Source organism: Eleutherodactylus coqui, chromosome 7 (genome assembly GCF_035609145.1).
Source record: "Eleutherodactylus coqui strain aEleCoq1 chromosome 7, aEleCoq1.hap1, whole genome shotgun sequence".
NCBI classification, from domain to species: Eukaryota; Metazoa; Chordata; class Amphibia; order Anura; family Eleutherodactylidae; genus Eleutherodactylus; species Eleutherodactylus coqui.
Window position 1 is genome coordinate 62,971,517 of NC_089843.1, and position 72,089 is coordinate 63,043,605.

General features: G+C 43.9%; 1 protein-coding gene across 1 annotated transcript; it reads right to left on the reverse strand.

The window, feature by feature from the left end:
* Positions 1-5,833: 5,833 nt before the first annotated feature.
* GRXCR1 (glutaredoxin and cysteine rich domain containing 1) lies at positions 5,834-55,274 on the reverse strand. The gene is made up of 4 exons (XM_066574618.1): positions 54,816-55,274; positions 20,203-20,442; positions 6,769-6,834; positions 5,834-6,106 (listed from the first exon to the last, which is right to left on the reverse strand). Exons 1-4 carry the CDS (start codon positions 55,212-55,214, stop codon positions 5,927-5,929), a joined length of 885 nt encoding a protein of 294 aa, XP_066430715.1. The 5' UTR covers positions 55,215-55,274; the 3' UTR covers positions 5,834-5,926.
* Between the last annotated feature and the right edge of the window lie 16,815 nt (positions 55,275-72,089).

Genomic DNA, 72,089 nt, shown 5'->3' on the forward strand with positions numbered 1-72,089 from the left:
TGTTTTTTCACCACATATTGACTACTTTTAGGTGGTAAAAATAGAAAAGAAATTTCATTTTTGCACATTTTCAACTGTAATATCTGAAATATGTGAAAACATACCATACAAATTTCTGATATATATTTCCATCTGTTTACTTTATTCTGGAAGCACATTTTAAAAACTTTTTTTTTTTTTAACGATTTAGAAGATGCACAAATTTAACATTAATTATTAACATTTTGAGAAACATTTTGTTGTCCTACACCAAGCCAAGATTACAAAGACACATAGGCATCAGAATGATAGATACCCCTACAAATGACCCCATTTAAAAAAAAACACTGAGGGGTGTCATGAGTATTTTGACCCCACAGCTTCTTTTCAGGAATTAATGCAATTTAGAGGAGAGAAAAATAAAACTTCATCTAAGTCATTTTTCAAGACAGGGTTTTTTTCTATAGTGCACATAAAAATGAGGATTTACACCCCAAAATGGATACCTCTGTTTGTCCCGCGTTCAGAAACATACCCATTGTAGTCCAATCTACTTACTGGACACATGGTTAGGCCTGTAATGGAGAGAACACTCATTGGCAGGGGTAACTACAGGGGCCTGTTTGGGATGGGCATGTGGGGCAATAAAACCGGGTATCCCTCCTCCTCCCTTGCTGGCAGCAAACCTGACACTTTTTTGGCGGGTATTTCTTGACCTCAGTGGCAGGGATGGGGTGTAAAAAGTGGCGCTCTGTGAGGCTTCGTAATCTTGCTGCAATGCGGCGGTCTCACACAGAAGGAGCTAAACGAGCTGCTCCTGGAACTGCATGATGGCGAGCATTCCCGGGGTTTCTTGTCAATTACGTATTACAGGTAGCGGTCTGAATAACGCCGGGCTCACACGGCCGTATGTGGAATCCGCTTGCGGAGGCCCGCAGCTGATCCCAGCTGTGAGCCCATCTGTGGCCCTGCATACGGCTGCTTAATAGACTGCACATAACTGTGTACTCACACAGGCGGTCATGTGCAGTACACCTTTTTTTGTTTATATTTTCCACGCTGTCGCTTAGCGATGACGTCTGTACCCGCAGCCCATACACAGTGTAGTTGCGTATGGGCTGCAGGTATATCCGCGACCATGGAGCCCAAAGGGCTCTATGTTGCGGATGTCCATGGTAAAATAGAACACGCTGCGTTCTGTTTTCTGCAAGTGAATTATGTAATTCCGACCCGCTAATGTGAACAGAATTATGTAATCCAATGCATTTGATTGATCAGTGTATTACCGTGGATCAAACGCATGCGGAATACATAATTTCTATCTGGTCGTATGAGACCGGCCTAAGGTAAATCGCTACCTTTTTATCACTTGACCGGGGACCGCTCAACGAGGCCATCGGTCACTGCTCCAGGCTCTCAGGTACCTTTGGAAGCCGGGAGCAAGGAGATTTTAAATTTTCTAGCCCTCCTGGCTCCTGCGCATATGTCTGTCATTTTACCAGCGGACGCATGCACAGTAGCCGGGGAAGGTCTGTGGAGGAGGATCGCGTCAGGGTCCAAATGGGGAGGCCTCGGGTAAGAAGTTTCCTCTCCCCTCACCGAGTGCATCGGTAAGGGGACATTAAACTTCAACTTTTTTTTTTGCTTTTACATGATCACCATTATCCATTGGATAACTGTGATCACGTGACTGGGGACCACTCACTGCACCCCTCAGTCACTGCTCCAGGCTCTGGGCTACCTTTTTGTAGCCAGGAGCAAAGAGATTTTAAATTTCCTGGGCCCTCCCCAGCTTCTGCGCTTGTGTCAACCATTTTGCCGATGGGCGCATACACCGAAGCTAGGGAAAGGTCAATGGACCAAGATCCTGTCGGGGACATCACTGGAGGGCTTAGGTAAGTAATTTTGGATCGGATCCGTGATGGGAGGTGAAACTTGATCACGTTACCAGGGACCGCATACCAGGGCCCCCGTGAAATCTGTAGGCTCTCCATTACGATTGATAGCCAGGAGCAGGAAGATTTATAATTACCCTGGCAATCGATGGCTTTTGTGCATGTGTCCGCCATTTTGATGGGTAAGGTCTGCGGATAAATTCAGGGGGCTTAGGTGCGTAATTTCATCTCTTCTCATGGATATGATCTGTGAGTGAAGATGAAACTTTTTTTTTACACTTTTTTAAAAATTTACTTGATTGCCGTTATTCATTGGATAACGGCGATCATGTGACCGGGAACCACATACAGCAGTGCCCGGTGATACCTCCCTGCTCTTGGCTACTAATGCTAGCTGAGAATAGGGAGATTTTGAATCTCCTGGGCTCCCTGGATTTCTGCGCACGCGCCCAATATTCTATGTCTGGCACGCATGCGCAGTAGGACGATATTGAGTCCTGGAAAGACCAGAATGCTGCAAAACATCGGAGGACAGAGGTGAGTAGTTTCAACTCCCCTCATGGATCTGACTGGCGAGGGGAGCTGAAACTTTAACTTTATCTTACTTATTTACTTTCATGAGGTGGCGATCGTGTGACCAGAAGTCGCATTTTAGGGCCCCTCATGACAGCTCCATGCTGTCGGTTAATTCTGTCAGCTGTCAGCAGGGAGCTGTCACGTCCACAGCCCCCATGGCTTTGATCCCCAGGGTGAGCCTGTTTTTACGGCCCTGGGGATTAAAGCCCACAAAGTCAGGATGTAAAAAGACTATGGGCCCTTCCATAAGGGGTTAAAGGGAGTTTCCAACCTTTAAAAACTTTGCCCGATTGCATAGAATATCATAAAAAATGTAAATATCCGTTACTCACCCTTCCACTGTGCCTCTGGTCCAATGTCACTGACGCAGACCTCCCTGCTCAGGTCTGAAACAGGAAGCTCACTCACATGAGCACTGCAGCCAATCGGTGGCCTAAGACAACATGTGCGGTGCATGAATACTGAAGCCAGTTATAACCTGCAGCGGTCATTTGAGTGATGAGTGTAATCACTTCCTGCTTGCACAAGCACTGGATGCAAGACCACCGAGTCAACGGTGCCTTGATTCTCATACAGGCCCAACTGTATACTTGTAATATGTTGTTTGTGCTTTATTCAACAGGAAAGTTATGAGTTTCTAGCCCGTAGATCTGTTTTCAGCACCGTGGATGCAGTGGTTGTCGAAAGCTAGTGCTGTGCCCTAACCAATGTAGCATCAGGGAGTTACAGCCTCAAGTGTCATATTAGTTGAAAACTTGACAGTGTATAGACTACATTGAAGCGCAAGAGAAACATTGAGTTCAGTATTAAATTAGTGTTAAAGAATATAACCCTCTGCTCCTATTGTGCCTCAATATCTCTGAGCATTACAATATTATATGCCATAGGACACCATATGTTTGTACCAGACTGAAGGTGCAAGCCTAATCATATCTGTCATGTAACTGTATATTACAAATGTCCAGTTAATAAACATTTTATGGGACTTTATACCCCAGAACTTTATTCTGGAGCTCTGGCATTGAAAGGAGCTAGACGGCCACTCGGGATACAGTGTTGTGAATGTTGCAACATCACATTATACCATAGCCAGAGGAACTTATCAGTTCCATATTTCAACAGGTAATATGAGATATGGCAGCAGCATATTTCTAAAGACTGCTTTAGCTTACCTGCTACTCTGTATACTATTGGTATAGTAGCATTAACCGTTTCTTCCAATCACATCTGATGAGGAGGATGAGGAGTTCACATCTGATGAGGAGGATGGTAAAGGCTACTGAACAACAGCAGGTTGCCCTGGGTTATGTTGACAATAACTGGTCTATACAGGAAATGATTGAAAACTTAAATGCATTTTTGATCTAGGAGATCCTATGTGGGCAGGTCTTCTATTTGTTTTAAAAACAATGTCATAAATTTTAGGGCTCCTGCACACACTTGCGTTTTCTTGCGTATTTTTCACGCAATATTGCTGCGCTTTTTTCACGCGATTCTCAATGGGATTTTCCCATGTTAAAGCTGCATTGAAAGTTGGTGGTTTGCAATTTTTGAGCGATGCCTTTTTAACATTAGAAAGTCCCATTGACAATCGCGTGAAAAAAGCGCAGCAATATTGCGTGAAAAAAACGCACAAGAAAACGCAAGTGGGTATTCACCCTTATAAGGAGAAATTCTGCAATTTGATCACAACACTCAAGCACGGACTTACTCCAAGGAACAGCTGTAGAGCTACCAAACATTTCGCTACGTCCAACAGCAACTGTGGTGAACAGAAGACAAAGTATGGCCCTTCTCCAGGGAAAAGATGTAGAGCTACAGCTGTTTTGTGTTTTAGAAAACTTTCATTTTGAGAGAATGTGGAAACATGGTGGAGGCAAAAGTAGGAGAGCCGCAGGAGTTCTACCAGCATCAACAGCAGCACCTTGAGGGCACAGTGTGCTCCTTGTGGAATCATGAGAGATGTGGCTTCGTATTTCCATATTGACATATTTTTCATCTGGGGAAAACTAGGAAGAGGGAACATAGCAGAAGCAGGAGGACAGCAGCAACACCATTGCCAGGAACTGGTGCAGATTTACAGCTGTGTGCCTGTAAGTGGGAGGAAGAGCAAGTGGTGATACTTGAGGTGTGCGGTGTCATCCACTGTGTGACCTGTTCTGCATGCTACGGATATAACATACAGGGAGTACCACTTCTAAGGAACAGCAGTGGACTTGCCTCGCTTCCTGCAGAATGTGAAGCGGTTGCTTTGCTGCTATATATTTTGACAGCAGCAGAAATATCCCCTCTCCCAATGTACAGAACATGTTTTATATAGGCATATAAACATGATGCAGCTTCCTTGTCTGCCCCCACTAATAAAACCCTGTTTAAGTTCTCTACTGGGGTACAAGCTCTCACACCCAACAGCAATATATCCTCTGTAGTATATCTGTCCCTATTAACAACAGATCATGTGCTATACTGGCATATAAATGTGATGCAGCTTTTTTTCTCTGGTCCCTCCAATATAACCCCAATATAGAAGCTTTCACGCCAGCAGCAATATATTCTCTGAGGAATATCTGACCCTAACAACAGACCATATGCTATATAGGCATACAAATGTGATGCAGCTTCTCTTTCCTGTGCTCAACTGTAAAATGTTTGCTGGTTACACTGTTGTATACGTTATATATGGCTAGGTCATGTAGTGCAGGCATCCAATGAAAGTGTTGCCCATATGCAAAATGGAGGACACATTTGACGTCAAAGACCCCTGGCTGCTGATTGACTTACACTGACCTCTGCAGCAGGCATTGTGGGAAACTCGATTTTCCCACAACTTCACCAAAAATTGGTTCTAACTAACACAATTCGATTTTTTTCACCCAGCCAATGAAGATGAGCAACACAACTCTATTGTCAATGGATAGGATGTATATTCACATGACTTGAACATCAGGCAAACAGAAGCTCATGTCTGATCATCAAGCCATATAAAAGGGCCTGTACCTATATATGCTGCAGATAGAGATTCATAATAGAACATTTGCCAATGTGTACGACGCCAACAAGGCAATTTTTCACTAATATTATATCACTTTCTGCTATAAAAATGCACAATGCACTGGATTGCTACCATTCTGATATGCTTAGCCTAACCAGAATATACAAGGCTTTGTAACTATATCTCCAGGTTTCCCCTGTAAAATTTGTCTACTGCTATATTCTTCTATATTTTGGAAAATTTTCAATAAAAACTATTGTTTTAAAAAAAGAAAAAAGCACAATGCACCAATATATGGATCCGAACAAGTAGGAGAATGGTTATTTTAGGGTGTAGTGGTATTGATTCCTTTTTATAAAGCAATGAGAAACTCTTATGTACAAATTCCCTTTATTTACGCAAATGTGACCTTAAAAAATGTATACGAAAGGATGGATTTCAAAATGAATCTTAGCAACATTTTTCTTCCTTTGTCTTTTTTTTCTTAACCAGTGCAGCTTTTGCAGCGCTGTAGCCCGTTCTCGTTGCACGCTGTACACTTTAGCGCCTTAAAAGAGTCCGTGAAGCAGTTTCTGAACACTGACATCTTGCTTCCATGGCACACTACACAAGGAAGGAAGCCGAATCCCCCACAAGAGGCACATGCGTGAGGGTGCTGCACTCTCTGCAGAAAAAGAGAAGGATGGATATTACTATACATAAGTCATGATTAGGACTAGAGATGAGCGAGCATACCCGCTAAGGGCAATTACTTGATCGAGCATTGTCCTTAGCAAGTACCTGCCCGCTCAAGAGAAAAGGTTCTGCTTCCTGCAGAAATCAGTTTAGGTCTCGTTTGGACAAGCGTGGTTTACACGCTGCTATAGAAGTGTGTAAACCACGCTGTTGACATGCAGGAATTCTGCGGTGAACGAGCTGCCTCGTGCTCCGCAGAGCAGCATGTTCACATGTCCACGTTATGAGCAGAGTGCTGCCGAGGCTCCCATAGGAGCATGTGGTCAGCACCATGGACAGTGCCACAGCACGGAGCTGACAAGCCAGTCGGCACTTGCTGCCTTGTGTGAGTGCTTTCATAGCAACCTCTTGGTAGCAGCGTGTAAACCACGCTCGTCTGAACAAGGCCTTAGTGCACAAGTACACAGGCCCAGTGATACATTGATCAGCCGGGTTCCCAGGCAGCAGACTTCCTCAGATCTATCATTGATTACCTATCCTAAAGATAGCCCATCAATAGTTTACAGCTGGAAAACCCCTTTAAATAAGTTTAGAAAATGGGTGGACACTTCTATATGAAAAGGATCAGCAAACATCACATAGAACAGTCACCTCAATCTTCATCAGCAGGTCCTGAAGTTCTCCTGATTCGTTCATTGATAGTATTTTTTCAGCACCCTGAAATAATATAAACACAGTCAGAGGCATAACTTGAAGCTTCTGGGCCCCAATGCAAAACCTGTAACAGGGCCCCCAACTATAATGCTTCATTCATAGTATTGGGCTCCCCATATGGAGAAGAGAGGCCTTATGGCCCCCCAAGGCTCCTGGGCCCGGGTGCAACCGCATCCCCTGCACCCTCTATAGTTACACCCCTGAACACAGTAGAACCAGTAAGAGCTCAGTCCATCGTACACCATATGGCTATGTTTAGTGGAGTACAGCATTGCAATACAGGAAATACTTATGCCATTTATTGCATCACACAGATGCAGCAGAGCTTAACCTCACACTTAACCTATTAACCCTTTAGTGACAGAATCTTTTTGCAACTTAATGACCAACACATTTTTCCTTTTTTTTTTTTGTCGGATTCCTCCTGGAGCCATAACTTTTTAATTTTTTTCCGCCGACATAGCCAGATGAGTTTTTTTGTGGGTCAAAATATATTTTTTAATGACATAATTTTTGGGTACATATACCGTATTGCATAACTTTAGATATTTTTTAGGGGTATTGAGGAAAAAAATACAATTTGCCATTTGTATTTTCGATTTCATTTTTACGGCGTTCAGTGGGCAAAATAATTAATGTGATAACATTATTCTCTGGGTCAGCACAATTCCAGCCATACCAAGTTTATATAGTTATTTTTGTGTTTTGCTACTTTTGGGAACTAAAACATTTTTTAAAGATTTGCTATTTTCTTTTTTTCAGCTTTTTTGCTGTATTCCAAGAGCCATAGCCTTTTTATTTTTCCATTGACGGGGCTCTATCAAAGATTGTTTATTGCGGGATGAACTCTAGTCGTCATTTGTCCAATTTTTGGGAATATGTAACATTCTGATTGCATTTTATTCCATTTTCTTTCTAGAGGCAAGATTAAGAAATTCTGCAATTCTAGCAGGTTTTTATTTTAAGGACATTTTCTGTGCAGTATAAATAATATGTTAACGCTTTCCAAACCAATTTGTATCCTGGTTTTCCTAGGGGGCTTACTCTTTTTCTGCCATTATATAACGGCGCTATATGCTGGCTAAAGCCAGTACTGCATGAGGTGACACGTTGGATAGGCTCCAACAGCAGAGAGGCTGGCAATAAACAGTAAGAGAACCCCGACGGACGTCTTCCAACATCGGAGCTGTACAGCCTTAAATCATAATGTCTTCAGAGGTCAGACAGTGGATTGGAAAGGGTTACATTTAAATTCTGCAGGCTAGAACAATTATGTCAATACCAAATTTATAGAGTTTTTTTTTTGTAACTTTGTCTCATTTAAAAAAAAAAAAGTTTATCGCTGCATTTAAAGACCCCTGACATTTTTCTTCTTTTGTTAATGTTGCTGTGTGAGTTTTTTATTTGCGGGAGGAGTCGTACTTTTTATTGGTACCATTTGTACATCACTTTCTATTCTGTTTTTTGTAAGGCTAGATAGGCAAAATTAGCTATTTTCGCCATTTTTTTTGTATTTTTTTTCCATAAGGTGCTCTGTATGGGTTAAATAATTTACTAATAGAGATGAGCGAGTATACTCGCTAAGGCACATTACTCGAGCGAGTAGTGCCTTAGCCGAGTATCTCCCCGCTCGTCTCTAAAGATTCGGGTGCCAGCGCGGCTGACAGGTGAGTTGCGTCGGGGAGCGTCGAGTATCTCCCCGTTCTCCCCTGCCGCTCCCCACCGGCCCCCGAATCTTTAGAGACGAGCGGGGAGATACTCGGCTAAGGCACTACTCGCTCGAGTAATGTGCCTTAGCGAGTATACTCGCTCATCTCTATTTACTAACTTTTTTCTCTGGGTCATTACGACCGCAGCGATACCATATGTGGGACCATACGTGGGATTTTTTTTCTCTTTTTTTTTACATAGTAAGGGCTCATGCACACGATCGTATTGTCACCACATATTAAGCACATGTATTTCTCGTGCATAACACACAGTGAATGGAGGTAATGAAAGTCAATAGACTTTCACTCTTCCATTCACACCAGCATGTGGGCACTGTGTATCGATACGCAGGAGAAGTAAATCGCAGCATGCTCTATTTCCCTGCATATCAAATGCAGCCCTTGAGCGAGCTAGGTATGAATTGCTGTCCATACGCAGGTATTTCGTATAAGCAGTGTTCCAATACGCATCCCGCTCTGAACAGAGCGCGACATTTGAATAAAAAACCTCACACTTCACCTGTCTTTGACGTCACATTCCCGGACATGCGTAGTGTCAATCACAGCCTGTATGCTATCCCTGCTGGCAGAGTGTATAGGCTGTGATGTGTACAAAGCTGTGGTATACTCATATGAATGAGCCCTTAGGGAGAAAGGTGGCATTTTGCCATTTTTATTTTTTATAATTTTTTTGTACTTTTTATTTTTTTTGCACTAGGGGATTTGACAATCACCATATTTTATCATTCTTCTAATACTCTACTTCACCCTTAGCCTATACAAAGGATCTCAGAGGCTACTCTTTTCCTGCTGGTGTAGAGCTTGTTTACTACTGGACGTCTCTACGATGCAATCAAGAGAGAGGGGCGCATTATTGGAATGCAAGTATTAAGGTTGTGCTTCTGGGACCTGTGGTTCTACAGGCTTCCTTGTGCACACCTTCACAGTTATGGGTTAATTAGAGCTATCTGGGTGTGGTATTCTCCAGCAGCCAATCCCCCTGGTCTGCGGCAGATAAATATCAGCAAACTCTTGGCAGAGATTGCTGGTCATTTTAGTGCCTTATGTGTCACTGGTTATCCCACTCAGAGCTGGTGGTTGCATGCTTGTTTGAAGTGTCCCTCTCCTCCGCTAAAGACGGTCTGGGCACCTGCTGTCCCTCCCCTCCTTGCGGTTTCTGGGGTGCGTGCATTGTGTAGTGTGTGGTACGGTGACCACACAGGTGCAGGCGGCCCGCAGGTTTCTCCCTATCCCTGGGCACGTGCGGACCCCAGACGTCTGATGTCCTATGTGTGGGTCAGATGGGTGATGCCTGACGCTGTTCCCTATGTCAGCATGGTGGCTGACTCTCCCTATTCCCCTAGTATGAGGACACTTGGACTGGCTATGGTTTACCATTGATATGCATGTGAGCTCTGGGTGGGGTCTGTGTTGTATGTTGTATGCACCACCTGTTGTATGTTGGTGTGAACAGTGACTTGTGTTGTATGTCTGTACAAGTGGCCAGAGATGAGATGTCCTGTTCTATGTGGTATGTGTTACACTGTATGTTGGTGTGAACAGTGACGTATGTTAGGTGTGTGTGTGTGTGTGTGTGTGTGTGTGTGTGTGTGTGTGTGTGTGTGTGTGTGTGTGTGTGTGAACAGTGTCGTGTCCTGTGTGTTTACTGCATCTCTCCAGCTCCCTGATCAGGGATAGCCAGAAGAAGTCACTGGGGTAGCCAGAAGAAGTCACTGGGGCCGCCTTTATCGAGCCGATGACTCAGTTTTTTAGGCAGGGGTGCCCCTCTTTTCCTGATCAGTTAGGTACAGTTGTCTATTCTTTCTCCTGGAGATATGCATTTGGTCCGTGCAAGTACTCTATGTGTATGTTTGCAGTTTTAAATGGACACTTTTGCATCCGTTCTGAGGAATGGCGCTTTTGTGCACCAAGCGGATGTAACAGCAAGAAGCTGGATGCCGTATCAATGAATTGCCGCCACCTGGGCCGTTCTGATCAGACTTTCAGAAGCCATTGGGATCAGTGGATGCGGGATGGCACACAGGGTGAGCGTGCTCAGGATGCCCTCGACAGACCACCAGTAGAGAGGATAGTCTGATCGTCTGACAAACACAAGCAGCTCCAACTGTTACAGGTTGCACTATCGTTACACCCCTGTGCCTGTCAGAACCATTTCCAGGCACTTGGCTGAAATACATTTTGTCTCATGGCACCCATTACCTGTACTGCCTCTGACACCCACCAACCATCGCCTCCTTTTGCAATGGTTCCGTGAACAACGAAACTGGACTGCTACAAAGTGGAACTAGATAGTATTCAGCGACGAATCCAGGTATAGTTTAGGCATGGACAACAGCCGTGTTCATGTCTGGAGACCTCGAGGTGAGCGCCTCAATCCTGCCTTTGCTGTGGAGTGGCACACTGCTCCCTGCTAGTGTGATGGTCTGGGGGGCATCGCATATGACAGCCAGTCACCCCTAGTAGTGGTACAAGGGACAATGGCAGCTCAGCAATATGTTCAGAATATCCTGCAGACACGTGTTCCGCTCATGGCGGCTTTCTGAAGGCATTTACCAGCAGGATAATGCTTGGCCGCACACACAAGGGGGTCACAGGAATGTCTCTACAATGTTGTCACACTTCTGTGGCTGCTTGGTTGCCAGATTAATCACCAATACAACATGTATGGGACCATCTGGGATGCCAACTTCTACAGCCTATGAGTTTGTATAATCTAGAAGCTCAGTTACAGCAAATGTGGACCAATATGTTGCAGGATACCATACAGAATCTGTATGCCTCCATGTCTGCCTGTATCACATCTTATATCCAAGCTAGAGGCGGTACAACAGGGTACTAGAACCTCCATGCCCATCCGTATCACAGCTTGTATCCATGCTAGAGGTGGTACAACAGGGTACTAGAACCTCCATGCCTGCCCGTATCACATCTTGTATCCAAGCTAGAGGCGGTACAACAGGGTACTAGAGCCTCCATGCCCGCCCATATCACATCTTGTATCGAAGCTAGAGGCGGTACAACAGGGTACTAGAGGCTCCATGCCCACCGGCATAAATAACAGTACTTAATCTACATCTTACTTAAAGAAGGTTCTAAACAAAAAAAATCATTTTCTTATACCGTAGAAGTTTTGAACCCTATGGAATTACTTGGAGTTGTGCATTAGCTGGTGAATGTGACTTCTGCTAAAGGAGAATCTATAGGTTTTTTTAAGTGATTGCTCAGGACTATTATTAGTGGTGATCTATCCTCTGGACCCGTCACTTGCGATCCCTGCTGATCAGCTGATTGCTGGGTCCACTATCAGCGTGGAAAGCTCTGGAAGCATTTAGGACTGTCCATAATGCAGCAGTCTGATTTGGTACTACAGGTACAGTTCCCATTGAATTCAATGGTGGCTGTGCCTGCAGCACCCACAGGGCCACTGCAATGTTGACAGCGTTATCTTCTTCCAGCAATGACAATGGGCACAAGCAGTGAACCCCTGCTGATCAACTTTTGAAGACCTATCTTGAAGATAGGTCATCAATGGTAAAAGTCCTGGACAAGCCCTCCCTTTAAATTCAAGGGTTCACTTACTTGTTCTTCCTGCATTGTAGATGTAACTCAATGTACTCAATAAAAGACATGATCAGTGAACCGGATTTTGTGTTAGATTGTTTTTTTGTCTATAATTGTGACTTTGTAACAGTTAAACACAATTTTATTAGTAATCAATACAGAAATCCAGGTAATTCGAATGGGTTCACATATTTCTTCTTGCAACTGAGGTATCATATGTGCTCTGGCATATTATGATACATATATCTTTGACACCAAGATAGAACATATTCAGCTATAACACCAACAATATTGCTATGAAGACTAGACTCTAATATCTATTTCATCATCTGCAGTGTCTATGTTCATTAGGCAGGTGGCGCCGTGCAGCCGTGCTGAACACTAACAGCCATAAAAGCAACTGTATCATTTAATGCTATAAAAGTACATGTCCCAAGAATATAGAATAGATATGGATATAATTAAATGAGAACAAAACTGACCGAATATTACTCAGCTCCCGAATCTTTTTTCAAAGAAGACTGGTGCTGGGTAGCCTGAAGTGAAAAGTCTAAGTAACTCTAGACTTCACCTTTAAGCTGTACAAGTAAGAGGTTATCCCAAGGTTAGGCCATCAATATTTAATCTGTTGGGGTCCACCGCTCAGGACTCCTGCCAATAAGTTCATTGAAGGGTCTGCAGTGCTTGCGTGAGCGACAGCCCCTCAATATTTGCATCTGATCACAATCTTGTCAGTAATCAGAACGTCATATTGTTTATAGCAGCCGTTCTGAGTACCATAGACTTGTTCCAATCATTTCAATGGGATAAGCCTGTAATACTGAAAACAGACCCTATAAATAATAAGGCGTTCTGAGTACAAAGAGGATAGTTTCAGATGTAGACATTGAGCTGTGACACAAGTACTGCGGCCCTTTCAATCAGCTGATCAGCGGGGAGTAACCCACCGATAAGATATCGATGACTTATCCCGAGGCTGGTCAGATGCAGCACTTCTGGTGCTAAACTGATGCACAAGGTAATCACTGTGCTTTGGCAGTTAAAGAGTTAACAGTCTATCAAAAGCTTTAGGTTCTTTTGAACATTCAAGGATTAAACTTATTAAAGTTTTAAGCTTTAATACAAAAGATGCCATGTTTAAAAAAAAGTTACAAAAAAAAAAATACAAAAAGTTACAAAATAAAAGAAGAATACAAGAAATAGATTGGTTAAGATTCAGGTGCGAGGAGATACACTGAAGACATTTCGAGCAGTCTTGCAAAGCTGTATTGTCTTCTCTTGGAGTCTGGCCTATGTCTGGCCTAAGTAAGAGAGATTGAAAGAGCCTTTTATCCCATCTGAAAAATCTAGCAATACAATTTAAAAGGGGAATAGGCCAACACGTTTTGGATACTCAGAACAATAAAATCCGAATCAATAAGGAAAAGGGAAATTAGTAGAGATGAGCGAGTATACTCGCTAAAGGCAATTGCTCGAGTGAGCATTGCCTTTAGCGAGTATCTCCCCTGCTCGAGACTGCAGGTTTGGGTGCCACAAACCCCCCAAATTAGGTCCCACAACCCAAAATTGACAACTTTTGGGTTGTGGGACCTAATTTTTTCCCTTGTACAGAAGGATTAGTCCTAATGACATAGGAAAAGAATTCCATAACTAAAATGCATAAAAGAGGGGATGAAGGCAACTCCATCTCATCCTGTTTTTAATGGTGAATGGAGAAGACATGGTACTATTTATTGTAATGTTGGCTGAGGCATACAAAGTTAATATGCAATAAAGCATATGGGGACCAAGGCCAATGGCCCTCAAGGTCGTTCTTAAGAACCCACAGTGTAGCCTATTGAAAGCTTTTTCCACACCAACAGATAATAGACACGGGGGGGGGGGGGAAATCCCTGGGAGCGAACCCGGGACACTAAGGAAATTGTTTTAATAGCATTGTCCATTGCTTCTCTTCCAGACCAGACTGCTTTCTCTGAATTATGGATCGGTTAGTGGAGTAAGACGGGAAATCCATTTGAAGTAGACCTGAAGGTTCACATTAATCAAGCATCCACATCTTTAAGATGAGGATGCAATTGACAGTCACAGCGGCGGTGCAGAAAGCCATGCTCAGCACTTGGCTTCCGGTTCCATCACCTCCCTTGAGACGCAGGCAACGTTATGATGTCATTGCAACTGTCTGCATCGTTCCATGGGACCACAGCTGGAAGAGGCCACAGCAGACGACGGAGGGTGCCGTGGGATTGCAGGGAGGGGAATGTGTGTTTATTATTTTTAATGCTGGGGAATATGGTGGCTTATAATAATTCAGTTATGAAGGGGACGGTGTGTCATATGAAAGAGAAGTTGTGGCATATGAAGGTATGAGGGTAAAAAGTGTGGCTTATTTTGAGAGACAATGTGGCACATGAAGGAGTCAGAGTGGAATATTTTTGGGGACAATGTAGCTTATTTTGGGCACTGTGTGGCATATGAAGGCGGCCGTGTGGCTTATTTTGGACACAATGAGGCTTATATTGGTACACAGTGGGGTATATAAAGGGTCAATGTGGCTTATTTTAGGGCACAGTGGATTATTTTGGTGCACAATGTGGCATATTTTAGCGCACTCCCATCATAATTCAGATTAAGGTTGTAACAGGTGTTTTCACATGGTATAAACTTACATGGAAGGGGCTGGCCTGACTTTACAATTTATCTCTTTAATGATCTTAGTTCTGGTACTGTACATACTGTGGCAAGTTGGGGTACACTTGCCTTGGATCGTTGACCTCTCGCACATGAAAATGGCGCACCACACGTGTAGAAACTGCTCAGGAGATGTGGATTTCTTTATCTAGCTCCTGTCAGCCTTTATTTTCACAGCATATCATATAACATCAAAATACACAGTCCAAATAAGCACCCCACCTGGGTGTAGAGTTTAGGGTTGTCTTCCCTGTCAAACTCCTGGTCTGCACTAGACCCTGGGCTAGCAGCCCTTCCAGCTCCACAAATCTGTCTCTCTCTCAGCCAACATCTCTCTCAACTTGGGTGTGAGTCCAGGGTTGTCGTCCCTGTCAGACTCTGGCCTTTGCTAGGCCACCAGCCTGCAGCACCTCAGCTCTGCTGCGCTGGTCCTCTCCCCACCTGATTCTGGCAGGAACTGGCCCTTTTCTAGTTCCTGCTCCACCCCTTTGTTTTAACCCTAGCACCAGAAGTCCTGTCTGCAGCCCTCTACAGGCCCTTCTGTGTACTGCACTACATACTTCCCCCCCTCCTTTGATATAGGCCGTATCACACTTTCTTTTTTTTTGGCCCCCCAAGGTCAAAACTCCAGAGATACTTTCATTTGCACAACTTCCTTATCCAGGACAGGAGTAATTTCTGAGGCCTTTTCCCCAGTCTCTGCTACCTTCATAGCCTTCTCTGCTTCAGCAGTTTCACCTTCTGCCTTCTCTTTGGTCACTTGAACTTCAGAGGATTGCTCATCTCCAATGTAGCTCAGCTCTCATTTTCTCAATGCCTTTCACAATTTTTATCTCCTTTTTAGAATTCAACAGGGTCTTCTTTCTTTTCACTTGTCTGAACTGGGCCCTAGACCTCTCTAGTCTCTAAATCTTCTTGTCAGCAATATGACCCTTTGACTCCCAGAGCGTCACCTTTGCACTTAACTTCTTAGCGGACCTTTGCAATACCACTTTTTCTTCTGACACCACCTTCAGGGTGCGCGTCAAGGTTAGTGCTTCAGTCTCATTCTTAATATTCTACAACAAGGTCTCCATTCCTTCAACCGGTTGATGGAACACACCTTTTAGCTTTTCCCGTATCAGGGTTCTCTTTTCAGCATCTGTCTTGGCGCTAATCCAGTCTTGCATTTCAGTGCGCCCCCGCTTGTTCAGCCCTTCTTTTGCAACTTTAAGAACCACTGATTTCCCCTCAGTAGGCCACTGTTCAAACATCTTTTGTTTCTTCTCCCAGTTGGACACAGTCTGACATTGGTGACCAAGCTCCACACTAATGTCTTCTACTTTCTGCTGGAGACTCACTGTAAACTCAAGTTCATCATAGACATCAGTTTGAAGACAAAACAGCTGCTTTATCACTTCCGCTTCTAGGATTTCACTGTCTTGCTCTTCAACCATAACCCAGCATGCAGGGTTCTCATATAGTTTCTCTTCCATCTCTGACACCTGCACCTGAAGTGTTACAATCTGCTCTGACAGATTCCTCTTAGTTTCTGCATCTTCCTCTAACTGGTGGAGGAACACATCTCTCATCTTGCATTGTATTCAGGTGTGCACTAAGACCAAGCCTCTGCTGCGTCTCTTCTTGCAGAAGCCTCTGAAACTCTTCAGTCTGAGCTTCCAGCTCCACCTGCAGTTAATTCACCTTCTCAGACAACGCTGTCTGCCTTCTGTCACCCTCAGTGACTTTTACTTGTAACTCTTGAAGCTGCACTTCTGAATGCAAGAGAAATGCAGTAGATGCACACTTGTCTTCCAACAACCCCTTCACCTTTTGGGTCAGCTCAAAACACTCACTTTTCCATGTTTCTTTCACTTTTTCAATTTGCTTCAACTGCTTGGACAGTTTCCCCACAACTACAGCATGACTCGGTTCCAGCTCCTGGATCTGGGTTCCATGTACTTCAGCTTTCTCATCCAAACTCACCTGTAGCTGGGACACCAGTCTCTCATGCAGTGCTTCCTGGTTTTCCTTGTAACCCATTAAGTCTTTTAAGATCTCTGCTTGCTTCTCTGCCTGACTGCAAGCAGCTTTCTCTAGTTCCAGCTCTTCCTTGAGCTGACTTATTTGGCACTCCAAGTTACCATTTTTCTTTGCTAACTGCATTTTCAACTCTGCAACTTGATTCTGCAAACCTGTAGTTTGATTACGTGTATCTGTAGAAGCTCTTTCTAACTCACAACACGTCATCTCCAACTCTTGGGTTTTTATTTGCAGTTTCTTACAGTCCTGGTCACACTGCACAGATGGTGCCTCCAGACATACTCTGCAATTAGCCTCACCTCTGGCTGCAATTCTGAGGTCTTGTATCTCTTCATGGGCTGTTGAAAGATATCCCTCATACTTCTTTTACTCACTTCTCATCTCTTCTAAGCTCTGTTCACACTGAACATTCTTCTATTCCAGCAACACCCAGTGATCAGTTTCCTCCTTAGCCAATCTCTCAAGATGCTCATTTTCCTTTAAGAGAGCTGCATTCTCTGCTTTCAGCTGCTCAGCTTCCTAGAGAATACTTTCTTTTAGGAATTTATCTGTCTGTTACTCTGCTAACAGTCTTTGCCTCTTCTCCCAGCAGACACAAATTGGCCCTTTCTTTCTCAAACTGCGCATCAAGTCGTTCATTAGCAGTTTGACATGCTTCCTCCAGAAACTTTACATGAGCTTGCATTGGTGCAAATCCCTCCTGAAGTTTAAACAAGCGTTCTCTTGCTGTCTCACCATGGACCTCAGGATCTGCACTGACAACCTCACTGGTCTCACTAGCAGCAGCCTTTTTCTTCTTTTTTCTCTTCTTTGCATCTTTAGTACGATCTATCCTTTTTCTCTCTAAAGGCATAGTACTACCAACTCCAGCATTTTTAGTCCTACACACTCTATCTTCATTATTTCTTCCCTCTTTCACTAGAGGTATATTTGCACTGACTCCCACATGGGCATTGGCTGCACTCCTCATTGCAACCTGTTCACACCCTAACGTCATTTGGGAAACATATCTACACATATTAGGCACAGAATACATCTCACCATCCCACACACATGACACTTCAGGGTTAATGAAATTTTTCTGCAGCACATCAACAATATGGTTTTTGGACTTTTCACCTAATGCAGACACTGCAGTTCTCCTAGCACCCTGCTGCAGGGAAAACATTTGGTTATGCAAAAATTTCCACACATCATCTGCATTAGAGTCCTTGGACAAATCTTCACCAAATGTCCAGTTAGTTTGTGCAGCTTCTGCTGAGCCATCCTGCACATATGACTTTCTATTAGTCCTTTTAGTGGCCTCACCAGTTCATGGAGTCTTCTCTGGATATCTGTCACAGTCTTTTGGGGGGGACACCTCCTTGTGCCCTCCAAGCTCTGCAGTTAGCCTCCAACACAGACCAGTGGGGTTTTACTGGCCACTTTGCCACTGGACAACCAAAGATACAGAAGTCCATCTGCAAACATGCCCAGCATGGTTTTTTTTGGTAGCCTCCTGCACCACCCGCCATCTTGACTGCACAGTCCATAATAAACAGCAAAACAAGTTCACTAACTTGCCTCGCAGACGTCCTCTGCCTAGTCCTCTGTGGCTCCCACAGCAACCGCAAGCTTCAGCCTCCTGGCCCTTTAACCGCAGCTTCGGCCTCCTGGCCCTTTAAACTGCATCCAGCACAGGCGCACACTCAGCCTCCTGGCTTTTTAACCGCAGCTTCGGCCTCTTGGCCTTTAAACTGCATCCAGCACAACCGCACACTCAGCCTCATGGCCCTTTAAACTCTGCATACAGCAGCACTGCTCCCAGCAGACATCCACGTGTTGCTCCTGCAGCGTTGTGCGCCACTCCAGATCATGCCAGCGCATGCTCCACCATATATGGCAAGTTGGGGTACACTTGCCTTGGATTGTTGACCTCTTGCACATGAAAATGGCGCACCACATGTGTAGAAACTGCTCAGGAGATGTGGATTTTTTTATCTAGCTCTGTCAGCCTTTATTTTCACAGCACATTATAGAACATCAAAATACACAGTCCAAATAAGCACCCCACCTGGGTGTAGAGTTTAGGGTTGTCTTCCCTGTCAAACTCCTGGTCTGCACTAGACCCTGGGCTAGCAGCCCTTCCAGCTCCACGAATCTGTCTCTCTCTCAGCCAACGTCTCTCTCAACTTGGGTGTGAGTCCAGGGTTGTCGTCCCTGTCAGACTCTGGCCTTTGCTAGGCCACCAGCCTGCAGCACCTCTGCTGTGCTGTGCTGTTCCTCTCCCCACCTGATTCTAGCTGGAACTGGCCCTTTTCCAGTTCCTGCTCCGCCCCTTTGTGTTAACCCTAGCACCAGAAGTCCTGTTTGCTGCGCTGGTCCTCCCCCCACCAGATTCTAGCTGGAACTGGCCCTTTTCCAGTTCCTGCTACACCCCTTTGTGTTAAACCTAGCACCAGAAGTCCTGTCTGCAGCCCTCTACAGGCCCTTCTGTGTACTGCACTACTACAATACATACTCAGTTTGGTTCTAGTGCCGTACTTGTATATTATACTGAGTTCTGGTGCTTTATTTATGTTATGAGCTTTGTTCTAGTGCTGAATTTATGTACCAAGATTGGTTCTAGTGCTGTATTTCTGTACTGAGCTTGGTTCTGGTACTGTATTTATGTAATAAACTATGTTTTAGTATTGATATTTACATTTACATATTTTGAGTAGTGAAATTGTTTTATTTGACTACTAATTTACAGATGATTTTCAACTGTGAACTACATCTTGTGATCTTTGCACGCATATTTTAATCAGTCAGGTAGGGAACCTAGTTGCAAGAATCCCAAACCTACAAGTACCTCTTCCTAAGGGTGACTACCCACTACAGTTTTTTTCACTGCAAAATTTGCAGCGGGTTTTTTTTTCTGCAGGGGTCTATGGAACTTGTAAAGTTAAAATCGTGATCGCGCAAAATCGCGATTTCGCGGTAAAAACTGTAGTGGGTAGTCACTCTAACAGTCCTGATACTGGCCTACATCAGCACATTCTATGCAGGCTGGTGAGGCCCTAGTAGAAAAAGTTTTAGAAGTTCTAATCTTTTGGATTTACTCAAAAATGAATAACCAATGATACTTTTAGCTCAAAGAGTAAAGCAAAATTCATTGTACCATTCATTGTGCGCCACTGTTTTTATGTTATATAGGGAAGAGGTGGCTGATATAGTATGTGAGCTGGTGGGGTTTGTGTGCCAGGGCTGCTTTTTAATCATAGTGTGGCCCTGCTGTTCTCTATTAATTTGATTCAGCTTGATTTATATACAGTAACTTATACATGATTAGACATAGCACATGCATATTGGATACACTTCATAACATAGTATAATAACATCCACTTACCCCAAGATAATGGCCATCAACGAATATAATAGGTAGAGATGGCATTTCAGACACCCGGCGACATCTCTCATCAAGTTCTTTCCCATATTCACTATTGAGGGCAATGTTCTTTTCCTCAAATTTTACTCTGTGATTCTGGAAGATTTTCCGGACCATTTCACATCTCTCAAAAGTGTTTCTTACCACACGCAAACTTGTAGTGTAAATCACAATGCGCCCGTATTCTAAGGTGGTAGTGGACTGCAATATAAAGCAAATTCAATGTTGAAAATTACATTTCATACTGTATATTAATAGGTTTTCAGGGCAGAGAATATAATTAGAGATGAGCGAGCATACTCACTAAGGACAATTACTCAATCGAGCATTGTCCTTAGCAAGTACCTGCCCGCTCGGAAGAAAAGGTTCGGGGGTCGGCGCGGGTGACAGGTGAGTTGCGGCAGTGAGCAGGGGGGAGCGGGGGGAAAAGAGGGAGAGAGCTCTCCCCTCCGTTCTTAAACCCCCCACCCCCCCCCCCCCCCCCCCCCGCCGCTCCCCGCCCACTGCCGGCACCCGAATCTTTTCTTCCGAGCGGGCAGGTACTCGCTAAGGGCAATGCTCGATCGAGTAATTGCCCTTAGCGAGTATGCTGGCTCATCTCTAAATACAATGTAATCTTACAGTAATTACATATCAATTCTATATGCTCAATGTCAGAACAATCTTTTCACACCAAATATCGTTATCTAAACAATGACAATGATAATTAGTGTCACTTTTACAAAATAACACAGTCTAGTTTTATGTCTCTCCATATTCCGGATTACATTGTGTCCTATTACATTAATGTTGATAAACCTGTAGGGAATTTACATAAATATATGACAAGTGCAGATAATCCCAGATACTTCCCATCCAGATTAGCGGCTTTCTGGACTCCAGAGCATTTTTAATCCATACAGAATTTCAAAACATAATCTGCTATATTTAATGTTGCCACGATTTAGATCGGTATAAGGAGCATGGCTAAAATAATATTGGGCGCTAACTCTGGTGGAGTGTATGTATTTATTGTTACTTATTTAGTGCCAGAGACTGGCAGGAGGCCAGAACGTGGCACCTGCCACAGACGGGCAGTGCCTGTGCTGCAAGTGACAGTGAGAACAGGTGAGTAAAGATGGCAGCGACCACGACTCATATCATTATTAAATACAAGTGGCATATTTAGCAGTTGTATCATATAGGTTGTGAATACAGAATCCGTAGCTTGCTATGGATGCATATTACACCTGTACATGGAGAGACACAAATTTCCTCACTGATTACCAGAGAAATAATGCCATATTACAATGTTGTTATTTCTTAATAGCATTGTTCCTAAGGGAGAATAAGATCCATTAATAGTCTGCAGGTCTAAAAATCAATGGTTTACAAGGTAGGTTTTGGATCAATTTCCTGCTGCTGTACCCATGGCTGCCCTCTTCAGCAATGAATAGTATGTTTTATGATTTATGTTTTAGCATAGAAATGTAGTGTTTTCTGAGGCTTAAAAAAATGATGGGCTGGGAATGGGACAAAATAATAAATTATGCACTATCGACCTGCTAGATAAGCCCACTGCAACTGCTCCGGCCCCAATCATTGCCCTCTAGGAGCCATTCAATGAATGGCGCATGACTGATGCAGGAGCTTCTAGCACCGGACTAGTGGGGACCAGAGTGACATCTAAATGTTGAGTAGTTAGTTATTTTGTCCCATTCCCTGCCCATAAAGTACTTTTTTCTATAGCCTTGGAAAACCCCTTTTATGAGAGAAGTTCATTAAAGACTTCCACTGACCCACTTCTATTTATCACAGGATGCTGATACCGCACCTGTGTAATGATACGAGGAGGCTGCTGCTAAGTCTTTGGCTTTGTGTTCTTTTTTTGTTTCTATGGTAACAAATGTTACATCACATGAAAGTCTTATGTGTCTAATATATGTTTTCAAAATTTTGTGTTTGTAGCTTATGGCAACAGTGATCTAGGCATGCGGGAAAACAAAACGGCGATATTCACAGCAAATGAGAGCAGAGGAGTGATAAAATTCTTGTTTCTGCAAGGAAAGTCCGCAAAGGATATTCATGGTGATATGTCGCAGACATTGGGGGATCAATGGCCTTCATACTCTACAGTTAAGAACTGGGTTGCCAAATTTAAAACAGGCCACTTCAGCACCAATGATGGGGAACGTCCTGGACGACCGAGAGAGGTTGTTGTTCCGGAGATCATCGATGCTGTGCACAACCTCATACTGGAGAATCGGCCAATTTCAGCTAAATGAATAGCAGACATCATGGGGATTTCTCGTGAACGTGTTTGTGTCATTATCCATGAACATTTGAACATGAAGAAGCGATCTGCAAAGTGGGTCCCCAAATGTTTGACAACAGATCAGAAAAGCATGCGAGTGAAAACTTCCCGGTCCATTTGTCAGCGTTTCCAGACTGATAAGAACTTCCTGGATCGACTGGTCACTATTGATGAGACCTGGATTTATTTGTATGACCCTGAAACCAAGGAGCAGTCAAGAAAGTGGAGGCACAGCGGTTCTCCTCGCCCAAAGAAGTTCAGGGTGAAAAATCAGCCACTAAGGTGATGGCATCTGTGTTCTAGGATAAGGAGGGCGTGCTGCTAGTGGACTACCTTCAAAATGGTTCCACCATCAATGCAAGGTATTACATTGAACTTCTGGAGAAATTGAAGGCAGCTCTGAAGGCCAAAAGGCACGGCAAGCTGTCCAAAGGATTCTTGTTCCTGCAAGACAACGCCTCCGCTCACACTGCACAAGCAACCACGGCAAAACTGGTGAAGCTAGGCTTCCAGCTGGTTGACCCCCCACCTTATTCATCAGATCTAGCTCCCTCCGACTATCATCGGTTTCCAAACCTGAAGAAACACCTCAAGGGTACCAAATTTCACACCATTTCTAAAGCCATGGCTGCTACGGATGACTGGTTTGAGGCACAACTGAAATCCTTCTTTTTGCAAGGCTTACAGAACTTGGAATTTCCGATTCCGTAAGAAGTGTGTTAATATCAGGGGAGAGTATGTGGAATAAAGCTAAAGTTTCATCGTCCTATCTTGTTTCTTTCTGGGTAAAGCCAAAGACTTATCAGCAGCTCCTCGTATAAGTCTCTAAAGGTTATGTGCCAATTTGCAACTCTGAACTGATAACGGACTTTCTTTTACAGGTGCTGAAGTGCTGTGAGGTCTGATGGACCCAGTGGAATACAACGCAGTCATCAAGTTCCTTTACTTGAAAGGCCGCACACCAAGGGAGACATGAGATAAAAGTTTACGGGCAGCATTCCCTATCATATGATGTAGTCAATAACTGGCATCGTCAATTCAAATGTGGTCGGACTTCAGTGGAATCAGCTCCAATTCCAGGGCGACCACACTCCGCTATTGATCAACACACCATCCAGCAAGTGGAGGCCGCCATTTTGGAAAATTGCCGCATAACAATTCACAACCTAGCCAAAAATGTCAAGATTAGTGTGGGGTCCATGAAAAAATCATTCACGACTATATTCATATGCATAAGGTATCTGCTCACTGCTCAGACCTTTCCAGAAGGTCATGCAAACCAGGAGGACTTTTTCAACAGACTGATCACACAGTATGAAAGCTGAATCTAACACTATGATCCAGAGACTAAAGTCCAGTCAATGCAATGGAAGCATGCGTACTCACCACCTCCAAAGAAAGCATGTGCCCAACCCTCAGTAGGCAGGGTCATGCTCACAGTGTTTTGGAACCAGCACAGAGTAGTCTTGATGGATTTCCTAGCAAAGGGTACCACGATTACTGAGGCATACTATGCTTCACTACTGCAGAAATTGTGAGAGTTCATCAAAACTAAGAGACGTGGCATGCTCACCAAAGGTGTCCGCCTTCTGCAAGACAATCCCCAGTTCACAACTCGGATGTTGCCCAGATGGAAGCACGCTGCTGCGGGTATGAAATTCTACTGCACCCCGCTTATTCACACGACCTCGCACCATCGGACTTGTACCTCTTTCAAACAATTAAGTCATTTTTGAAGGGCAAGCATTTTCCAGATGATGAGACTCTGATTCCTGAAGTTACAATGTGGCTTTTGGTGCGACTTGTAGACTTCTACAAGCGAGGTGTGTACAGATGCATAAAGAAATGGGAAAAGTGTGTCCCCCTGGGTGGCACCCATGTAGAGGAGGACTAATAACTCTGCCAAGTTTTGTTGCTCTCAGTCCACAGGAAGTGGGTCAGGGGAAATCTTTAATGAGCGCCCCTCGTATGGTCTTCTCTTCTGATTTTATTAAGCCCTCTACAGATACTAAGGACCCAGTGCCAGAAATAGTAAAGCATCCCCATAATATCAATGAACCTTTTGCCATGTTTCATGGTAGACAGAGATATTTTCTTTGTTTAGTTGTCAGTGTATATAGTTGTTAAAGTTTTCCGAAAAGCTCAAAATTTGTATTTGATAAACTCCAGTCTGACCTCCTGCTTTCTCTCTATTAGGACTTTGGGTCATCTTGGATCATATTTCTATAGGCTCTCTCACACAGCTGTAGGTGTTTTTACGTGTGCCCGCCAGCGCCATAAAAACGCATGAACAGGCACACAAATCTAATGTATGTGCGCCTGCTCAGATGGCCGGAGGCTCTGCACCTTGCTCTATGTTTCTAAAGCTCTAACACTTGCTTCATTAGATGCCTTTAGACCAACAACGTAGGTCTTAGGCTAATGCAAGAACTGTTGAGCAATGATTAGACTGGCTCTCACCGATTTGTCCTAATCAGTTCTATACTATCTTCTTAGGTACCTATAGAGTGCGGTACCTAATACACCCCATTCTTGTTTTTTGGGCAGATACGACCCAGGCTTGAGTTACCGATACCTTCATGCCATCTTTCCACGGGTATTCAGTGGGTATTTTGGCCACTGAAGTAATTATCGTATGTTGACTATACATACTCTACCTGAGGTATTAGGATCAAGGGTTTTATCTATTTCATGACCACAGGGCAGTGGGTTTGAGTCCCAACCATTCCTCTACCCTGTAGGCAACATTTTTTGGAGGCATCATTCCTCTTTCATACCCTTGATCCCACTAATTATAAATCTTTTAGTTAGGCCTATTGATCATCTAGCTTACATCTATAGGGTCGCACCCTATATTGATCAAATCTGAGATTCAGCCCCGCATTCCAAAGATATCCTCTATTTAGGACAAACGGGCTGGCTATTTTGAACATCGTTATTATTACTGTCCAGTCTAATACCATCAAAAACATTTTGATTCTCTCTATATATGAGTTCTCTCTAATTTACGTATCGTCATATATTACACTCCTGATGAACCGCTGCTATCAAGCGGGGAAACGCGTAGTCAAAACAACTTGGAATCTAAACAACTTAAGAGTCAACACAACTTTATTAAAAGAGAACGCTCTTAGGAGGAAACTTTAGTAATAAAAACAAGTAGTAAAGTAATCCCTATTACAAAATTATATGCATTTTTTTGAGTAAGCTATTTCGCTTGCTTCCAAAGCGCTATCCTTAAATGTAGCTTTGTGAGAGTCTACAAATATAATGCATTAGTGTAAGCTATCATGCCCAATATGGTTAACATCTAGGATTTAGAAACATAGTTTAGTGAACTATTTTACATCGCTGTGTTAACAAACACATAACTATACATCATTGTGTCGAAAATACACAACCAATATCTATACTGATTGCTTCTACAGGACGATCCCGTTATAACGTTCTCTAGATCTGTTACACAGAAGCGGTGTCCTGTGTGAAATCCACACTCTCATTGATTTCCTCATTTATCGTGATATCGGAAATCACCCAATTTTTGTTGCCCAATTAGTGTGTTGATTTTAATATTTCTTAATAAAGTTTACATGTTTTAAATGAATCCTTACTGTGAAGGGCATTATAATTTAAACTCTAGGATTCTAAAATCCCTCTTCCCTCCCCCTCGCCGGCTCACCTCCTCTCCCCTCTAGCTGTTTGCAATGGGAGGGGGCGGTATGGGGCGGAGCTAAGCTCCTGTCCCCTCCCCACCCCTTGTCCGCAGCCAGCAATGAGAGGGGCAGAGCTATGTTCCCTCCTCCGTCCCACCCCCTCCCATTGCAAACAGCCAGAGAGAAGGGGGTGGGAGTTTAGCAGTCACACCGCTAAACTCCCTCCCACCTCCCTTCTCCGGCCGCTGTCATTGGCTCCCATAGGAACCTATGCAGCGGCCACCATATTCCAGGCAGAAAAATTGTTCCAGGACTATTTTTGCTGTCTGGCGTAAAAGCGCCCAGCGCTATATTGGCCTGCCGAGCACTTTTACGCTGCAGGAATATGCCTGTGCAATCTGATGCATTGGAATCCAATGCATCAGATCATAGCGTATATCGGTCACCCGTGAAAACAGCGGCCGCTATATGCTCGTGTGAACAAGCTCTAAGAGTCAATTTTAAGGCCAGTTTCAGACTAGCATATTGCTAGTCGTCCATAATACGGATCTGTATAACGGACGCCTAACAGATGCCATTACAACTGTATGTCATCAGTATTTGCCTCCATATATTTTATTTTCTACTATATCTATACTGATTGGCATTTACCCAATAGAAAATAATAGCAATACGGAGGCAAATGCAGGAGACATAGGACATGCGGCATTTTCAAAATAACAACTATGAAAAATACGGTCAAGTGAATAGATACATTGTCTCCGTATTACAGTCTGCAAAACACAGGCTAAATACAAAGCTACAATACGCTCATCTAAAAGCGGCCTCAGGGTGAATACCCACTTGCGTTTATTTAACGCTATGATATCGCTGCGTTTTTTAATGTGATTGCCAATGGGACTTTCTAATGTTAAAAACGTATCGCAAATTTGTGCTTTGCGATTTTTATGCGATGCGTTTTTAACATTAGAAAGTCCCATTGACAATTGCGTTAAAAAAACACAGTGAGGCCTTAGTCAGACGGGCGTTTTTTCGCGCGATTTGCGCATGCGTCCGGCGATTTTTTAAAACCATTGCTTTGCAATGGTATCGGACACATGAGCGCTTTTTATGCGCTCGTCCGATAAATTATAGAACAGAAATCGCAGATCGCACCTATCTGCGATCTGCGATTCCTCTTCTCTTCTCTATATGCGCTCAATGGGGCCGGCGGCAGCAGCGCCGACCCCATTGAGAACATATAGAAGACAAATCATTCTTCTCTGCCACAGCTGTAACAGCTGTGGCAGAGAAGAACGATGTTTGCCCATTGAATTCAATGGAGCCGACAATACAGCCGGCTCCATTGAAAGCAATGGGCTGCCGGCGTGCGCGGGGTGAATTGTCGGGAAGGGCTTAAATATATAAGCCCTTCCCTGCAATTCATCCAGAAAAGTGTTAAAATAAAAAAACACCTGCTCCCGACAGCCGGAGTTCCGCACGGCCGACCTGCAGTGGGTGTGAAGGGGGTGTGAGTCAGACCTGCCCCCTGATTGGCTCAGCGCTAAGCCAATCAGAGGCAGGTCTGACTCACACCCATTCATGAATTCATGAATGGGTGTGAGTCAGACCTGCCTCTGATTGGCTCAGCGCTGAGCCAATCAGGGGGCAGGTCTGACTCACACCCCCTTCACACCCACTGCAGGCCGGCCGCGCGGAACTCCGGCTGCCGGGAGCAGGTGAGTATATATATTTTTTTTATTTTAACACTTTTCTGGATGAATTGCAGGGAAGGGCTTATATATTTAAGCCCTTCCCGACAATTCATCCCACACTCGCCCGCAGCGCATTGCTTTCAATGGAGCCGGCTGTATTGCCGGCTCCATTGAATGCAATGCGCTGGACAGCTCCGGCCCGTTGCTAATGAAACGCGGCTAGGAGCAGATTTTCGGGCGATTTTCGGGCACCGGTCACGCGATTTGCGGATGCGCATCCGTCATGCGATCCGCAAATCGCGCGAAAAAATGCCCGTCTGACTAAGGCCTAATAGCTCAGCGTTAAAAAAAACGCAAGCGGGTGCTCACCCTCAGGGCTCACACCCACTGGCGTTTTTTCTCCACTGCGCTGCGAGAGTAAAGGAAAAGTCTCACAGCGCGGTGTGAGAAAAAAAAACAGCATCACGCCGGGATATCGCCAGTCTTTTCAATGGGGCCAGTGGCAGCAGCGCTAGCCCCATTGAAAAGAAATGCAGTATGCCGCGGACTTCTGCCACAGCTGTCACAGTTGTCACAGCTGTGGCAGAATTCCGCGGCACTGCTGCCGATCCCATTAAAAGCACTGCTTTCTGGCAAGCCCCGCAGTATGATTATCGGGGAAGGGCTTGAAATATAAGCCCTTCCCCGATAATCATCAATAAGTGGTAAAAAAAAATTTTTTAATTACTGACCTCTCCGCCGCTCAGACGCGTCCTCCTGCTGGCTCCCCTGCACTGCTGGTAAGCTCTCTCAGCAGGCGGGGATTTAAAAAAAAAAACACCTCCTGAAAGGGCTGTGCTGATTGGCTGAGGGCTCAGACAATAGCAGCTAGTGCTTAGCTATGAATGAATAGCTAAGGGCTATCTGTCATTGGCTGAGCGCTCAATTGTGCATTTGAAGTTTGTATGGAGGGGCATTGGTAGCTGATACAATGTGGACTTTAACCCAGTAAATGACAGGTAACATGTTATTTTTCTCATACAGTGAGCATCGTCTGGAAAAAAATACACAACGTCAGAAGTATGCTCTTTTGGTCATCCCATCTCCAAGAAAAAAAATGTAATAAAAAGCAATCAAAAAGTTGTATGTACTCCAAAATGGTACCAATACACCTCACACGGATCACAGAAGACAGAAAAAAATACTATTTACCTCCAAAATTTCTTAACAAAATAGGAGTAAAAAATAACCTTTATTGACATTGATTAAAACCAGAGCAATTTGGCAATTATGGCAAGATAAAGATACACAATTGGCAAGAGGGGAGCCCAAATATGGACTTGTCCCTCCAATAGATATCTCCTTAAAACAGGGATTCTTTAACACCAGAATTAACCCTTTCTAATCCAATTTGTATCCTGGTTTTCCTAGGGGGCTTACTTTTTTTCTGCCGTTATACAATGGCGAATTAGCTCCGCCTCTGTCCCGTCTCTCCTCATTGCAAATAGTGCAGAGGGGCGGAGAGGAGGCAGAGAGGGGGCGGGAGCTCAGTTCCTGTTCCTGGCTCTTCCATCCTCCCCCCTCTGCAGATGAGGATGACGTATATCGGCTCGGCGTGAAAACCGAGCCGATATACGTTCGCGTGAATGCACCCTCACGTTGTATTTGTTATGTGTGCTGCTGGGATCTGTAGTTCTAAGCTTTCTAGCAGCACAGCCCTCAAGCTAATCTCCTGGGTCTGTGCTCATATATAAACCCAGCTCCTTGTCAGTCTGTCTGGTGTTCAGGGTGAGCAATCATGAATCCTTGTCTGTTGCAGCTTGCTGTGTGACCTGCTATCTGTGTTTTGTTGCAGCTTGCTGTGTGATCTGTGCCTTGCAGTTCATGTCCGTTTGTTCGTTTATTTTCTGTCAGTTTGGTTTGCTGAGTTTGTTTGCTATGTCTGCGCTTGGTTGGCCCCCAGGGCCTTCTAGTAGATGTGTCTTGCTAGTGTAGGGACTGCAAGATACGAGGGGCCTTGCCGGGGCTTGCAGCTTAAGTTCATTGGCCTATGTACGAACTAACATCTTGCATTTATATTCAGCTTATCTGCTATTAGTGGTTGCATTGTAGCTGCTGTATGCTGTGTATTCTGGCTCTGTGTGTCTTGTTGTTCAGTCCCTGTCATGTGGCATGTGAATTCGTCCTGTTCTGGTGCATGGCTCCTAGGATCAGTAGGGCCCAGATCCGAAGACCGCTGGGCTGCCCTTATTGGGGCAATGTTCCCGCTCAGGTAGGGCCTTGCCATCCTCCCGTGTAGAACAGGGTCAGTTGCCAGAGACCCGTGTGTGTACTCAGTTCCTCCTTTGGTCACGATCGTGTGGGCGCCGAGCTTAGTTTGCCCACACGATCGTAACAGTATTCTTCTCCAGTGCATTGTATATACAATTAGACATACCTGAGTGATAAGGGTACAAAACTCTTTACGTATCAACTAAATGTGATTGCTCCAACACTATCATAATAATAGTCACGCCAAGTGGCAAATCACACCCAATAGGAAGCCAGACCTCCAAGACGGCACCTTCTTTTTTTTTACCCATGTGAACGTGGACAGTATTTTTGTTGCCAGCACAATTTTCACACTTTCTTCAAACACAATTAAATTGAGTTTGTCAAAAGCATTGTGGCTTCTGGTAATAAGTATGTGGACCTCCTCTTGTGTCGGTGAGTATAGCCTCTTTCTTTAATACGATACCAAGATCTAAACTCTAGTCCTTATATAGTAGCATGCATATAAATTCATGATGTATTACATACTGTACATTCTCGGCAGTGAAAGGGCTAAGGGTGCATTCACACGAACGTATATCGGCTCGGGTTTCACGCCGAGCCGATATACGTTGTCCTCGTGTGCAGGGGGGGGGAGGATGGAAGAGCCAGGGCCAGGAACTGAGGCTCCCGCCCCCTCTCTGCCTCCTCTCCGCCCCTCTGCACTATTTGCAATGGGGAGAGGCGGGACGGGGGCGGGGCTAATTCAGGCCTTTAGCCCCACCCCCGTCCCGCCTCCTCTCATTGCAAATAGTGCAGAGGGGCGGAGAGGAGGCAGAGAGGGGGTGGGAGCCTCAGTTCCTGCTTCTGGCTCTTCCATCCTCCCCCCCCCCTGCACCCGAGGACAACGTATATCGGCTCGGCGTGAAAACCGAGCCGATATACGTTCGTGTGACTTCACCCTAAAGGACAGCTATTAATTTAAGCTATCACTAGACACAGCCCTCATTGTTAATGTACCTAGGAGATGCCTTAAGGGGACTGATACACAATCATAAGTGGCCACCGCTAGCGCTCGCAATTTGCTGATAATTACCGGGCTGAACTTGTAAGTCAAGATGCAGCCTAATAATCACAAGCATTAACAGCACTTGTGTTATAACACCCTAATAAAGTCCAATCGTAAGTCTGCACCCCATTTATTTGTTCATGCTGTATGTACGTTAACCTAACTGAGCCCTCTCAGCCAATCAGATGCACTGTGCGGGTTTGCTTTTTCTTAAAGAGAACCTGTCACCAGGACCATGCTGCCTGAAGCACAAGCAGCATTAGCTGGAGACAGATATGCACAGTGCCCATATGTAGGCGCTACTCTGAAACACTGCAGCATTTCAGAATAAACAGATTTAAAAGTTTGACTCTGAACGGAGTTCTTGAGTCAAAGAGGCGGGCCATGCCGGCTTCTCCCCGTCCGCATCATGTTGACTGACAGCTGCTCTCCCTACTTATGTGCAAGGAGAGAGCAGCTGTCAACATGCTGTGGGTGGAGCGAGGCCAGCCTGGTCCACCTCTTTGACTCCAAACCTCAAGGTGTGTTTATTTTGAAACACTGCAGCGTTTCAGAATAGCACTTACATGGGGGCACAATGCATACCTGTCCTGGGTTCATGCTGCTATTGTCTGTTGACAGGTTCCCTTTAAACTCTATACATTGAATGTGTCTATGCTGCAGGAATTACTGCTATGGGAGTCATTCTGGTGCATCCAAATAGTAAAGAGGTCAGTTAATTTGATCATCTGTGGATCATTTACAGATCTGCAATCTTACAAATCAATACCCAGGGAGGTTATCAAAATTGGGGTTATTTACTTTAGAAAAAAATACATCTGAGGGGCGACCTAATGACTGTATAAATAAATCAGGGGACAATACAAGGATCTCTCCAATCATCTATTTATATCTAGGACTGTGACTGTAACAAGGGGGCGCCCTCTATGTCTAGAGGAAAGAAGGTTTCTAACTTTCTACACAACATAGAAGGGGGTTCTTTACTGTAAGAGTGTTACAATATTATCTATACAGATAGTCCCCGACTTGCGAACATTCGACTTACGAATTTCGCTAGATACGAACTATCTGTCCTGCACAGTATGATGTCATGCTATGGCATTACATCATACTGTGCAGGGACCGGACAGGCTTCTATCAAGCCTGATAGAAGCCTGTCCGGTCAGATCGCGGTTGCTGGGCAGCCGGGGGCCTCCTGAAAGGCCCTAGGGCTGTCTATGCAGAGCGCCTAGCAAGCCGTGCGCTCTATGGGCACTCTGCATAGGGAGCCCTGGGGCCTTTCAGGAGTCCCCGGCTGCCTAGCAACCACACAGCGTCCCGCGATCTCATCATGAGACGCTGTACGGGCCCCCTGAACGTCGGGTGCAGGCTGTTTCTTACAGCGGGCACCCGGCGGCAGCAGTTCCGACGAGCTGCGCCGCTCATCAGAACTGTTAACACTTTAAATACCGCTGTCAGAGCGGTATTTAAAGTGTTAACAGTTCCGACAAGCGGCGCGGCTCGTCTGAACTGCTGCCGCCGGGTGCCCGCTGTAAGAACAGCCGGCACCCGACGTTGTATGGAGCGGGATCCACCCGCGATCCCGCTCCATACTACCATTTGTTCGACTTGCGAACAAAACGGACTTGCGAACGGGCTCCTGGAACGGAACCTGTTCGCAAGTCGGGGACTAACTGTATATATAAAATTGAATGTATGCGTGTCTGTGTGTCTGTCTGTGTGTGTTTGTCCCTTATGCGCTACTACACCATTCATCCGATCGCCTGGGAAGATTGTAGGCATAGTAAAACTATCCTACGTTAAATGGCGCGCGTACGAGCATCGTCGACAGTTACGCCCCCCCACGTAGATCGTTCGATTTCCATCACTGCCACTAATTCTCTCACTTCGCGATGTCATAGAAACTTAAAATTTGGCACGAGCATTGATTATGTCATAAATAGGAAAAGTTAATAGGTCCCAACTCAATTATTCAATTCTAAGCACCAAAGAATTAGCGTCCAAATTTTACGTACGGAATCTAATTTTCTCGCTTCCCGATGTCATAGAAACTTGAAATTTGGCACGAGCATTGAATATGTCATAAATAGGAAATGCTAATGGGTCCCAACTCCATTATTCAATTCTATGCACCAAAGAATTAGCGTCCAAATTTTACGTACGGAATCTAATTCTATCACTTCCTGATATATATAAATGAATGTATGTCTGTCTGTCTGTCCTTTATGCATTACTACACCATTCATCCAATTGCCATGAGACTTTGGGAAGTTGCTGAGTACACTCCTGGGAAGATTATAGGCATAGTACAACTATCCTACGATAGGTGGCGCGCGTGCGAGCATCGTCGACAGTTATGCCCCCCCAGACAAAGATCGTTTGATTTCCATCTCAAGCACGAAAGCAAAAGGCATTACGAGCAACGGGATGAGTGTTCAACCAGAAAATGATGCATCTGCCGAACGTTTCGCAATACAATTGCTGGATATTGAGAATGCTGAGGTAAAATGAAAGCTGTGCTGTGATTGGTTGCTATTTCTTATACTGCTGAGGTAACATGAAAGCTGCGCTGTGATTGGTGGCTACTTCTTATATTACTGAGGTCGCATGAAAGCTGTGCTGCGATTCGTTATATATTATACCACTGAGGTAACATGAAAGCTGCGCTGTGATTGGTTGCTATTTCTTATACTGCTGAGGTAACATGAAAGCTGTGCTGTGATTGGTTGCTACTTCTTATACTACTGAGGTTGCATGAAAGCTGTGCTGCGATTCATTGTTATATATTATACCACTGAGGTAACATGAAAGCTGCGCTGTGATTGGTTGCTATTTTTTATATTGCTGAGGCAGAATAAAAGTTGCGCTGTGATTGGTTGTTATTTCTTTTACTGCTGAGGTAACATGAAAGCTTTGCTGTGATTGGTTGTTATATATTATACCACTGAGGTAACATGAAAGCTGCGCTGTGATTGGTTGTTATATTTTATACTGCTAAGGTAACATGAAAGCTGCGCTGTGATTGGTTGTTATATTTTATACTGCTAAGGTAACATGAAAGCTGCGCTGTGATTGGTTGTTATATATTATACCACTGAGGTAACATGAAAGCTGCGCTGTGATTGGTTGTTATATTTTATACTGCTAAGGTAACATGAAAGCTGCGCTGTGATTGGTTGTTATATTTTATACTGCTAAGGTAACATGAAAGCTGCGCTGTGATTGGTTGTTATATATTATACCACTGAGGTAACATGTAAGCTGCGCTGTGATTGGTTGTTATCTAGATATATAAAAACAAATGAATGTATGTCTGTCTGTCTTCGCAGCAACGCGCGACGGGTAAGCTAGTAGGTTATAATTATTAATAACTTCAGAAGGGTCGGTGATCCAGGGATTATTCTGATTGGCAGACTGGAGTCGGGAAGGAATTTTTTGTCTTCTTCTGGATCAACATTGGAGGGGAAATAGGCTGAACTGGATGAACATACATATGTCTTTTGTTGGCCTGAAATACTATGTTACCATGTTAATTGTACCATCTATTCAGCAAGAAAGGAGTGTTGCACTAATTAGGTTGCATGACACCTAACATTAGCAAATATTTCAGAAGCCTCCATTCCTTCCTACAAATACACGACTGCTTCTCGTAAATAAAAAGATAACATTGAAATCCAGTTTAAAATGTTTCCAAGTGCTATTATGCATGTAATGAGCATGAGGCTACTTCAATAGCTATGTTAATGACTATGAAAATAATAGACAGCAGGATCACATAATTAGCTTAATCCAAAAGCAATGATTGCAAAACAATAGATGATTCTGAAAAAGCAATGAAGATATTATTTTAGCCCTCCAAAGAATGATGGTATACAGTGCCGACCTTAGGTTAGATGGCACTCTGTACGGAATCCTACCTCCCGTCATATAGGCACTCTGCCTATATTCTGCTTGTGCAGAAAGCAGCAAGATAGCAGCATACACACACCAGAACTGGTCTGTCCAATATGCCTTTACTTCTCACTGATCATACAGCTGAATCCAAGTACCCAGGGACATAGCTATAGGGAGCCCAAAGGCCGCAGGTCAAACAGAAATGCAATTACAAGGAATGTTCTGCCCTTTAGGGTTTCGACATGCACGAGTCCAAAGTCTTTTTTTTTCTGCATCTCAAACTTCGGGCTATGGGACAGAACCTTTTCTTTTCTCACACGTATAAAAAAAATATGCGCGACAAAGGGCAAGGCCTATCTTTTCATGCGTGCAGGAATATCATATGAGAAACACGCTTGTGAGAATGAAACCAAGGAAATCAATGGTTTTGCTTCGTCACATTTTGCAGGCGTGATTTTCAAAACGGTCGTCTGTTTAAGCCCATAAGAAGATATGAAATAGTAATAAAGCGTTTTTAATTTATTATTGTTGACGGGTTAAAATCCACTCTTTGTCCACTCTTTGGCTCTTAGAGGCTCCTTGTGTTTAATGACCTCTTCTTCTGCTTGTGTAGAGCTTGTTGACCACTAGATGTCTCAAAGAGATTTTGGCCAGTTAACAGTGTTTGAGAGGGGGCGCATTATTGAAATGAGAGAAGCTAAACGATCCCATCACCTGGGCCATTCAGACCAGACCATCACGGGGTATTGGAACTAGGCCCTCTGGCACCCCATCACCCATCCAACTACATGATCACGAGGTGTTGATGGGTTTACATGGCAGCCTGGAGCCTAATAAAGGCTCCCAGGGTTGCCATGCAGTGCAGTATATTAAGCCCTGCCTGTCTGTGGCGTGGCTTTGACATTGAGATGTACAGTAGTCTGCTGTATAGAAGTATTGCAGTAAGTTTAAAAAGTGGTCAAGTGATCGCAAGTTCAAGTCGCCTATAGGGACTAAAAGAAACGCACAAATGAGTTTAATAAAAAAATATTAAATGCGTTTAATAAAAAGTTAAAAATTAAGTTCACGTTCAAAACATGTGTTTTTGGGGCTTGTGCTCCTTACCTTTTAATACCTTAGCAGCACCCTCTGGCTGCCAGTACTAACTTCATCAATGTGTAGTGGACCGAAGTCTATATATCTGGCCCCTTCATAACTGTCATATCTTCAGTGTGGATGCACTGTGCAAATTGTCTTGTCTCTAGTTATGTGTATTGCACAGCTGCAGCATGTAAGAGGTCAATGTCTGTAACTGTCCGGGATGTGTCTGGAAAATGTAATAAATTGTCTTATCACGTGATGTGCTAATATAAATGTGATTGCAAGGAGTGAGTCAGGGGTCCCTTTTCTTCTGCGTTCCTTGAGAGAGAGTGCCAGCCACATGGGGGTACCTTCAACACTGTCCGTTCCCAGTGATTGAGTTATTCAAAGTTGACTGTGTGTGAACTCTCTTATCTACCCGCCGAATAATCAGCGGTGTGAAGGAACTGTGGCGTCACGAGTGACAACTTCTTCAGTCCACTACACATCTATACAGGTAACCGCTGTCCCAATGTTGCCTGAAACAGGCCTAGCAGTGCCTTGGCTCAGGCTGTATGTATCACTTTGGGGAGGAGTTTGATAGAGCCACCATGACAAGTGCCATCTATATCCCTGCCATCTCCTCAGTGTGTGCCTTGTGTCTTGATTGCTGCTGGATGTTGCAAATGTTGCCACTTAAAAGTCCATGTGATTTAGCTGAAAGTTATGGACAGTAAGAAAAGTTGCACAGGGGGTCAATGTTAACATCACGGCCCATGAACTTTTAGCTACGCTGCTTTCAGAAATTTATGGCATTTATAGCATGTGGAGACCCACACCTATGTCAAGAACATGGATCCCCCCACTGCCTGATGAAGGAGATGAAAGTATGGTTAGCTGTTTCTGGAACTCCCATAAAAGTGAATGAGATAGATGGACATATGTGCAGCCAGCTCTCCCTTCATTTCACGACTGTTTGCGGTGGCTTACAGGGTCTGGTACCCTCATTCTCAATATGGGCGTGGGTCCCAAAGGTGGAACCCATACTTTTCACATGGGTCCTGTGATATATAAATGTCTGAAATGGGAATTCCTCATCAGTGCTCCTTTACTGAAGACTGCTGCTGAGAAGAAACCCTGCTTCTTGTTGTAACACAGCCACTCCAACAACTGGAACTAAACGCCAATTTACACCAGGCGATGATCGCTAAAAGATCGCTCAAATGACAGTTTGAGTGACAGCTTTGAGTGATCATTTTGCATAAACTTTTAAGTAGCTACTCAGCTACTTAAGAGCAATTAAGTGTGCAAATGAAGCCTTCCCTGAACCCAGTTAATAGCCCGAGGCTATTATCTGGGCTCAGATCTTTTGTTCTCCAGCTGGAAGCAATGCTATCAGCACTACCCGTGGAGAACTGTTGATAAGGCTGAAGGACGATTATTAAGTTGGACTGAATATAACGATCAGCTAGCAGTGCACAAAAAGTGTACATGGGCGCACATTTAGACGCAGCAATTATCGCTAAAACAATCGCCTTTTAGCGATTTTTTTAGCGATCATCGGCTGGTGTAAATGGGCCTTTAGCCTCACCCCTAAGTAATATGGACATTGACAAGAAGATCAGGCAAGAGCTAGCAGATTTAAATGGTGCCCAAGAAGAAATTCCTGGTGAAGCAGGCCCAGTGACTAGTAGAAACCCAAAATACCAGTTGGGCTAGGAGCAAGAGAGTGATCAGAGGAGCAAGGGCCCAGTGTGACAAGGCAGGTAAGGGGTCCTTGCAGATGAGGGGTGGAGTGGCCATAATGCTGTTGAGGCAAAAGAACTGTGAGAAGCCCCAGAAGTCAGGTCCATGTGTAAAGGCTTTAGGCCTCATGTCCACTTGCACGCACATATTCCACTGCTGAATCCAGCCGTGCCCACAGACATGGACTGTAAAAAAAACATTTTCTTACCTGTCCAGATCCAGCGTGGGTCTCCTCTGTGCTGGCCAGATTTTCTGTCTTAAGCACAGCGGATGCGTCCGAATGCTCTGGCGATGTGCCGGACGCGTGCGCAGTGCAATTTATTTTATTTTTTTTAAATCTCCTGCTTTCCTGCAGATCCGTGGCATGTCCACAGTGCCGGCTGTGGCTGTGTATCAGGGGGCTTCCATTGACCTCAATGAAAGCCGTCCCGCGGGGTCCACAGAAAAACGTAGCATGCTGCGATTTCTTCCCACACGTGCAATCCGCACGGCAAAAAATGAATTAAAAAAAAAAAAAAAAAAAAATCACATCCGCATGCTTTAAATTGTTTTGGGGATGCTATTGCATACCTATGGGCAGCTAGAGCTGAACATGGACATTGGGCCTTAGTTTAAGCAAGTAAAAGGCAGGGTGTGGCCGAGTTGACTGTCAGAGCTAAGAGCTTTCTATTTTTGAAAAAATTCTTAATTTGCTGCATTTTTCCACACTTGACTAAAACTTTTGCACAGTACTGTATATGTATACCTGAGGACTCCATCTGCTGAACCTTGGCTTTTAAGCAGATTGTGTTTCTATTCTACTTCTGAATGAATGAAACCTTCTACCTGGAACCTCCCTGAGCACCATATCTACTGCAGGTCCACTCTCCTAATCAGGAGCTCTCAAGGTTTGCTTTCTAATAATCTGTGAAAAATCCCCAAATGTTTTGGTTCATTAAAACACCAGCCATCTAACTAATAATCTGTTGCTTCGTGCAGTTCAGGATGCTATTTCATATACAGGAAACACATTACTACAGTAAGGCCCCTTTAACATGCTGTTGCAAGGTGTTTGTGGATCCACTGCGTCGCCCTGCCGAGTGAAACCACCCAGCAGGATGGAAAACTGCCTCCAAAGTGGAGATTGCGCAAAAGCTGGAATTCGGTACAAGGGACAAAATGGACTTGACCATGAACTGAGAAGGGCTAAGTGTCCGTTTCCTGGAGGTACCCCTGAAGGTCCACCACTCCTATCCCTAACCCCTAGTCCTCCCTACCTACCTGGTGACGACAGGAAGATAGAGGGAGTTGTACCGAGCCAAGCAGGTATGGAAGAGTGAACGTAAGGAAAGGACAGGAGACAGTCCTATACAGAGACAACAGACACAAGGAATAGACAGCCGGCAAAAAACTAGCAGCAAAACACACAGAAAGCTGGATTCACCCAAAGACACAGTATAAACTAGCTAAACATACACAGGGAACTGGATAGCAGCAGCTCGCATGCAGTCAAGCAAGGAAATGTACACCACCACCAAGCATTCTGGGAAAGGTCTGGAGAGGTTAAATAGGAGGATGATTGCATATCACCACCAGCTGAGTGGAGGAACCAGACACAGTAACCCTGTGGGTGCTGGAAGAAACAGAAGCAGACTCAGGGGGGAGGACGACAGCTCTGTCTGCTAGACCTAACACATGCTACATCCCCACTTTCCATCTCAGGGTTTCCTCTCAAATGCTGAAAGTGGCATTGAGATAGAATTTTGAACAAAAGCATAAGCTTTAATGTATGAAACGGAGACCATTTTGGTCTCCCTTTAACAAGTTTTCTGTACCTTTCCAGCTTTTGGGGATAGAGGAACGTAGTCAGAATACTGTACAAACTCCAACCCGAAAATGAATTCTTTTAAAAATAAAGGAAACCTGTGATGTCCCAAATCTTTCCCCTTCTGCAGGCACTGATACCCTTCCTGATCCATGTCATAGGCCTCTCACTAGCCAAGCCAGAAACCTACTGCACACTTGTAGATATGATACCTTTTAATGGCTAACAAAAATACATAAAGGCATCATATCTACAAGATTACTTGGTTCCTCTCACTGAGAACAATCACACTTTGACTTCTGTGAACTGAGGAGTCTAAAAGTCATGCAAGCAGTAACTTCTTTCCCATATGTAAGAAGGTGGTTGAGATGAACTACAACATCTATGAGAAGGACAGACCTCATGGTTAGAATTCAAGGTAATTGGGCTTTAGCACGCTCGAACAAGCCTACGAACCTGCAGTGACAAATAAATACTGGTCCAAATGATGACCCTTTGTCCCTCTGAGCCAACAGAGGCAAAAAACTCCCCGAGCCCCTTGGCAGGCACCAGCAAGTGCTAGGAGGCTTCATTGTAATATGGGTCATCAGAGACCTAAGCTGGAGAAACACTACAGCAACTACTGGTCAGGCAGAACACTGACATTGGGGCCAGAGACAGTGCAACACATGGGTGCTTGATCAGCAAGTGCTGTAACACAGCTTAAAATCAGACCATCAGATCAGGAGCCAGTTCTTTGGACTGAGCTCTATGGAGAGGCTTATATCCCAAAAGACGGTTACCCGTTGCAATCATGAATGCAATCTTTCTCTCGATTCTGTTGTATGTAAAATCCCTGGGCAGGATGCAGGTTTTGGTACTTATGGGACTACCAAAATGGCTTATGGTGTTGTCTTTAGTGCAAGGCCTTGCATAGTTAGTTAATACTATGATGTAATGGTTATGTGTTTATTACGGTTGTTATAGTACAGCAAGGCCATAGATGTATAATGAAAATAACTGACAGTGATAAATTCGAGGACAGCAATATACTATACAAAGTTTTCAATGCACTTGTCGAAAGTGTTCCAATATTTACTTCTGCGGTTAAGTCGAAGTAAGTTGCAAAAAGTGTTTATTTGAGTGAAGGCTTCCATGCCTTCATTGTGTGCTGAAATGCAGCCAGTCGTGTGTTAAGCCCCTGTATTTGGTATTTTGGGGTGTGTTAAGTTTGTGTAGCTAACCAACTTCCACATGACATGGCACAAGACGGCTGGATGTGGAATCCCAGCAGCTGCCGGTCTGAGATAAAGTACCTGAAACTTTAGTTGAAGCCGTGCATGTATATATGGATTGGAACTCTAGCCTGTTTGGGATGTATGACGAAGGCCCAAGTTGACACATGACTTGCTGCTTCAGAGAAACTGAGAAATGATTTACAGATCAATGTGTTATGCCATAAGTTATAAATAATATCACTTTAAGAAAATGCTACCGATATGTAATTTACAATGCAACGTCCAGGTACTCAGGCCGTACTATAGAGAGCCACGTAACATACCGCATAATGTACATATTATTTACGTTTACGTAAAAATTGTTTATTGCTGCAACGAACTGCCTCCGCTTCTGTCTGTCACCACCGTGCCATCATAACATCACCTTTTACATACAGGAAAATATGAGCAGGGTCTATAAGTAAAGAATATAATGGTTTATGGGGACCCCAGATTAAATATATAAAGTACTGCTTATAAAAGACTATTGTTTCTTCTAGACTGGCACTATCACACCAACAATAAATAATGGATAGCATTGGAGCAAACCGATTGTACAGTTCCCCTGAGGCTACTCTCATGGGGGAAAAAAGAGGATAGGGCCCAATCCATAGGCCCAAATTACTTCCTAAGGGGTACACTCAGACTATGGAAAGTACAAACCCGCCAACAGATCCTGTCCGGAGAGAATAGTCCTCTGACACCATTATTTGATAATCCAGCTTTCCCCCCAAGGAGGGTGCGAGATCACTTTCTGGGTTGGGAGAATCGGGAGGATACCAGGGTCCAGCAGGTTCTGGGCAGATAATCAATGCCCTCTCTTCAGGAACTCAAACGCCAATTCAGAGATATTCATATCTCCTGGCTGGAATGAAGCTGCACCCCGGGCTTGGAATTGACACCCTTTGAGACGGTGTTTGAGTTGCGGTCCCCTCCAGAGCACGTATTGTCACAAATATACGGTCTTCTGATGCAGGAGCTTAGTTGCATGAGTCCAGGTTTCAAGAGGGCCTGGGAGCACCTGCCTAGGATCCTGCTGCCTTTCTGGTGTGGCTTGTGGTGCAGGTAGTATTTCCAAGAAAACCAACTTGGAGGTACTCGCCTAAGCTTAGATCCTAGGTCCCTGAATTACTTGGGGGAAGAAATCACACAGAGCGATTGGCAAAAGTCCTTTATTTTCACACACAAGTTGACCATGGCATGCACTGCTCAGGAGAAAGGGTACAAGGTGTTGGCTAGATGGTACAGATACCTGACGCACCTGCACACGATATTCCCTTCGGTGTCGGATATGTGTTGGCGCTGTGGAACTGATAGTGGCACTCTGATACACGTCTGGTGGGGTTGCGATAAATTGCACCCCTTCTGTCACAGGGTGTTTGCCACCTATACCTCGATGTGCAGAAAATCCATAAACAATACTCTGCGGATAGCTCTCCTCTCCATTCTACCTGGCTCAATTAGAACGCAAAAGGGAGACCTGCTTCGTTTCTGTATTGCAGCAGCCAGAGCAGTTATGCCTCGCCACTGGCGAACCATACAAGTCCCCTCCATGAAGGAGTGGCAACAAGAAATGTTATATCTCAGCCATATGGAGGAGCTATGCGCGGAACACTCTCAAGAACCTAAAAAACAAAGGGAAAAATATAGAGAAACCTGGCGACCCTGGATTATGTTTGAGTCCTCTACAGAGTTCACCAGCCTGTTTCAATAGACCTACCCATGAGCCTTGAAGGGTACACAGGTCCACCAGAATAAGGGACCGACAGGAATGCGCTTTAGATGCCCCCCTTCCTATCTCCCCTTCCCTTTTTTTGTTTGTTTGTTCTGGTTTTTGTGCATGTATGTTTTGTGTGTCATTGTTGAAGTGCCTTGCTATTCTGTCATACTTGTTCTCTAATCTTAGATTTTTCCTCTACCTTTTTTTTCCTTTTCCCCTCTCTAACGTAAGGGATTTTTACTTCCTAAACTGTAACATTCTATTATCATGTGGGGTCCCACCCCTACTTCCCAGTCAGTTTCGCACCAATACAGTAAAAGAATAGACGACTGGGGGGAGAGACGGTCAAGGGGGCTATGCTTTATATTTCTTGCTAATATGAAGAATTGCCTAATTTTTGTAGAATGTTAATTGAAGGTCCTGCGAGACCTGTCTCTATTGCTATTGCCTAATGTCTGTGAAATATTTGAAAAAATGTAATAAAAAGAGATTAAACATAAAAGACTTTTGTTTCTAAAATTACTTGGCTATCCTGTGAGGCAGAACATGTCTTAGATGGCGGCCATTATTATACCGCAAGTAATAAAAGATCCATTTCTCTATATTGTTTGTTTCGTGTACTTACATAATGTTTCTTTTTATCTATTGTGCAGCTCAGAATCCTTCTATGAAAAGATAGCCCTGACCTACCATCCAGGCCAGAGGCGCTACCTCGCTTACTCTCTGTCAGAAACATGTACCAGCATTAGGCAGTGCTATGAAGGAAGAGATAATAGCCAACCTGCTTTAACCATAGATCTGGGAACATCTCTAATCGATACTCCTTATCTTTATATATGTGGTTGCGGCTGACTAGTATCTAAACTATATAGGGACGCAGCGTGCCTACCACAAGCTGCTTTCCCTATATATAGATACATGAAGAATAATAAGAAATATATAGATCACAGACTTGTAGTATAGGGAGTGATGGCCTATACCAAAGGCTATCACCTCATAACGATGCAACACTGTGCTATATAGAAGAGCAGATTGTCCATCACAATACTGCATTCTCTGAAAAAGAGACAGATCTATATCGCTTACAAATATAGAAACTACCTCTATAATAGAGGTGTCCTTCTATTAGTAACCACTCATCTCTTATTTCAGTTGATTCATCTGCACTGCCTATGTCTGACAGAGCGAAAATGGTCCTCTTTAAAGAGAGCTATTAAAACTCTGGAACAGGCATTAATCTATAACTAAAGCCATAATCTCAGTGAAAAATCTCCTGATGACCCGCTACAATAAGCGGAGAAACGCGTTGAGATTTTAACCAAAAACACGAAGAAAATACATATAAAAAATTGGAGATTATGATATTAAAATTGAAAAGATACGAATAGGAGATGAGCCTTTATTCACTTGAATTATGAAATATATAATCGCATCATCAAGTCTAAAGGCACACACCTCCAATATCCGCTAACCTTCCTGTCTTGTGATATTGAAAAAAACAAGACTAATCGCTGCCATAACAGTATTCATCTCAAGTCTTGATTAATTTCTATCATAAGACCCGAAATATGGGAAGTAATGCGTAAGATATTAATCTGTTCTTACCCATATCCAAGGTTTTTGATATAACGACAGCTGCTGCACTATTATACAAATTTACAGCCCCTCTTGAACATTAATGAGGGTGTGAAAAAATAAGTAAGCAGCTATAGTCGTTTACTACATGACTAAGGTCAATATACCTCTATAACAAGGAGGTTTTTTGTAGTGCCCCGTTTTGTGTTTTATTTTTAAAAATTATTTAATAAAGGAAGTATTTTAAACTATGTCTAAACTGTGAAGGGCTTCTATGAAAAGTCCTTGTATTATAATTCCTGAAAAGCAGCATTACCCGTAGACTATGAGCTATTTATCGCTGTCTCCTGTCACATCATATTGTTCATGACCTTTGGGTTGTAATCCAATATACTTCTCCATTTGATCTCAAGTGCTCAGCAGTGAAAGTGCTTGTGAGTTGTCTTTGTCTCCAGAGACATTCTTAGTATTAAACATATCACCTTCTACCGTGAGCTATGTGCAATCATACAAAAGACACCAAACACACAAAAAGTTGGAAGAAAAGTTAATCTGGAACAGCTGTAGAGCTGCCAAAAATGTTGTTATGCAAGACAGCAGTTGTGCTGCTTGTCTTAAAAGCAATGTCATAAATTTTACAAGGAGAAATTCTGCCAGGTGAACACAACACTCAAGCATGGGCCTGCTCCAAGGAACAGCTGTAGAACTACTAGAAAGGCTAGCTCTACAGGCTAGCTAGAGGGGTTTACAGGAAGTCCGGCCGATAAGGGTAACGTCGGGTTTTCGCCACACCATGGAGTGGGTGGGAGTACTGCGGTAGAGTTACTCAGGAGACAGTATGTGGACAGTGCAGTGAAGAATATTGGTAAGATCTTGAAGAAAGTGCAAATGGTGAAGGGTGGATCTTTGGACCTAGAAAGGTGGGAGGAATTTCGAAAGAATGAGGGTCTGTGGATTAGGGAGAATGGAGTGCAAAAGCAAGTAGATTTGTGGGTATAAGTATGTGAAATATTGAGAGGCACAAGGTCTGGTGAGAGAAGAGACAGGTGAGAACCTCTGTGATGTGGAAGATGAGAAATACACTGTGAACACAGCGGCACCTATCCAGGTGGTGCCTATGGTGCCAGTAGGGAGCTTCTGCGCTCCCTCAGGTGCAGACCACTTTGTCTAGACCTAACACCTTTGTGGACTGGCCTGCTAAAATCTCAGTGAAATTGAAAAAGTTGGCAGAGGCTGTTTTTTACTATGTAGGATTGAATAAAGATGTGAAATGTTTCTGTTATGATGGTGGTTTGGGGGGAGGAGAGTCTGGAGATGATCCATGGGTTGAGCATGTATAGTGGTTTCCAAATGTGAGGACCTGCAGCATATGAAGAGTCAGATATTTGTCTTCTTCAAATAAACAAAACAATGAAATTTTATAACTGTGAAATTAGGGATAGTGTAATGTCTCAGAATCAGTGTCAAGGACAGAGCAGCATCTATCCACGTGGTGCCTGTGGTGCCATCTAGGAAGGTCCTGCATCCCCCTTGGCCACAGACCCCCTGGCAGTCTTGGGCATACTCTGTAGTGCCACCCTCCATGAACCCGCTAATTTGTAAATTACTTTATAGCCCCTGTCAACTGACGGGGATGGCAATCCTACCAGTCAGTTACTGTGGGTGGGGCTGGTGTCTCTATGATACTAGTGGGTGTTGCTTATGATCCTCCCTCATATCCAGGGGTGGTTTTAGTTACCTCGATTAGGGGAAACAGAGGTTTTTCTCTCTCCTCCGAAGGTGGGACTATAGATCCTGCCTTTGTGGGTAGGCATTCTACTGCAATGCTGTGGTTTGCAACTGGGATGCAGCAACTGGGGGCCTTGTTTGATTCTTGTCAAGGGTGTAAGAATACTGCTTGTGTTCACTCATTGGATTGCTTGGACTAGCCCTCCCCAAAGTAGAACGATTCCCTTCAACTGGTGCAATAGCGTCAATGGGTAACTTCAACAGAAATGGGCCCTCAAAGAGGAGAGTGTAGGGGCTTCACTATACAGTGACGATGATGTATTGTTGTTTTGCAGTTCCGAGGAAAGTTTATCTGATGGCATTTCTCTTATGTGATTTCTTAAGTGAGAGGAGTGAGGGGCCTTTAGTGTTATAACTTCAGATTTAATTAACTGTATTATTTAGTTAACTGTGTTACATCACTTCACACAGATAACAACACAAGTTTTCTGTGTGAAGTGACTATAACATACTATCACGGTTGCACTAATTTTTGTATTACCCACTTGCTCTAAGCCCCTCTTTCCGTACTATTATGAAGTATAAAATTGTATGCATGGAGGAGATGCATTATGTTAAGTCTTGCGGTATTACTTCCATTGCCTAGTACAGAGGGAGAGCCAGAGAAGGTATCATTTAGGTGATTGCATATATGCGATCATTGTAAAAAAAAAATCAAGCACCTACCGTGTTTTCCCAAAAATAAGCCCTCCCCAGAAAATAAGCCCTAGCTAAACTACATGAAAAACAAAAAGAGCGCTAGGCCACAGGATATCATATAGAACCCGCATACCTCCATGCACACCCGTATCACATCTTGTATCCATGCAAAAGGCGGCGCAAGTGTTTAGTTTTCTGCAATAAATTATTTTGTTCTGTTATTGGAATCATTTATATCACTTACAATCACGCATAGAAAGTTTCAATCGATTCCAACAACTACTTCTACCATTTCCCCCCAAAATAAGACACTGTCTTATATTAATTTTTGCCCCCAAAGAGGCACAGTGTCTTATTTTCGGAGAGGTCTTACATTCACCTGGCCTGCGGCCTCTGAGTCCCTCACACTGGTTTCCGGCGCTGCGACAGGCTGCCGTGTCCTCAATGTTGGCACAGTGCTCTCTTTCTGGTGACGGGAATGACATCACTGAATGGCTGTGATTGGTTCATTGAGCGTTGGCTCTGGTTGGCTGAGCAACAGAAATTGTGATCCAATCTCAGCACTCACTTGCTGGAGGCGGGGTATTTAAAGCCCTATCACCAGAAAGAGTACTGTGTCAACACTGAGGACACGGCAGCCTGACCAGCGCGAGGGACTCAGAAGCACAGGCCAGGTGAATATAAGACCCCTCCGAAAATAAGACACTGTGCCTCTTTTGGGGCAAAGTTAATATAAGACAGTGTCTTATTTGGGGGGAAAATGGTAGAAGGAGTTGTTGGAATCGATTGAAACTTTCTATGCGTGATTGTAAGTGATATAAATGATTCCAAAATCAGAACAAAAGAACAATTTATTGCAGAAAACTAAACACTTGGGCCACCTCCTACATGGATACGAGATGTGATACGGGTGTGCATGGAGGTATGCGGGTTCTATATGATATCCTGTGGCATATCAGTCCACATTTGCTGTAACTGAGCCACTAGATCATACAAACTTGTAGGTTGTCGAAGTTGGCATCTGAGGTTAGTGTCGGAAGTGTGGTAATGTTGTAGAGACATCCTTGCTGTGTGCGGCCCAGCATTATCCTGCTGGTAAATGCCTCTTGGAAGCTGCCATGAGAGGAACACAAGTGGCTGCAGGATGTCCTGAACATATTGCTGAGCTGTCATTGTCCCTCGTACCACCACAAGGGGGGAACGACTGTCTTTTGTGATGGCCCCCCAGACCATCACAATAGCAGGGGGCAGTGTGCCGATCCATAACAAAAACAGGATTGAGGTGCTCACTCTGAGGTCTCCAGACATGAACATCAGACATCATCAGTGCAGAAACTAAACTTGGATTTGTCACTGAAGACAACCCGGTTCCAATTGTTAATATTGTTCTTGAGTATTTTGCTGACAGTTCCAAATACTGTTTGACGCTGGACATGCCATTACAATGCTAACTGATCTTGTTGACACACAGAACCACGCCCTTCCTCCATAGGAGGCAAGCCAAGGGTAAGGTGGCTAATGTATATGCTGATTTCAAGCATTATGGACCAGTCTGGACAAGCAGAGCCATGCTCGGTCCTCAAGCAAGCCTGTGGTGTTGTGTTAAGGTGTGAAAGAACTGCCTGAGTCTATGACATTCTCTCAGAACAGTTAGGTATAAGAAAGATACAGGCTCACAAACACACTATACATGAAGCAAAGGGGAATATACTAATAGTTGAAGCAGCATGGCTGACTATTGCCCTCCTGCCCTTTAACCCTTTGCAATCCAATTTTGGATTTAGAGTTTCCTAGGGGGCTTTCTCTTTCTACCATTATGCAATGGTGCCATCTGCTGGCTAGAGCCAATACTGCGGTATTGCTGAAGAGGCCTTCGACAACAGAGTGGCCAGTAATCTACAGTAAGAATACGCTGCTGGACGTCTTCCGACATCGGAGCTGTACAGCCTTCAATCAGAATGTCTTTAGACTTCAGACAGTGGATTGGAAAGGGTTAAAAGGTGCATATGGTTAAATAACATCAGGGGCCTACAAGCCTACTTAGACAATTCCCAGTTCAATATCCTAAATCTAAGAAGAATTGGAAGGAAGATGCTGTCCAAGATGAGTATAGTAATTGGGAAAACGTAAGGAAGTATGTCTATCTTGAGCCTTGGACTCAATGTTGTAACAATCGGCACACGGGCCTACACAAGTGTCTGGGGAAGACGTGTGTAACGCAGTGTTTGGCTAAGGACTCTGCAACACTGCCACCAGACCTGTCTAAGATAGTATTGTTTGTGCTTGCTGTGATTCAGGTAAGATTATGCGAGTTGCAGGAAGTTGCTTTGATGTTGCGTTTCCGAGGCTGTCTACCCACTCCAGCAGCTGCAGTTGAATTACATAAAGTTTCCAGTGGTTGGCAAGTAGGAACATGACCTGATACATGAGTATAAGTCTTATTATATTGACAAATGCTAAATTTTAATTAAAAAATGATAGTGGTGCATGGATTGTGGGGTTTGCAAGGTACCTAAATCCCTCCATACTGATGCTGGTACTCCGCCCACAAGTACTGCACCCAAAACAATAGTCTAGCTGGTGAAAGTCACGATCACATCCTGAAGAGAAGAAAAGAAGAGGAGTGGGCTATGTAATCGTCAAGCTACTGGGGACTGGTGGTGAATTATATTTGAAAGGAAGAGAATGTGAAAGAAATGTAATGAATTGAATATAATTGCACACACACACATTTATATTGGTTTTGCTGCTGACTCACTTCTAAGGCCTCGGTCACACGGGCGATTTTTCGCGCGATTTGCGCATGCGACCGGCGATTTTATAGAACCATTGCTTTGCAATGGTATCAGACACATGGGCGCTTTTTATGCGCTCGTCCGATAAATTATAGAACAGAAATCGCAGATCGCGCCTATCTGCGATCTGCGATTCCTTGTGTTCTGTATATGCGCTCAATGGGGCCGGCGGCAGCAGCACCGACCCCATTGAGAACATATACTACACAAATCATTCTCCTCTGCCACAGCTGTAACAGCTGTGGCAGAGAAGAATGATGTTTGCCGGCTCCATTGAAAGCAATGGGCTGCCGGCGAGCGCGGGATGAATTTTCAGGAAGGGCTTAAAAATATAAGCCCTTCCCTGAAAATCATCCAAAAATGTGTAAAAATAAAAAATATATATATACACTCACCTTGTCCCCGCAGACGGAGTTCAGCCGTGGCCGGCGGGCAGTTCTCCTGAACTGCTCTGAGTAGTATTCAGCAGGCGGGGATTTTAAATCCCCGCCTGCTGAATGGGCTGCCTCTGATTGGTCACAACCCTCACCAATCAGAGGCAGCTCTCACTCACCCATTCATGAATGGGTGAGTGAGTGCTGCCTCTGATTGGCTCAGCGCAGGGACCAATCAGGGGCAGCTCTCAGCTGTCATTCAATAGCTGAGAGCTGCCCCTGATTGGTCCCTGCGCTGAGCACAAATCACAGTGGCATGAGATATCTATATAGTCGAAGCTAAGGCCGTCACAGATATAGAATTTAAAAATTGAAATTTTATTAGGAATTATTTTAAAAATCAAGGCCAACCAAAGAAAACCAATTACATAAAACGTATAGTGACAGGACAGACAAACAACTAAAAAGAGGGATCTTGGGATGGGTGTCTGTCCCTGCGCTGAGCCAATCAGAGGCAGCACTTACTCAATCAAATCGCGGCAAAAAACGCCCGTCTGACCGAGGCCTTATAGTCTGATCACATAAATAATGACTTAAGCTTCATTCACACAAACGCATATATGGTGCTTTTTTACGGCCAACCGATATACGCGACCATCTCAGGCATTGGTTTCTAATGCATTTGTTCACATGGGCGAATATAGGGCGCGTAAAAACGTTGCACCGTGAAAAATGGAACATATGCGACTTAAATGTGTGCTGTTGATTATATGTTGGACAAAAAGATAGTTCTGGAACTTTTGACCGAGATACGGCGGCTGCTCCCATAGACTCCTATGGGAGCTGGAGAAAAAAAAAGGGAGGGGGAGGCAGTTTAGCAGCGTCCAACGCTGCGAAAAGTTTATAGGTGCCTTTATTTAGGCATTTGAAGGTCTCCTGAGGATTTATGTCGAGCGAGGGTTTTCTGGGGTGCGATGTATTTTTTCGCTAAAAACATTACTCACGGTCATGTGAATGGATGTGAAAACGCTAATTATCTCTGGCCATGATCTCGGAAAATTGTCCATTCATGTGAATTTACGGCGCAAATGAGAAAACGTAAAAATGCATACAGTCATGTGAAAAAGCCCTTAGGGTTAATTAAAGATTATTGTAGAACTGAAGGCATCCATCAATTAACAATGGGTGGAGTTATCACAAAAAGAGGGGAAGGAAGTTGGACCACTGCCAAGCACCAAATAGTTGGGTCACGGTAGAAATTCAAAGCTTAACCTCCGATTTCTGCCACGGATTTGCATTTGAATTACACAGATGGAAAGGTTATGTACATAGAATAGCCCAAATCAACAGGGCTAACGTGCATGCCAATATCTGGGCATGGAATCTGCATTAGGAGTGACATGTCACTTCTCAGATACATTATTTATCTACTGGATTGATGCAATGTTCACTACGCGAACATAAAATGGGTTCAATCACATTCGCAATGCTTCCCTGCATGGCACCACGTTGCGATGCTGTGCAGGAAAAAAAATTGCAGCATGTCCTTTCTTTTTACGATATCGCGCCATGTTCTCAATGGAGAAGGCAACAGCCGTTCAGGCCCCATTGAAAACAATGGGAGAACATTCTGATACCTTGCTGCGGCAGTGAAGGCTGTGCCAGGGGATACCCTCAGCCCCACAGGGATGTGAGGCTGTTTCCATGTGAAAACGCCTTGCATCCAGGGGGTTACCACATGGATTGCGAGGACGATATCGCCCTCACCAGTGTGAAGGAGCCCTGACTCTCCCTGGCGGCGCTGTTGGCTGAAGCACAACAGCCCTACTAGATTAACATAGTAAATTTGACCTGGCCTGACAGTCACTCAATGTATCAAACTCAAATGTTATGATTTTACGGCGGTGGTGAGCATGTCCCAAATCTTATGACACCAAAATCATCCACAAAAGGTCACATAAAGGGAACTTGCATCAAAGTGTGGTGCAAGAAAAAGCCTAAAGGCTTTATTATATTCGATATATTCCCATTTTTGTGTAAACTTCAGCATGGATTCCCATTGAAATGAATGAGGCGCGAATTTGGCATGAATTTGACACGGAATTGGCAAGGATTCTGTATCAACCCAGCCTTCAACTATAAAGACCTAATTGTTGCAAAGTTCATTGACACAAGTTATCCAAAAGGTGCTGCAAGCATCAAACGTAGCCAGCTAGAGCCAACCAGTACATATCAAGCTTCTTACTGAGCGTTTCATTGCTACAGTAGATGAAGATACCCATAAGATCGGTTACATGGCTCAATATTGGTTACTACCAGTATATGACATTTGTCAAATGAAACCTAGAGTTCACAGTCATGAATATTTACAAAGTCAGGTCCACATATGTTATAGTGAATCTGATAAATGAACATCCCCTTGGGCATCACCCTATTGTTGCAGGTATATACCTATATAAATTATGTATTATGAGCCTCGTTTACTGCTGGTAGAGTTCTGGAGTCTCCCTGCAGCAGATATTCTGTCATATCCTACCATCCAGTCCCTGAAATATCACTTTCCAGTTCTTTCCATTCCACAGTGCAAAAATGCAGCACAGTTATAGCAGATGACAATGACATTGCATCAGAAAAATATGAAATTATATAGAAATGCATGTAAAATACAATCTATTTCAGGATGCATGCAGTAGTTAAATGCAGAAATGGGAAGTCCTGATCATTTATCCTGTGTTGAACCTGAAACAGGAAACCTCCTGTTAGTCAGGTCTTCAAATGAGATCAGCTGACTAATGTCCACTTAAAAGTGGTTGGTTAGCAATGAAGAAGTTCTTGGTTTCGCTGACTATTGCTGCTATGGGTCTCCTAGTCTAGACATAGGAATCAAGAATAAAAAAATATCTTTCAAACACCATTTTTTCCAGTGTTTCAACCATTTAATATAAACTTAAAATGTTAGGAAATAATATAAAGAGTAAATTTAAGAAAGAGTAATATAAGGTTACAATTAGAGATAAGCGAGCATGCATTGCCCTTAGCGAGTACCTGCCCGCTCGAGACAAAAGGTTCGGGTGCCGACGCGGGGGAGCGGTGAGTAGCGGCAGTCAGCAGGGAAGGGGGGGAGAGAGAGATCTCCCCTTCCTCCCGCTCTCCCCCGCAGCTCCCTGCCCGCCGCCGGCAGCCGAACCTTTTGTCTTGAGCGGGCAGGTACTCGCTAAGGGCAATGCTCGCTCGAGCAATTGCCCTTAGCGAGTATACTCGCTCATCACTAGTTACAATTCTTTGTTGTACAATGTTTCAGGATAATGGGTTGGACTTGTTACTGTGCACACTTACTATTTATGCTTATGTCACACAATGACCACTATCTTTTATCGGATGCATACAGCGCACACATAGACACATATTTTTTTCTAAAGGGGCTGTCCATGTTGTATTTTATCTTTAAAATCCTGTTTCCCATGTACTAAAATAACAAATACGCAAATACTCACCCCTACCCACTCCCTGTTGTGTTTTGCACTGTCCCCTTGGGTCTCTCCTCTGACATCACATTTACAGGCTTCCCTAGCCTGTTTATGGGATATCATAGGTTCTACAGCCAATGACAGAGTTCAGCGATCAAACGCTGAGCTCTGTCATTGGTTGCAGCACCTGTGATGTCCTGTAAACTGGGCGGGACTGGAGCCTGTAAACAAACAAAAGAGCAGAGGACCAAACAGTGGTGAGGGACTCGGAAGGGAGTAGGGAGAGGTGAGTATATGCCTATTTGTTATGTTAGTACATGGGGAAAGGGGTTTTAAAGAGAAAATATAACTCAGACAGCCCCTTTAAGACTGAATTATAGCATTTTCATACATGAGATCCAAAAACTGTATATTTCATAATCGGCACTATGAAATTGAGAATTGTAATTCGCTTGCTACATCTGCACTATGACCTGTAGCTCCTGGGCTTTTGTAAACCTCCCAACTCCACAAGTTGAAGATCTCTACTTTGCTTTATTTACTACAACTCTTTTGGTATAAATGGTACTTTGCAATCTTCTAAATATATATCCTAACATTTATACTAAAGCAAAGAGAAAAATGGGAAAACCACAGAGCAGGATTGGCGCACAGATGTGCCATATTAGTGGAGTCAACACAGGATAGGTGTTGCTGGCCTAGTACTCTAGTTGATCAAATGTTATGTTAGTTGAGGCTCTAGTGGAACCTGTTGGGAGGCAGTGACTTAAAAAAGAGTAAAGCCAATGATGTTAATTAAAATACACCTTATCTGGAGCCAGAAGGTAACACGTTTTGAGGAACATAGACCTCTTCGTTAGAAAGCTGGATGTGCTTGATCACATCTGCTGAACTGCTGGCCATCAATGATGAAGAATGTCTTTGCATAACAGACTGCGAGTAAACTAATACATTTCCATATGTTTGGTCCAGCTGTCTGATGAAGAGGTCTATGTGCTTCAAAGCATATTACTTGCTGATTCCAAATGAAGTGTATTTTAATTAACATAGATAGTTTTACTCTTTTTTAAGTCACCACCTGCCAAAAGGCCGTGCTGAAGCCTCAGCTCCCCTAGACCTCTCTTCACCTAAGCCACAATTGTATAGGACTTGAGCCCATTCCTGTGGCACATAGATGCAGCTTTGGCGATACACCTGTTTCTTACAACTGCAGAAGCAGTAGTCAGGGACATGCCACAATAGCTAGCCCAACATAGAGCACCTTTTTAATGCATGAAAACAGCAGAATTGACAAGTCCATAAGTCAAAGAGGTCCACTGGGCACTGCTGTCATTTTGAAGGATTTGTCATAACATTGTGATTTCTGTAATAAAATCCCAGAGATCAGACCCCCACAAATCAGACAGTTATCCCATGGATAGGGGATACATACAAAATTTGGCCCAACCCCTTTAATTGAACTTTACCAACACATTATATGTTTTCAATGTTTGTCCCTTTTTTATTGTCTTGGTCTTACCTGGAAAACCTTTGCCAAATTGTCAAACAAAGCTTGGCCTGCACTGACTTTGTGCTTGACTCCTCGCACTGTGCCATTCTTACTGAGAATATTCACCCGCTTTGTTCCAAATCCTCTATCTTTAGTGGCTCTTGCTAAAACAAGCAAGTCGTCTGGTTCATTTTCACTTTCATCGTACTCTGACCCAAGAAAGCCATTCTGCTGACCATCGGTTTCACTTGGTATGCTGTTCTGGTCAGTCTCCGAGCTGCTGGCACATTCAGAATCCGCTGAGTCTCCATCAGTGTAGACTTCCTTCAGCACTCGTCCACTATAAGATGACGCTATCCTAAACCTCACTTTTCTTTGTTGCCTGTCTCCTTCCGACTTCATCTCCATATTGATTATATCTCCATCCATGGATGCAAAAAATTAAAAATTGCTTACATTGTCCAGGCCCCAGAGCGTCACCTCACTTGCCGAGCTGTCACACTCGCAACAATAAGAATACTCCTTGTAATGACAGCAGCACCCATAAGGAAATAACGTCTGGTATGGAAAGGTGTAGCTTACTCTGAAACTGCCATTAATAATATATTCCAGTGCGCTATGGTTACCCTTAAGTCAAAACCTGTAAGTGAATATGCCTGATGAATTATGTAAGACCTGTAGTGTACTTCACAGCACAACCAGTAAAGAGACGCAATGTTAACGAAAAAAAATACTTGATAATTTAGTTACCTATAATTACGAAGATGCAATGTACAGTTTGGGAATTTATTCAAGTACTTGGTAAGTACTTGGACGAAGAGCTCACTATTTCTTTGCCAACTAACTTAGTTATCTTGAGTGAAAAAAGTAGCTGAATAAGGGATTCGGCTGTGACAATGCAGAACATAAGAAATGGCAAAGAATAATGAATAATAATGTATATGTATTGCTAATATGAGATGTGTAACATTCAGTTACAGAGAGGTGATCTTGTGGACAGTGCCAGTGCAGCATCCAGGGTCAAAACTTTTGGTGAGAGATAGCAAATAACAAAATGGTGGGTTAAGATGGCTCTACTGTCTCTTCTTGTTACATCGCAAGACACAGTCTGTCCCAGCAGCATGCGAGGGTAAAAGCTAGTGGCTACGCCAGTAGAATAATGATTCACGTGACGCCAGTGCCCCTTTTCCAGTAACGAGTTAATGAAACCAAATAAAGAGTCCACAGTCAAAGTGTAGTTTTAAAACTGGAAGCACATAGTTTTTACTGGACATTTCCAACTTTGATTTTCCAAGTACATTACTGCAACAGTCTCAAGTAAAATACTACTGGCATTTTCTTTCACCACCTTCCGATACACTTGTGTTAGACACTCCCTCTTTTCCCGAGATACTGCTCTGGACATGGAGAGACAAACACAAGCAGTCTTTGCTTACTTTTCACGCCTTTCCTCGTTGACCTAGCGACACTCAGGGGGCAAAACACTCACGCCAGACTTGTCCTCCGACTTGCAGTTGCGAAATCGGTACTGTACCTCTACTCTGTAGTTAAGCAGGGTAGTGTGCAGCATTCTCCGCTCCTACTCCAAGAACTGCTGCTCACTTCGAGTCCCCGGAGGTGAATCAACTTAATGCTTCTTGAGACTAGTCCGGGCCTAACCTAGACAGAAGCGTCAGAGCCTCAGCCTTCTGCTCACATGTCCTACTTCCCCAACTACATCTCTCCTTCTCCTCTTCTCTCTATCAACTCTGCCCCCAACCACTCTACCAATCACAACACACACAGCAGGTTAGGGAAACAGTTACGCAGACACTACCAAGATCGGTGACACTTACACATGACAAAAGAAGATAAGGTGGCAGCATCAAATCTTGTCATGAGGAGAATAAAACTCTTTTGAAGTTTTGCACCATTTGATGCTGCCACCTTATCTTCTTTGGTCTGTGATGTGGGATCTGGTCCTGACCCCAGTGGCTGCTGCATCGTCTATCGAAGCCTGCCCTTAAAGTGATGAATATTGTGCTGTTGGTGTGACTACTTCCTTATGGACTAACACATGACGTTGACCCGACGGGTCATCTCGACTAACATAGAAACCAACAACCACGTAGACACAAACACACGCAAATGCACTAGGACAGATCCATATAGAATAGACCAGCACAGAACAAGAGGTTCCCTAACTCTGGGCCACTACACCAGCAATGAGGATGATTGTTTATTAAGGAGGATGTGTCCAAAAGTAATTGGACACCTGAATAAGAATCAAAAGTAGTATTTATTTCCATATATTAATACTTAGTGGGGTTCCTTTGGTTCTAATGACATCAAATGCTCTCTCTCTGTGCATACTTTCTAATAATGTCTGATACACTTCAGTTGGTTTTTCTCGCCATTCATCCTTAACGTCTGGAGAATTCCCTCAAAGGAGATGGATGCTGTTCATATTTGCTGACCCGATGTTATAGTTCATCCCAAAGATGTTCAGTAGGTTCAGGTCAGGACTCTGTGCAGCCGGTCCAAACATCGAACATCTATATCCTCAAACCAACTTAAAACAGTGTTGGATTTGTGACAAGGCATGTTGTCTTGTTGGAAGTATGGCCGACCATTCCCAGAGTATTACCACATTATCAGTGGCACATTATAGTCTAGAATGACAAGGTAAACCTCCATGTTCATGGTTCTTGTCACTACAACCAACTGACCGAGATCATGCCACGTAACACATCCACAGACAGTAACAGAATCTCTGTCATACTCAACTGTTGGGGGGGATGACATGACCCTACCTAAGCAGGGACATCACCCCAATAAAGGGCGGCACAGCGGTTTTCGGATCTGGGCCCCAGCTGCTCCTAGGAACCACGCACCCAGAACAGGACACACAGAACCAGAAAACACAGCGTACAGCAGGCAAAATGCAACCACTAGTAACAGATGATAAGCTATATATAAATACCAGGTATTAGTTGACATTTTGTACAAAACGTGGAAGCTAGCGGGCCACTTCATGGCTCCTGGCTATACCGCTAGTCCCTGCACTAACCAGGAGTTCAGCAGCACCACAGTTCACACAGCAAGCTGCAATGGACAAGGATTCATGACTGCTCACCCTGAACACCAAACACGCAGCAAGCTGTAACGGCCATGGATCCATGACTGCCCACTCTGGACACTAGTCAGACACTGACAGGAGCAGGGTTTATATGTGAGCAAAGACCCAGGAGATTGGCTAGCAGGAAGTCACCACACTCAGCCAGCTCAATCATTCACCACCTGTGTAGCTGTGCTGCTAGAAGCCATAGTACTACAGGTCTCAGCAGCACAACATAACACCCACAACCAGGAAGTGACCTTCGGTGGGCGAACGAGGACTGCAGGACATGTGGCAGAGCTCCGAAGAGCAGCGGAAGGACCAGGACTGAGCCTTTTAGGTAAGTATTCCTTTTTTTTTTTCCTTTTCAGGGAATGCAGCTAGCGCTTGTTTTAGGTGTTGAGAATGTAAAGCATTGCACAAAAATTGCTAGTTCATGAGATGCAATGTGATAAACTAGGAGGCTCCATAGGGAAACATGGGCTACAAAAAAAATAATAATTGCACATCGTGGCTGTATAGAGCATGCCGCAATTTTTTTTTCTCACAACATCGCATCAGACAAAACATAGCTAATGTGAAGGAACACATAAGAAAGCATGGGCTTCACATATATGCGATTTGTAGCACTGGCGCCCATGTGAAAGCGGCCTTAGACTGCAGTGTCTACCTAGAGGGATATGTTACAGCTGCAGAGGACAAACGGTGCAAAAATTTTAATCAAACCCTTTTGCAAAAATAATTGTCATCCCAAAATACATACATTTAATGGCGGCATCACACGGGCAAATTTTCACGCATAATATACAGAGAATAGAACCTGTTGATATCAATGGGTTCATATACATTCTCTGTTTGTCTTGTGCGGAAAAAAAATAGAACCTGCTTTATTTTGTTGCGCAGTAAGGGTCCCCATAGAAGTCTATGGGAGGTGCGCAAATGCGTGCTCAATACACATGCATATGTGCAAGACGGTGCTCAATTCCATAGACAAAAAGAACACACCTGGACCTCATTAGGCTAAATAGCCATTTAATCAGGCTGTGTTTGTCTGCTGTGTGCAAATGAACATGAAAAGTACATTAAATTGCACCGATACGCGTGCAAATCAACATCGTTCATAGCACAAATACATTGCGCTGAGGCATTCGCAATTGCGCACACCCCGTGTGAAGTAGCCCTAACTACCAATAAAAGTTTTCCAGGAGAAGTGTCCATAGCCTTTAAGTATCAGTGGTTGCAAGTAGAGATGAGCGAGCGTACTCGGAAAAGCACTACTCGCTCGAGTAATTTGCTTTATCCGAGTATTGCTGTGCTCGTCCCTGAAGATTCGGGTGCCGCTGCGGCTGACAGGTGAGTTGCAGCGAGGAGCAGGGGAGAGCGGGCGGGAGAGAGGGAGAGAAAGATCTCCCCTCCGTTCTTCCCCGCTCTCCCCTGCAGCTCCCCGCTCCGTGCCGGCACCCGAATCTTCAGGGACGAGCACAGCAATACTCCGATAAAGCAAATTACTCGAGCGAGTAGTGCTTTTCCGAGTACGCTCGCTCATCTCTAGTTGCAAGTATCATGCACATCAAATGCTTCATCCTCGCAGACAGTTCATTTCTCCAGCTCTGTAGGACATTTGTGCTTGACAGCATGTGGGGAGAAATCATCGCTTCACTACTCTGCTTCTCATTTATTCCCAGTGTGAACGCCACATCCACATGCAGAGTTTGCCATTTCCCTCTATAAAGTTATTTTGCAACAAGCTGGATCAAATTTACATGTTGGAAAAGGTTGTTTTAGTACACAGAATATGCACTAATCAGCCATAATATTAACCCTTTCCAATCCACTGTCTGACATCTGAAGACATTCTGATTGAAGGCTGTACAGCTCCGATGTTGGAAGACATCCGGCAGGGTATTCTTACTGTAGATTACTGGCCGCTCTGTTGTCAGGGGCCTCTTTAGCATGTCCCATACCGCAGTACTGGCTCTAGCCAGCAGATGGCGCCATCGTATAATGGCAGAAAAAGAAAGCCCTGAATCCAAAATTGAATTGCAAAGGGTTAAAACCAGTAATAGGCAACGTGAATTCCATTGATTATCTCATTACACAGGTACCTGTCAGTTACACCCCGGTGTTAGAGGCGAACGTTCGGGAAGTGTAATATCTGCTTCAGCTCCCATTGATTTCACAGCAGTGAAGCCACCTTCCTCTCCCATCTCCTATGGCGCACAACTGGCCCACTGTACTGACAGCGGGGCATTAAGCGATCGCTGGGGATCCTATGTTGCATATCCCCAGTGATTAACAATTGATTGCCTATCCTGATGATAGATAATCAATAGCTTTTGCCCAGAAAACCCCTTTAACCACTTTAGTGACACGCCCAGAAAATCTCTGTGGCTTGCTGCACTGACCATGTAGTTAAACCCCTGGAAGATTTCCATGGACAGCTCTAGTGCTGAAATGCTGGCCAACACACAGTTATTGTGCCACTGTACGCGCTTGCCACTTTGAATTACCTCAGGAAAATCTCCTGGGCTTACTGCGCTGACATGGTAATAATAAACCTGCCACTGAAGGGGGTTAAAGGATCTGCTGTTAATGCCATAGTGCCAGATTACACGGGACGGCTTGAGAGGTCTTGTGGAGTCCGTACATCAACGGGTCAGAGATCTTTCGACATTAAAGTTATACAGCTGAATGCAAGAAAATGTTATCCATTTTGTCTATTATTCCTTCAACTGACAAGTTAGATAAAAATATAATAAAGCGAAGACGCTTCATCGAAGACGAACAGCAAAGAATTTTATAAAATAATATCATGTAAAACAATTACAAGTTGAAGTGTTCAACCCAAAAGTAAAATGCATAAATTACCTTTAAAAATCTTTCAGCTTTCAGAATTCCACTTCTACCACACAAAATGTAATGGATGAAGGTTGCCATGGATACAAGGATAATTAGAGTGCTGCCATTTTCATATTAATGCAGTCTTGAAAAAAGGAAACATTTCTAATGCACTTAAGCATTAGAGCCCTTGCAACACAATCACTTAGTTCTGCTATTGTATTTATGTTATAAGCTTGGTTCTGGGGCTGTATTTATGTACTGAGGTTGGTTCTAGCTCTATATCTATGTGCTTAGTATAGTTCTGCTGCTGCGTTTATGTAATGAGCTTGGTTCTTGTGCTGTTTATGTTATGAACTTGGTTCTGGTGCTGTATTTATGTTATGTAGTGAGCTTGGTTCTTGCGCTGTTTATATTATGAGCTTGGTTCTGGTGCTGTATTTATGTTATGTAGTGAGCTTGGTTCTTGTGCTGTTTATGTTATGAGCTTGGTTCTGGTGCTGTATTTATGTTATGTAGTGAGCTTGGTTCTTGTGCTGTTTATGTTATGAGCTTGGTTCTTGTGCTGTATTTATGTTATGTTATGAGCTTGGTTCTGGTGCTGTATTTATGTTATGTTATGAGCTTGGGTCTGGTGCTGTATTTATGTTATGAGCTTGGTTCTCTGGTGTATATTTATTATGAGATTGGTTCCTATACAGTATTTATTCACTGACCTGTCCTGCTGTGGGTTTGCTGGTATTTGGCTACTTTCTGACGAATTCTTATGATGGGGTGGGCAAACCAATTACACACAGGGTGCCATCTAAGCTATGGCCGGCACTGGGTGTGAGGTTTTTACTGCCTACAAAAATGAGGATGAGACCAATCTAGAACTGGCTCCACCTCCAGCTGAATGGTCTACCTCTATGGCAGCAATGCTCCATTTGTATGACAAAGTCCTCCATCTGCTATTATAAAGGGGACCTTTGTGCATGCAGCATATTGTAGTCTTTTTCTCTTTGAACACCCTAACCTTTTGCTAGCTTTCTGCTATGTTATGTAGCATAGTGTTTTGATCCGTGTTTATTATCTCACATAGCAGAGGCTTATGATAAATGGTTAAAAATGAATACAAGATAACAGTAAATTGGCTGATATTGATACACAGCAATTTCATAGCTTTTTTGCAAGGCTGATAAAAGATTTTGCTTGCTGCAAAGTATTCTATAGTCTTCTTGAACGTAATGCCATTCCTAAAATAAGGGGTTTCCTGTGCATTTTAAATAGTGTGTGAGACTATGAAAATGACTTCATCATACATGCAATATATATCACACAATGAGCCAAAGTTAAAAGTGGATTTGAAATTGGAAATATAAAGGAAGGACTTGTACTTTTCCTTTCTACAGGTGTAGTAGTGTAGTACACAGTAGGGCCTGTAGAGGGCCAGAGACAGGACTTCTATTGCGAGGGTTAACCAGGAGGTGGAACAGGAACGAGATAAAAGGCCAGTTCCTGCCAAGGAGAGACAGAGTGAGAACCAGCGTAGCCGAGTGTGGTGCTGCAGGCTGGTGGCCTGAAAAGGCTAGAGGTTAGCAGGGTGACACCCCTAACCTCAAACACCCAGGTTGGGTGCTTACATAGACTTGTATTAGCCGAGAGGTTGGCAGGGTGATGCCCCTAACCTCAACACCCAGGTGGGGTGTGCTTATATGGACTTATGGACTTTATTCTATGAAGGAGTGCATATTGGGACTCTGTGTCCGCTATTTTGTTTATGCTGTGAATAAATGCTGGCAGGCGCCAGTCTTAAAGAGAAACCACGTTTTATGAAGTGTTTCTGCACGTGTGGTAGCCACTCCGATCAAGAAATCAGCGATCCCGGAGGCAAGAGTACCCCCCCCCCCCCCCCTTGCCACACAGGATATACTTCTGGCTTTGGTGTAAATAGTTAACTGTGTGTTATATTGGTTATATATGTAAGTGGTCCTGGGTCACAAGTGCGGACACTAGGCTTCACAGGCTTCATCAAGGTCTAAGAGTATGATTGGGATTCAGGCTCCTGGCTTGGCGTAGTGTGGTCATGGCATGACCAGGCAGACGGGTTAAAATTCTTCTTTTTAGTTTTAGCTAGCTTAGGTCAGTTTTTTTTTTTTTGGGGGGGGGGGGGTGACATGGTAGATTTAGAGTAGTTATTAGAGAGGATTAGGGTGCAGGCAGCATCTCATGGGGCAGTGGTGGAGGCAACAGTGGAGCAGCGGTGCCAGTCGGAAGGTCAGCTGATTGGACAGCTGCAGTAAGAAGGTTCGGGAGGAAGAGGATGCGCTTGGGTGGAAGGAGCTATGCAGTCTCAGCAGAGAGGGTGGCTAGGAGTTAGGAGTAGTATCTTTCACTAGTGTCCGCCAAGCGTTCTACCACTGCGTTGAGTCTGGAGAATGATGGGGGAAGGGAGGATGCCAGGTCAGTGGCATCTGTCAGCACTTTGGTGATGGCCTTGCAGTCTGGGGCCTGCCAGGATTTGGTGTTTCTGCAACCCTTTGAGCAGTCTCTGACCAATGAGCAGAATTAGTTAGGGCGGGGGGAGCAGTTTTCTGTTGCAGTACCACCTTCTGTGTAGGAGGATATACTGTAGGTAGCATTAAACAAGATTTAATACCGCTCTGGTGCCACCTGCTGGTAGGTCACAACAATTTGCAGTGTCTCCTCTGTATTTTTTGCCCTACGTTTCCGGTGTGGAGGCGGACGTTCTTCGGACGTTTTGCCATGGGTGCTTAACGTACCCAGAACGGTTGGCAAACAGGTTCCAGCAGGTGCTCCACGTCTTGCGGAACAGGCTAGTTGGCCTGCTTAGGAGACAACGACTCTGGATATGGGACAGACAGCATCACCTTTGTCTTGTGGTGAGAGACCATCTGGTGAGTCAACAGCTTTACGCCATGCACACATAGGGTCAATACATTCCAGCAGGTTGTGGTGAACTTGCATCAGGGTCTATTGGGCACATTGACGGGTTCATCAGCTGAGGGGTCTTTAGGCAAATTATTTTAAGGTCTGTGGTGTATTTTGGAGTTGGTGGATTCAATGTTCGGGCCACAGCTTAGGGACCTGTGCGTGCGTGGGTTACTAGTATAAGTGCAGTTGGGAATCAGGGATCAGTAGGTGGTAACCAGGCTGGAAGGGGTTAGGTGTTTCCGGCACTTCCTCTGATGCGGATGTTCAAACTGACAAGGTGGATGGTGCGAATTGGGTTTTACTGGTTTCTGATTCCACAAAGGCAGTATGTATGTGTGCTTCAAGGGTCTGCTAGGAGTTCATTTGAAGCCAGAGGTCAAGGAAAAAATTTGGAAGAGGAAGGATATTGATATTTTTACTTTACTGCCACTTGAGCATTTAATATTGAGAGATGGGAGAAAGGTAAAGAACCTAGGAAGGTGTTTCTGTCTTATACCACGGATGTTCAGTAATCTTTGCAGGTGTTCACTATTATGGGGAGTACTATTAGTCATTGGACATTGGGCTTTTGATGCATCTAATGACTGCGTCCAAGGGAAATGGTTGAGGTTCTCACCCAGGACAGTTAATGCTTTTAGCTATTCGGATCCCTATTGTTCTAGTGTCGATAGGTCCAAGTAAGCGGGTTCATTGGGAGTTTTTAAAAGGGAAGTCTGCTGGCTCTCTAATGAAGGCACACAAATGGGGGTCCAGTTGCATATATCGGCACAAATGTGATGTTTTAAACGCCCTCGGAACACCAGGCAGTGGTGACAATTCTTGCAAAAGGGATGACTCAGATCAGCCTCGGTGCAATGATTCATTGGCTAAACAGGTACCCCGATCATAATGATGCTGAGCTCCTCATAAGGCTTTAGCATCCCGTTTTGCTGTAGGAGTTGTCAGTTAGTTACAAAGAATTTTAGTTAATGATTTTGTTGATTGACATTGATTGAGGTATCATATCTATTTTCAGTGCTGTTTCAGTGTTGCCTGCAAGCTTTGAGTTTGAGTATGTTAGATTATAGCTCACATTCTTTCCGCATTGGGGCAGCCATCAAGCCAACATTTTGGGTTGGATGAGGAGTCTGTTCAGAGGATTGGTCATTGGGAATCCTGCCATATCAGATTTTTGTGCAGCCTCAGTTGTTGGAACATTAATTTGTCGGGGGGGTCAAAAATGGGTTCGTAGTGGGGGCTCTCGTTGTTTGAGTGTTTTTTCTTTTTCAAGGCCGGCAAAATATATTCTTTGGATCTTTGGGCATTTCTACGTCCACTGGGTGGAAAGGAGGGTGATTGGTCATCCCCATGGTAGGTATCTGGGCTTACATAGGGAAAGTGCAAAGATACACTGGCTGAATTTTGAGGGTTTGACCTAGGATCGGGTAAGGCCTCAATTTCATGATGGCGCTCGTCGGTGGGGTGCTCCTTTTGCTGTGGGGGTAATTGTTTGGGGAGTTATGCTATACGGAACTTGATTCTAAATACTTCTGGGACTCTCATCCATGCTTGCTAATCATTTGTTCAGAGATTACCCAATGCAAAAAGTGAAGGGATGCAATTTCTTTGAACAGGGCCAGAGTAAACATCAACAAGGTGGTGGTGAGGTTTGTTGGGGGTTTAGTGGGGGTTTAGTGGTACGCCAAAAGCTTTTGGAGTCAGGGGGTATGTACATTGGCAAGGATGGCATCCACCTCACAGATGTGGGGCTGGACATTTTTAACTTTGGCATGGCTGAGGCTTTGGAGTTGGTCTGTGAGTATGGCGGAGTATGCAGCCTTAAGTGGGTCAAGTCTGTATATCGTCAGCGGGTCCTTGACCGAAAAATAGTTTCCATTACAATTGCTATTGTTATTATATAAGCGCTGCGGAATAAGTTGGCGCTATACAAATAAAGATTTTTATTATTATTTTACGAGTGATTTATAAGTTATTTGGGCTTATCTAAGGGGCGGACTCTGGGAAGCAAGTTCATTTATTATGGTAATTAATTGTGGAGGTAACCCGAGTTTGCGCCACTTTAGCTTGGTGAGGTTAGCGGGTAGTGGCTTGTGGGTGCCTTATCTCTTTAAATGATTGCTGTCAAGGACGCAGCAGCAGAGGTAGCACTGATTTAATTTGTATGTTGGTATTTTGTTATTAACCCTTATATCTCTGAGGTTATTGTAAGAAGAATATTTTCAGTAAAGCTGCGACCATTCACCTCCCAACAAAAGTTTTGTGTTGTGTTGGTTATTCTTTGCTAGGTAGGTGGTCGGGTGGGGCCCTAATATCGTCCCTTGTCATGTTGTGTGCCTTATGGTTTGTTGCTGTGACATAGCGGCAATGAGTGCCGTAGTATTAGTAAGCCAATTGGAACTACAGGGCGGTATCAGATGGAAACAATAGCATGCAGCACACAATAATGCTTTTTACTATACATTGTATTTATTGTTTTACTCTCTTTTTGTAAAGGTTGCATCACAATCGTATACACTGTCCTACCAAAAGTAATTGAACATCTGAGCAAGCATAAAAGTAGTATTTATTTAGGTCTCATGTCCACGGGCTGGTTGGATTCCACATATGGGAGCACGCAGCAAATCCAATCCTACCCATGGCCGGCGACCCTGCTTACCTGTCTGGGTCTTTTTTTTTCTGTACTGCGGATGTGTGCGGAAGCGCAGCACAGGTTTTTTGCCGCGGAATCCACAGCCCATCCACAATGTCAATTGCAGACAGGCTGCAGATCGGATGGCTTCCATTGAATTTAGCCCCTTAATGACATGGCCTATTTTGGGCTTAAGGACGCAACGATTTTTGGCGGATTTTCATCTCCATTTTTCAAAAGCCATAACTTTTTTACTTTTGTGTCAATGCGGCCGTATGAGGGCTTGTTTTTTGCGTGGCGAACTGTAGTTTTTATCGGTGCCATTTTTGGGTACATAGAATATATTGGAAAACTTTTATTATTTTTTTTAATGAAAACAGGGAGAGAAAACGCATCAATTCTGACATAGATTTTTTGGGGTTTTTTTTTACAGTGTTAATCATGCAGCATAAAGGACACAAGACATTTTTTCCTGCGGGTCGGTACGGTTACAACAATACCAAAATTCTTATATTTTTTTAGGTTTTTCTACTTTTCTGCAATAAAAAACCTTTTTTTGGAAATCTATATCTTTTTCTATATTATTGCATATAAAGTCCTGTAACTTTTTCATTTTTCTATGTACGGAGCTCTGTGAGGGCTTATTTTTTGCGAGACGAGCTGTAGTTTTTATTGGTACCATTTTGGGGAACATATGACTATTTTGATCACTTTTACTGCATTTTTGGGGAGGCAAAATGCTAAAAATTAGCATTTTGCCTCTGTGTTTTAGCGTTTTTCTTTACGCTTTTTGCCGTACAAAAAAAAAAGCATGTTCAACTTTTTGTACACGGCGTTACGGACACGACAATACCAAATATGTGCCATTCAAATTTTTTTTTACCTTTTTTATGCTAATATGAGAAAAGCACAAAAAAGGGTTTTTTTACATTTTTCTTTTTTGTATATTTTTATTAGCTTTTTTTTACACCATCTATGTCCCTCTGAGGGACTTAAAGCACAGCACTGATGATCGCTGTGATAAGGGATGGCCGGACTTCTGTCCTGCCATGTCTTATCACTTATACAGCGATCCCAGACACTGGCAACGCAGAGAGCCCAGCAACTTCACAGAAAGAGCGCGCTCCCTCTGTGAACCCCTGCTGTTGCAGCGGGAGGCCGGCTATCACTGACAGCCGGTTCCCGCTGCGGGATAGCGCGAGATCAGTCATGATCTCGCGCTATTCCTATGACGTAAGGGTATGTCATTTTGCGGAAAGTACCCGGCTCCCATGACATAGCATTACGTCATGGGGAGGGAAGGGGTTAATGAATCATGCTTCTCTATCTTCAAATCAGATGGATGTACCTGGGTGTGGAGGATCCTGGGGAAGCCTTTTGTCCGAGTGTGTTGTGCCAACAGGTAAGTACTGCGGAGGTTATGTTATAGTCTGGGAATGTGTTACATGGCATGGTCTCAGTCAGTTGGTTGTAGTGATAAGAACCATGAACACGAAGGTGTATCTAGATAATAATGTGCTGCTGACAATGTGGTAATACTCTGGGAATGGTCAGCAATACTTCCAACAAGACAAGATGCCTTGTTACTAATCCAGTGCTGTTTTACACAGCAGTAAAATGCACTGAAGTGGTGGGACACAGGGCTATTAGCAATAAATTATATATAACAGGGACACGTATTAATAAACTGCAATATGGGAAGAGAACAGTTGTGTTCTATAGAAAATAGCAGCATACAATGTAGCGCCCTCTACTGTTATACAGTTGGCCAAAGGCTGATTTATCAGCCATCATTTCGGGTAGCCATATAGCAAAAGAGGGGTTTTGTAAGAAAAAATGTACAGAATAGACTAATTATATCTTCTGAAAAAATACTCAGAATCGCCCATTTTGTACATTAAAAAAAGTACTCTTTAAATGTTGTCATTTCTGTGCAGTATGAACAAATACCACCAGATGGCACTAGATAACAGTGGAACATCAGCTACAACTCCATCAGTCAGGAGCGTAACTATCATAGGAGCAGAAGATGCAATCGCACCTGGGCCCTAAGGAGCCAAAAAAATGTCTCTCTTCCCCTTCCCCATATAAGGATACCACTACTATGAATGAAGCATTATAGTTAGGAAACCCTGTTACAGATTTTGCTTGGGGCCTTGCAGATTCATGTTCTGCCTCTGTCATGTCATGAGTGCACCAGATGATCAGATGATAATACTTACATAGTTATATAATACCTAGATGCACCTAGATCCAAAGCATAAATATCAATCATTCTCCATTAATACAGTATATTGACTTGCAGTGATGGGATTAATTACTTCCGTAAAGGAATGTTACTGTCCTGACACTTTCACAGTCCTCAATCATATATCATAGCTATATATTCTGCATTATTAAATGGACATTAACTTTTCAAAGAGGCGGTAGGATAACAAGCCATCAATTTACTTAAATTAACGTTTTTCTGTTTAAAAATCATTCTAAAGTGCTGGCCGCGAGGGGTTTCCCTTCTGCTTAACTTGTTGTCCACTTTCTGTTCTCAAATGATTGACAGAGGATGCCAGGACAGCAGAGCTGGCAAAGAGGCATCCTGCTCATTGAACTGTATGCAGAAAGCAGACAAGAAGGGAAGGGAGAGACACTCACACACAGATGTACCTGCTGGTGCTAATGGTGAGATATCTGCTGCTGTTTATTCACATGTACATTGCTAAATCTTGTTATATACTCCTATATAATGATGTCATGTCTGTGTGTTAGAGAGTGGGCAGCACAGTGGCTGGCACTGCTGCTTTGCAGCGCCGGGGTCCTAGGTTCAAATCTTACATCTTGGGGCTTTGTGGTGCAGAGTGTTAAGGCAGCACAATGCAGTCCTAAGCTCTCACTCACAACCTGAAGGTTGCAAGTTCATTCCCCATATTGGTTCAGGTAGCTGGCTCAAGGTTGACTCATCCTTCCAAGGTTTAAAAACAAATTACCTGAATGCACTGCAGAATAAGGGCTTTTACACACTAGCATTTTTTTTAACGCTGCGATTTTTTCAATGGGACTTTCTAATATTAAAATCGCATCGCACAAAAATCGCAAGTTTGTGCGATGCGATTTTAACATTAGAAAGTCCCATTTCTATTTGCATTTTAAAAAACGCAGCGATGTTGCAGCATTTAAAAAACGCTAGTGGGTAAAAGCCCTAAGTTGGTGCTAACAAATAACAATTCACTTCCCCCACTTCCCTTACATCTGCATGAAGTTTGTATATTCCCCCTGTGTTTGTGCGAGTTTCCTCCTGCTACAAAAACATGCTAAGAGATAAACTTAAAATTTGTTATTTGGCCAATAAGGGCAGAACTCACAATATCAAATGATGTAAAGTGCTGTGCTATATGAAGAGAGGTGATCATTACTAAAGGATGTGCAGTTCTCTGTGCACAATGTACAGCAGCTAGGCCTGAGAGAACAGAGAATCAGATGGACACCCTGCAGGGAAGAATGCAGGATACAGGTCACATAATGGTGAGATATACTGTTATGCCTCATATACACTCAGCAAAGTCATTTGAAACGTTATATACCCTTTTGAGGAACTACTGTGTTTCCCCACTGTCTTATATTAATTTTTGCCCCAAAAGAGGCACAGTGTCTTATACTTATTTACCAACGGCATCCCGGTCCCTCACACTGGCCCCCGACGCTGCGGCAGGCTGCTGTGTAATCCTCCGCACTGACAGCATTCTCTTCCTGGTAATGGGGCTTTAAATACCTCGCCTCCAGCAAGCGAGTGCTGTGCTGCAGCGTGAGGGACTGGGATGCCACCGGCTAGGTGAGTATTGCTGTTTTTTTTGTTTTTTATTTAGTGTAGTTAGGGCTTATTATCGGGGTTTGTCATATTTTGTGGAGACATGGTAGTAGGCAATCTTGCCCTGTCCAATTTAGTGTATACTTGCATTACTCATGAAATAGCACTTTTACTTTTAGAGGTTCCTGTGTCATTCCTCTGTTATCCCTCCTGGAAAAATATGTTTAAATTGACAATGGGGCTTTACCAATCCGCTTGTCAATAAAATGTGTCTTTGTTCCCTCTAAAGGTGCCCACCCACTAGCGTTTTTTTACTGCGAAATTCGCAGCGTTTTTTTTTTCTGCAGGGGTCTTTGGGCTATGGGACATGCAAAGCTAAAATCGCAATCGCGCAAAATCGCGATATCGCGGTAAATCGCGATTTTGCGCGATCGCGATTTTTACATTACAAGTCCCATAGACCCCCTGCAGAAAAAAAACCCTGCGAATTTCGCAGTGAAAAAAAACGCCAGTGGGTGGGCACCCTTATGCTGTTAGCGCTGATTGGACAATATGTATAGGCATTAAGGATGAGCGAGTATACTCGCTAAGGCACTACTCGTTCGAGTAATGTGCCTTAGACGAGTATCTCCCTACTCGTCCATAAAGATTCGGGGACCGCCGCAGCTGACAGGTGAGTAGCGGCGGGGAGCAGGGGAGAGCGGACGGGAGAGAAGGAGAGAGAGATCTCCCTCCGTTCCTCCCCACTCTCCCCCGCAGCTCCCCGCACCGCGGCGGCCCCCGAATCTTTAAGGACGAGCAGGGATATACTCGTCTAAAGCACATTACTCGAACGAGTAGTGCCTTAGCGAGTATACTCGCTCATCCTTAATAGGCACCCATCACATTAATAAGGGAATTGCCTTGATCAGTCCTGAATGTCTACAGGTAGACTATAAATCATTTGACAAAATACTGTATCACAGAAGGAGAAATATAAATATAGAGTAAGGAGTGCATATAGATGCATTCTCTCACCATGCAGGTAGCTGACTACCAAATGGGAGAGCAAATTACACCTGTGAGGGACCGATGGGTGGCTGCTTGGCGTATACTCCCACACAGAGTGGATACAAAGTGCCAGACCATTCTGATATATGTAGTTCACCATGCAGACCAGCAACCTATTAATGACGCCATGATAATTCAGCGGGTTGGCCTGCACTTCCATCAGTGAACCACATTGGTAATGCCACCCTGGGCTGCCCCTGGAGTCTTAAAGCCACGCTGCATGTGAATGATAGATAATAGAGATGAGCGAGCTTACTCGTCCGAGCTTGATGCTCGTTCGAGTATTAGCGTGTTCGAGATGCTCTTTACTCAAGACGAGCACCACGCGGTGTTCGAGTTACTTTCACTTTCATCTCTGAGACATTTGCGCGCTTTTCTGGCCAATAGAAAGACATGGAAGGCATTACAACTTCCTTCTGTGACGTTCCAGCCCTATACCAACCCCTGCAGTGAGTGGCTGGGGAGATCTGGTGACACCCAAGTATTAAAATCTGTCCCGCCCCGGCTCGCCACAGATGCATTCTGACATAGATCAGGGAAAGTGCTGCTGATGCTGATGCTGCTATAGGGAGAGCGTTAGGTGTTATTTTAGGCTTCAAGAACCCCAACGGTCCTTCTTAGGGCCACATCTGACCATGTGCAGTACTGTTGAGGCTGCTTTTAGCAGTGTTGCACAATTTGTTTTTTTGTATATCGGGTGTGCAGACCATTGAGTCCTCAGTCTGCAGTCATTTTACTCAGTATAGGGGCAGTACTGGTGAGGCAGGGACAGTAGGAAAGGTGAAAGAGATATACTGTCTATATAGGCAGTGGGCTTTTTCAAAAACATTGGGGAAAAATACTATATTTGGGCTGCCTGTGACCGTCTTCAGTGTACTGCGTGTCTGCTGGGGGTAGTAGTCCTAATTAATACGCAGCTAAGCGTTACAGCAGGCTTGCACAAAATTGTTTCCTGGC

What these genes read in the sequence shown, in the direction of transcription:
- GRXCR1 (XM_066574618.1), bottom strand. Translation starts at nt 55,214, where the DNA reads ATGGATGGAGATATAATCAATATGGAGATGAAGTCGGAAGGAGACAGG. An exon ending in ATTTGGCAAAGGTTTTCCAG is followed by an intron (nt 20,443 to 54,815) that starts GTAAGACCAAGA and finishes TTTATATTGCAG; the next exon opens with TCCACTACCACCTTAGAATA. An exon ending in TTGATGGCCATTATCTTGGG is followed by an intron (nt 6,835 to 20,202) that starts GTAAGTGGATGT and finishes ATATTATTTCAG; the next exon opens with GGTGCTGAAAAAATACTATC.